This window comes from Mytilus trossulus, chromosome 10 (genome assembly GCF_036588685.1).
Source record: "Mytilus trossulus isolate FHL-02 chromosome 10, PNRI_Mtr1.1.1.hap1, whole genome shotgun sequence".
Classification (NCBI taxonomy): Eukaryota; Metazoa; Mollusca; class Bivalvia; order Mytilida; family Mytilidae; genus Mytilus; species Mytilus trossulus.
Window position 1 is genome coordinate 59,402,727 of NC_086382.1, and position 59,359 is coordinate 59,462,085.

At 30.9% G+C, this 59,359-nt stretch overlaps 5 protein-coding genes across 12 annotated transcripts in view; 1 reads left to right on the plus strand and 4 right to left on the minus strand.

Moving 5' to 3' along the window:
* LOC134688285 (uncharacterized) overlaps window positions 1-239 on the minus strand; it is a 10,084-nt gene extending 9,845 nt beyond the window's left edge. Inside the window, exon 1 of one of the 2 annotated variants that reach the window (XM_063548842.1) lies at window positions 139-239. The gene's annotated coding sequence lies outside the window, so the exon portion shown is untranslated. Of the gene's footprint in view, window positions 68-138 lie in introns of those variants that run through there. The other variant, XM_063548841.1, reaches the window with a different exon arrangement.
* Window positions 240-6,370: 6,131 nt separating this feature from the next.
* On the minus strand, window positions 6,371-11,495 carry LOC134688283 (phytanoyl-CoA hydroxylase-interacting protein-like). 6 transcript variants are annotated; one of them, XM_063548837.1, is made up of 5 exons: window positions 11,197-11,495; window positions 10,293-10,384; window positions 9,409-9,500; window positions 7,810-8,098; window positions 6,371-7,048 (listed from the first exon to the last, which is right to left on the minus strand). In XM_063548837.1, exons 2-5 carry the CDS (start codon window positions 10,348-10,350, stop codon window positions 6,372-6,374), a joined length of 1,116 nt encoding a protein of 371 aa, XP_063404907.1. In that variant the 5' UTR covers window positions 10,351-10,384; window positions 11,197-11,495; the 3' UTR covers window position 6,371. The 6 variants fall into 6 exon arrangements, with proteins under 6 accessions (XP_063404907.1, XP_063404906.1, XP_063404905.1 ...); XM_063548836.1 differs by having other exon boundaries at window positions 10,293-10,632; XM_063548835.1 differs by having other exon boundaries at window positions 10,293-10,719.
* Window positions 11,496-20,765: 9,270 nt separating this feature from the next.
* On the plus strand, window positions 20,766-50,992 carry LOC134688286 (coatomer subunit beta-like). Of its 2 annotated transcripts, none has more exons than XM_063548844.1 (22): window positions 20,766-20,886; window positions 25,087-25,189; window positions 25,852-26,081; window positions 26,472-26,641; window positions 32,398-32,512; window positions 33,118-33,210; window positions 36,864-37,001; window positions 37,602-37,721; window positions 40,513-40,620; window positions 40,966-41,109; window positions 41,570-41,715; window positions 42,012-42,108; window positions 42,691-42,848; window positions 43,075-43,195; window positions 43,557-43,628; window positions 44,058-44,213; window positions 44,669-44,758; window positions 45,191-45,422; window positions 45,657-45,776; window positions 48,160-48,395; window positions 49,085-49,240; window positions 50,623-50,992. In XM_063548844.1, the coding sequence occupies exons 2-22, from the start codon at window positions 25,096-25,098 to the stop codon at window positions 50,698-50,700; spliced, it is 2,874 nt and encodes a 957-aa protein (XP_063404914.1). In that variant the 5' UTR covers window positions 20,766-20,886; window positions 25,087-25,095; the 3' UTR covers window positions 50,701-50,992. The 2 variants fall into 2 exon arrangements, with proteins under 2 accessions (XP_063404914.1, XP_063404913.1); XM_063548843.1 differs by lacking the exon at window positions 20,766-20,886 and adding an exon at window positions 23,977-23,998.
* On the minus strand, window positions 29,147-35,130 carry LOC134688287 (phytanoyl-CoA hydroxylase-interacting protein-like). Its single transcript, XM_063548846.1, has 5 exons — window positions 34,948-35,130; window positions 31,774-32,059; window positions 31,274-31,353; window positions 30,513-30,846; window positions 29,147-29,968 (listed from the first exon to the last, which is right to left on the minus strand). Exons 1-5 carry the CDS (start codon window positions 35,056-35,058, stop codon window positions 29,295-29,297), a joined length of 1,485 nt encoding a protein of 494 aa, XP_063404916.1. The 5' UTR covers window positions 35,059-35,130; the 3' UTR covers window positions 29,147-29,294.
* Window positions 50,993-52,531: 1,539 nt separating the features above from the next.
* Window positions 52,532-53,851, minus strand: LOC134688042 (uncharacterized). The gene is made up of 2 exons (XM_063548510.1): window positions 52,951-53,851; window positions 52,532-52,890 (listed from the first exon to the last, which is right to left on the minus strand). Exons 1-2 carry the CDS (start codon window positions 53,849-53,851, stop codon window positions 52,532-52,534), a joined length of 1,260 nt encoding a protein of 419 aa, XP_063404580.1.
* Between the last annotated feature and the right edge of the window lie 5,508 nt (window positions 53,852-59,359).

Genomic DNA, 59,359 nt, shown 5'->3' on the forward strand with positions numbered 1-59,359 from the left:
GAAAAATCCGAATGAAATACAAAATTTTCTTCCGCATGTATCAATGAACAGGAACAGCAAACTGAAATAGTCATGCGCATAAAAAAATCCTTATATACATATGTATTTGCAAAAAATATTATGTGAGTTACGAATTACATTATTTGACTACAGGATTGAATCAATACTATAATCAATGTTTTGTCTTATCGCTGATTTCTAATGTGGTTTAATGTGTAAACTGACGTGTTCATGTCATATACATTCAGTAAATATAATCAAACTAAGGTTATATTACATAACAAACATGAGATACCACGGAGAAACTCAAGGATAGTAACTTGAGAAGAAACTGACAATTTTATGGCTGAAAAATGTTTGTAAGGTTTACATATGTATCATGAGAAAAAAAATGAAAATCTGAGACTGTTTGCAAATGGTAACAGTATAAAACGAAGTCAATCTATCAGAAAAATACAAAAAAATAAAATTCTTGCTTTAGACATTTTCTCTTAATTGTTAAAAAGAGTCTGCCAAAACTCTTTGATGGTTTGACAGAGTACCCGCGAAAATTAGTTGGTTTACAGTGATTGTTGTGAAACTTTAATCACATGCTGTGTCTGTTTGTTACCTGCAGAACACTAAGTCCACTTGTCAATGAAAAGCAGCAAATTGAAAATAAATTATTTTTTTTAATTTTGCTCTGGATACTATCTTTTTGGTCATAAACAAGCGTATAACCTAATTTCATAAAATTCAATGTAGGTTTGACAAAATAAGTGTTGTCAAACTTTTACCTGAAACTTAATCTGATTGGTAACTGTAAAATGGTTAAGTAGATCTATCAGTAAAAAATAATCGATGTGTCTCGCTTTTGCGAAATGAATAATCAAACTCGACAACAAAAGACAATATTTTTTTCACTATGCTTGTATCTGTAGTATCTGTAGTCGGTTCAATGATTTTAATAAACGTAAAAATTGTTTAACTGGTACAGTATTAAGTAAGGAATTTCACTAACACAAGTTTATCAAAACGTATACTCATTCCTCGATAAAAATAAAGATTTAGTTAAGGAGTATGGCTACACGTCTCACTATAACCAACGGTATATTACTGGGTCTACCAAGTACTTATCGAAACCTTTTTCTAAAGTATTAGCATCAATTTATCAACAATCAAAGCCCGGCCTTAAATGTTTTAGAAACTGGCTGTTATAGAGGTGGCTTGAATCAGATGTGATTATTGAAACATTCCAAAGATCTTTTAGAGTACATACAATCTCAGACTCTTTCATCTTGAAATAGTATTAAAACATTTGATTGTTCTACACTGTACACAAATGTTTACCATTTCAATCTAAAAGACAAATTGAAAGAGTTGGTCCCGCTTTATTTCATCAAAAAGAATGGCCAACGTAGATACAAGTTTTTGTCTTAGGGAGGTACATCTTACTTTGTCAAAAACACAACAGAGTCAAACAAAAGATTCTCTAAAACTGACATTATCTAGATGCTAACTTTCTTGATTGTCAAAATATTCATTACGTTTTGGGGGCGTGTTTTTCAACCAATTATTGGTATTCCCATGGGAACTAATTATGCCCGTCTTCTTGTCGACTTGTTGCTTTATTCTTATAAGGCTGACTCCATACAGGCACTTCTTATGAAGAAGGAAAAGAAGTTAGCAATATCGTTTAACTTTACTTTCCGCTATATAGATGATGTTTTCTCATTAAATGATTCAAAATTTGGTGACTATGTTGAACACATGTTTACCATCGAACTAGAGATAAAGGATACAACAGCTACAAATAAATCCTAGTACCGGTTGAAAAAAAATGTTTACGACAAAAGAGATGATTGCAGGTTCCCAATTGAGAACTTTCCATTTCTATTAGCATAATTCCAGCAGCGCCTGCATACGGAACATATATCTCCCAATTAAAACGATATTCCCGGGCTTGTATTTCCATGATCATTTTCATGATTTCCTTGATTGAGGGTTTTAGTTTAAACATATTTTATTTGTTAAAGTACAAATTGGATAAGACACAAGTCAAACAGATGCTATCGCATATGTTCCTTTGATTGAGGGTTGCTGCTCACAAGGAAACTATTGAACCAAGAGTTCGAAATGGTTGAGTTAAATTCATCCCTTCGTAAATGTTACGGACGACATCACGAGTTGGTTGGCCGTTATGGAATAAACTCATTATTGATACCAGGATAACATTTTGTATTTACGCCAGACAAGCGTTTCGTCTACCAAAGACTCATCAGTGACGCTCGAATCCAAAAAAAGAGCACTGAGTTAGAAAAGCGCTTTTGTGTCATTTTGGTCTTTTGTGGATAGTTGTCTCATTGGCAATCATACCACATCTTCTTTTTTATATTTAGTATTAAAAATTCAAAAGATTTGTTATCAGTTAACTTATAAATAAGACCATATCAATGATAATTTATGTTAGAATATCCGTTTCACAGATGCTATCGCATATGTTCCTTATACCGTAAGTACAATCCCCTCCCTTTAACAAACACGACCCACCGACTAAGACTATTTACCGGGTTTGTTATAATATGAGCAACACAACGGGTGCCACATGTAGAGCAGGACCTGCATACCCTTCCAGAGCACCTGGTGGTATTCATAATGGTCTTTAGTTTTCTATGTTATGTCTTGTGTACTATTATTTGTCTGTTTGTCTTTTTTATTATTCATGCGTTGTCAGGTTTTTTTTTATCTATCTTTCGCCCCTCTTTTTTAATGCAAACTTGTACAAAATCAGGCTGGCTTTTGTTAGTCTTGTATGGTTTTTTTTAAATTTTACTTCATGTGAATGTTTCGGATTTTAGTGTGATTGAACTAGTTTGCATTTGTGTTAAAAGCTCAGGTGAAGTGCGCCTCTAGGTTCATGATTTTCTCGCTGAATTGAAGACCCATTGATGGGCTTAGGCTGTTTTTGCGCTTTGGTCGGATTGTTGTCTCTTTGACACATTTCCCGTTTCACTTGTAATTTTATTATGACTTTTTATTAAGTATACATGTTACTGTATTTCAATTAGACATTAATACGGAACTTATTTATAGAGTGTTTTAGATATTGTTCACATCGGTTAATAGGAGTCATAAAATAATGATGTGAATCTTATATTATATTTATTAGTTTATATGCATATAATAAAGCTAACTTAATTTGAACTGTTGTGCATGAATTATGGTTCAGATAAAACACGTTTATATAAACAGAAATCAAACCAAACAAACTGCAACTATTCTTATACAATTTATTACGTCTGTTTAAGACATTCATAACATATTTTCATCGTGTTATATAATGGGTTGGTCCATTAAAAAAGCACTGTTAATGACATCCCTTTTCTAATGTCCCTGTAATGGAATAATTTCTAGTGGGATGTCACATTCCAACGCAAAGATAATTTTTAAGTTCTTGTTCCTTTAGACAAGGAATTTCAATTATTCAGGTTGAGAATTCCTAATGAAAAAAAATCCAAGAAAACGCTTCGAACGCATGAAATCCTCCGTAAAAAATACATATATCATAAAGGTCAACCTAAATCATTATGGTGTTTGTAAAACTGTCGAATAAACTCATCATGCATACAAAGATTCAAATGTGTGTCTACAAAAGACTCATCGGCAACGTTCAAATAAAAAAAAGATAGGAGGCCAAATTAAATAAGACTTGAAGATCATAGAGGATACAGAATTCGGAAATGTTTTGAAAAAAACCTGATAAGGTAATAAATCTTTATTTTTATTTGCAAAAAATTTCTTACCATGTGTGTGACTTTGTAAGAATTAAGTCCCAGTAATTAAGATATTTCAATCCTATATTAGTGATTTTTCATAGATAAATAAAATCTTATACATAAGAAAGTAATGAATGAGGTTATTAAATTTTATGTTTTCTTTTTTGTGCTTTTTTCTTACATATTTGTTTTTATAGTGATTTAGATTATAACGCACTGTTTGTTTTGCTCATGTATCGTTGTCAATATAATGGAATTTGATTCGACTGTCATACATGTCTGAGGTTTTGTAGACGAAACGCGCGTCTGGCCTATATACAAAATTTAGTCTAGTATCTATGATGAGTTTATTTAGCTAGCTATAAAATCAGGTTCAATCAACCATTTGCTTCAGGAATATGACATTTGTTATCCATTCGTTTGATATGTTTGAGCTTTTGATTTTGCCATTTGCTTAGGGACTTTTCTTTTTGAATCTTCCTCGGCGTTTAGTATTTTTGTGATTTTACTTTTTCAAAGTTAATCTATGATAAGGTTCATATTAATGATAATTCACATCAACATCGAAAGTATTAATTCTTTCATTGATGCATTGGCCTCTTGGTCAACAGTATAATGACATGAACGATACCAGACTTTTAATTTGTACATCTGTATTATTGTTGTCTCCTTTTCGACAAACGCATCAACTCTGTTGTTGTAGTACTTCTTCTTCTCATACCATACAACCGTGTTCAGGTCAACCTTATTTTATATTGAAGCTGGCTCATGATATTTGGGATGAACGTGTTTCTAAAAACCTGTTCATGTCCGGAATATAGTGATTCGGATCCCCATATCTAAACCAAATAGTACATTATATTCTGTCTCAATTTCTGTTACGAAACCTTTTTTTTTTTTAGTTTTTACAGACAAAATCTAGATAAGAATGAATGAGATGTTGTATGAATGCCAATGAGACAACTATCAACTAAAGTTCAAATAAGTGGATGTAAGAAATTAACCAAGAGAAACTTTATAGTCTTAATTGACAAGAACCTTCATAGTACATAAACGATTTTTGTGCTGGGTTCACTCCTTGTCAACTTAATCAAAGCGACAGAAGTTTGCTGATGTTCAACTCTCGTAAATCGATAAGTAAAGAAAAAATCTATGTAACAATTAAAGACTGAGAATTGCACTTGAACCTGTAAAATCACAGATCAGATACCTACATTATACTGATATTAAAATTTAAAGACTACAAAAACAGTCGATAGTGAGTTGAAACACCAGCATGTCATAAAGGTCAATCGATTCGTGAATTTAACAGTAAAACTTATATAGTGTTGACATACGTCGTGTTTTCGAAATAATGTTATTGCTTGGGCCGTTTCTGTGTGTGTTGCGTTTCGGTGTTGTGTCGTTGTTCTCCTCTTATATTTAATGCGTTTCCCTCGGTTTTAGTTTGTCACCCCGATTTTGTTTTTTGTCCAAGGATTTATGAGTTTTGAACAGCGGTATACTACTGTTGCCTTTATTTATTGGAGTTTTTTTAGTGTAAGGAGCACGCCTCTGTTAATGTTAGTCTGTGGACATGCATGAGCGTAACTATAAACTGAGATATAGAAACATATTGCAATGACACAGAACGTATGTTTCTGTTGTAAATGTGTAGTTGGCAGTTAGAAAGTTGCAATCAACATGTTTGTCATAAATTCTTTTTAGAAGTCGTTCATCTGCGTAAATATCGAGTAAATAAACAATATATGACTCAGACCCGCAGTTTGCAAGATGCATTTGTCTTAATTCTGATAATTCTTGAGAAAGTTCTCTTTGAAATATCCTTCGTATCAATACAAAAACATTATCTGCTGATAGATCATCTGTTGAAATATCATTCCACCAAACTCAACAAATATCATTTAAAGCAGTGAACATTTTATCAATGATCTAAGAATCAATGTAAAACTGATTGTAACATCCACTAATTTTTTTCAAAAACTTTAAGAAAATACTGTAGTTAGGTTTTTATCAATAACTCTTTAAGATACTTTTGTCGAAAACGGGAATAATGTGGCAGCTGAATATTACGAATTCCTTTGAGTCGGTGAGTTTATATTAAAAACTAGTTATCTTTAAGATAAAATTATTATAATTTATTACTTATAGGTTATAAAAGAGGGACGAAAGATACCAAAGGGACAGTCAAACTCATAAATCTAAAACAAACTGACAACGCCAAGGCTAAAAATGAAAAAGAAAAACAGAAAAACAATAGTACACACGACACAACATAAAAGAGGGGCGAAAGATACCAGAGGCACGGTAAAACTCATAGATTGAAAATAAACTGACAATGCCATGGCTAAAACAAAAAGACAAACAGACAAATAATAATAAAGAAGACCCAACAAAAAGAAAACTAAAGACTAAGCATCACGAACCCTACAAAAAACTAGGGGTGATCTCAGATGCTCCGGAAGGGTAAGCAATATAAGATACAGTATAAGATTACGTGGGTCCTCGGTGCTTTTCAACTTCATTCTTCAGACGACCTTTTACTTAATTTTTTCGTGTGTCATTGTCGGCGTCAGACGTTTGAAATAACAATTCTGGTATATTTTATGTTTTTTTTTATAAATTGCATATTTTACAAAGACCATTTTTAGGAATTCCAGTGGGTCTACTTTCTCCTCTTCCAATTATTGGTACTCGTTCGAAATGTCCTTGTTGGTTTTCAATTATTCTTGAAATGTTCACTGCTTCTGTATAAAACACTTCAACACGAAGTCCATTGCTTAAATAAACTATAACTTCATAAAAATCTTCTTTTGTTTCACTGAGGTATATGAACGGATTATGTCTTATATCAAGTTTAAGAAGTCGTCTTTCACAAAATTGATCAGTTGGAGACCTTTTGGGAGTTAATACGACGGTCACATAATGAACCCGATAATGACAAAAAAAATCTGCAAAATATAAATTAAAGTTTGGTGTAAATAATGTAATGGCATCAATATGTAATCTTACTGGTCCATATAATGATTCAGGCAAAGGCTTCATAGTTTGAAAATCTACAGCAGTACTAAAAAATAATCCATCTATATGTCCGTTTATAACAGAACACGGATCTCCATTATGGTCCTTTGTATACGGCTTCATTATCCCAGAATGATATTCTCTTACGGATGCAAAGTACATTTCCGATTTATTTCTATACAGATAGTCAATAGTATGGAATTTCCCTGGTAAAGTTTTGATGAAACTTAACGTCCTGTTGTGAAGAGCTTGGTATTCTTGTTTCGTAAAATCTAGAAAGAAAACATTGAATCATGGCAATTTATACATTTTTTTTTTACAAAATATATTCAGGTAGTTATCTAAATACGGGCGGCTAGTTACTAAGAAACACCGAGAAAGCATATATTTATTATCAATCAAGACTATATATACTAATATAAGAAAAAAATAAGTTACTCTTCAACAATTACAATGTTGGTGTCGTCCTTTCTCGTATCTATAGGGTAAAAGTATTACTAGTATTACATTCAATCGGGTTTATGTTGGTCTTTTTTGTACCCAAGGTGAAAGATGTCAATTTTGGAGCGCCATGATTAGATATAAGGGTAGAGTATAATTTGTTTTATGAATCTATGAATACCTACAGTGTGTATATCTACAATGTAAATTTTGAAACTCATTGAAATATGTTCTTGAGAATTATTCGAAAAGACCATAAAATATTCATAAACTTGATGTGAAATGATTGTAGAATGGTTACCATAAGTGAGCTCCGTTCTAAGATTGGCATGATTCTATTTGACTTCAATTTCTCAAACAGAATATACAGTTATAATAACGCACATAGCTTTTTTGTCCAGGTTTTTATTATAAAAATTTAGAAAATGTTAAGGGAGAATCAATAATACCGTTTGTCTTTGATGTAAATGACTTATCACAGCTATTTCTGAAACCAATCCTTTTTATAATTAAACATGGCAAAAATAATATAAAGATTTAAAGGATGTGTGTCATTTATAGTAACTGGTACAACTGAAAAATATAAACTTACACGATTTAAATCTTAACTTTTCACTGTTTACTTCATTCGCAATAATTCGAACCACATCACTTTCATATAAAACAGAGCCAATTATAGCTTTTATTTCACAATTCCTAGCTGCATGGAGTTCGAATGGTAGTCTGAATTTCAGTCGCTTGCCAGTATGTATAAAGAAACATATCTTTTCGCCATGCTGTTTAAAAATCAAAATCCACGTTTTATCTGACTGGTATTTCTGATTACTGTTGAAAGTATACCTAGAATTTGGCTTATGATGTACACTAATTTGGAGATTATCCTACAACAAGAAAAATTCCATGTTTTAGTTTAAGGACTATAATCACTGAAAGAATGAAAGAATGAAAATTGCAAAAATATGAAAAACAAGAAAATGTTTGTTCTTTCAAAAACTAGAACACTTACATATATATGTTTAGCTTATTTCGGCATACCATGATCATATGGTTTTTGTAAACTCAAAGAATTATATTATCAAACCTTTTGGTAAAAAAAAATATTTTCATTTAAAGTGTTTCTGCACTGAAGTTCAAAAAGTTGTCGGAGGAAGATGTTATTTTTTTCTCCTCAAAAAAACATTGCTTACATTTTTGGCAATATAAAACCAAATCGATTGACGAAAAAATTGCATTAATTTTCATATGTTTTTTTCTGTATTATTCTTATAATAAGAATATGATCCTATCAATAGACGCTCGTTGTATAAATGCTGGTAAAACCGATATATCGTATTATAACAAACATATGTTACTTCAAATAATTAAATGTCATATTTAGTTTCAAGAGAATTGCGGCTAGTTAAAAAAAATCGACACTTTTAATGTAGTTAGTCAATACAAAGATTGGAAAACTTAATGTCTTTGATTCGTGCATCATTTATCGCTTTTTATTTATTGTTGGTTTGATCTGAATAGCTTTCCTTTCATTAAACTGCATTTCATTGCAATTGTTAAAAAGATAATAATGTTAGATAGTTTTTACCGTCCAGTGGAAAATAATGCATGCATATTTTAAGGTTAAATAAATATACTAGTATATGAAACCTACTTTGTACTAGAAGGACACGCAGTGCTACATTTTAATGTGGGTTTTTTTCACAAGATAACTGTCCATAAAAATATTTATGTCGTCCTAAATAGACTTATCTCAAACCAAACAGTTTTGGTTCTTCCTCTTCTGTGTATTCTGAATACCTATGAAATAGGCAGAAAATGCTAATTTTTAGACTTGTTTTATCCTGCTCGTGATCGAAAAAAAGGACATGTCGAATTCGATGCCATAATACCACCGAGGAGGTTACTACTTTACTTCTTTCTGCGCTAGATAAATATGTGATATATTCACTATAGAGGCTAATTGAAAAGTAGAAACAAATGTTAAATTTCCTATAACCAAATTTGAAAATCACTTCTAATTAAGGAATGTATCTCCCTAATTCAAAGCTCTAATTTCTAACCTAGCTGTGGCTTTACTTATTGTCTTATACGCTTATCATTTTTTCTATTAGTTTTGGATTTATTAATATTTTGGCCTCGAACATCAGTGAAGATACATTTTTTTGACTAAATGCACATACGTTGATGATGTTACCTTTGAAGCGCAGTCTACTGGAAGTAATACACATTCTTGTGCAGACAACCTCATGTTGAGGTTTAGATTTGATGCTGAGTGACCTTTCATTACTGAAAATAAAGCTGTTATTTAGACAATTGAATTCAAACCGTTTTGATAACTGATATGTTGATAAACTAATGTTTTGTCTACTACCAAATGTTTCAAAACATATTGTATATAGTTATCAAAGGTATCAGGATTATAATTTAATACGCCTGACGCGCATTTCGTCTACACAAGACTCATCAGTGACGCTCAGATCAAAATAGTTATAAGGCCAAACAAGTAACAAGTTGAAAAGCATTAAGGACCAAAAATTCAAAAAAAGTTGTGCAAAATACGGCTAAGGTAATCTATATCTGGGATAAGAAAATCCTTAGGTTTTCGAAAAATTTAAAGTTTTGTCGATAGGAAATTTATGAATACGATATAATTGATACTCATGTCAACACAGAAGTGCTGACTACTACTTATCTACTTCACCTTGAGTAATTGTCATTGAATCAAACTAATGGGCACTTTTAAGATTCTTTTAGTTAAACCGAATAGTTAAAAGTTTGTATGTGGATTATGCAACACTTATCTTGCAGTTGTTGTTTTTTTCCCACTTGTTGAGTGATAGTGTTTGTCGTTGTAAGTTTCTGTGGATTTTTTCTTTTTTATTTGGTCTTTGAGTTTGGTATTGTTGTTATATGTTTTACTCATTATGAGAGTATTGTATTTTTTAATGTGTGGTTTCAACATCATATTCCTTAAAAAGAAGAACCATTTTCTTTTCAAGTTGATGTGATAAAGGCAAAAACAAAACCAACAACATTAAGAATTAAATAAAAATTAAATAATCAATATTGATTTATTACCTTGAAAAACTTTTCTTCCATACGATTGACATTCATAAAACTCTCTATCTGATGCCATCTTTTTTCGCAAACCATAAATTTCTAGACAATAACTGCAACCAGAACCAGACAAAAAGTTCATTGGCAACTCATGTTCCTTTGTTGATATATCAGCAGTTAGTGATATGCCGTAGTGTGGTGCATGTTCATATACAAGGAACAACATTAAGATATCTACATCTTGGTTTGGAATAATAACTTTGAAGCATATTTGTCCGCAAACGCTATCAATCTGTCCACAAAAAAATACTTCCAATGTGGACATCTTAAGCACATGAACCGTGGATTGTCTCTCTGCAACCTAGATATGTCTATTTACGTCAGTCATAGCTGCTTAAATTCGATAACTATACAATTGTCTTCTTTTTTTTTATCGTTAACAACAAAGCTATAATTTAAAGGTAAACATTCACAATTAACTTCCTGGTCAGAAACAAGGACCAACAAAGCTATATATATATTTACTTTTTTTCTTCAACTTTATCCCTACTAAGTTGAAAATAAAGCTATTCGAATTCATATTCCACTTGATGCCCTATCAAAATATAAGTTAAGTCCCAGGTTATTTATGGTGACTAGACGGTTGGCCTTGTAAATTAAGACACTCATTTATAATTTGAAATTTGTCACGTGAATATGATTACACAAAAAATATCCTAATTGACCGCTGATATCACTTTGGCTGGTTATAGAAAAAAATATTAATCAATGGAGGGAAACATCAAAGATATCAAGTAAAAATTATATTAACAGTTTTGATAATAAAAACAAGATAAATTAGTATGCATGTTCATTCATTCTAAAAGTGCAAAACAGAAATCAAAAGACTTTAATTTAAATGAGAGAGAAAAATTGAAATACAAACCAAGCGGCTTCTTGACACTCTGATCAAGTAAACACTATCTCGTGTCCGTCCATTGGTCACACAAAGGTATACATGTTGGTTGTTTAGTAGATCATAGATTTCAGGAAATCTTGTTTACTGATTTAACAAATAAACGACGTAGAAATGTTTAGTCAATCCGGAGTTCATGTTTGATAAATTCTTACTTAGTCTTGATGAGATGTAACACTGTAAATGCAAAGGAAAATTCAGCTGTGCTGAGTGCATATGTACATATATGTACTGTCACATACATTTAAAAACGTACACAACCAAAACGAAGGTATTGTTTTGTTTACATTTAACAGTTACATTAACTGTATGTTTTTAAAGAATCCGTTATTTTGATTGGATAACAACGCTTGAAATAAATGATAAATTCGATTTTTCATGATCATATCGAATGTTTTTCTTAGTTATTTCATGAGGTTGTAAAAGCGTTGATCGTGCGGACATCTTTAAATAAAGCGCTTCTGCATTTCATACAAAATGAACTTCGGTCAACGCTTTTACACCCCAATGAATTTACAATAAGAAGCATCCAATTTTTTAAATTGCAGCCAATTATAATATGTAATATATATGATTTTTTCTATTTTATATAGTTTTTATATAAAAAGTAAAATCACAATAATAATGAACTCAGAGGAGAATCCAATCGGAAAATCCATAATCACATGGCAAAATCTAATGACAAAACACATAAAAAACGAATTGATAAGAACTGTCATATTCCTGACTTGGTACAGGTATTTTCAAATGTAGAAAATGGCGGATTAAACCTGGTTTTAAAGCGCTAAACCTCTCACTTTGATGACAGTCTCATCCAATTCCGTTATATTTACAATGATGCATGAACTTAACAGACACCACATCTTCCTATATCTATAAAATAAATAAAATAGTCAAAATATGGGTACAGCAGTCATCATCGTGTAACAATTTTAAAAGGAACAATTTAACAGAACACAAAAAACATCTTACTACGAACGCATTCATTGATTCGCGTGTCTGGCGTCAGAAAATGTGAAACGTCACATAAATTTGTCGTTCAATGTATATACAATCAATTTACAAATTTCACATGGGCAATGGTAGCATACAGGGTTCAAAAATCAAAAGTATGTAAGAATTAATTTCAGAAATAGACCGAGATTTAAAATAGTCCAAAAGTTAGATAGAATTTATAATCATCCAAAAATAGTTCATTCCACTACGCGATTGAATACTTTTGAAGTTTGTGGTTTAACGTATTTTCTAATTCATAATAAAAATATATCATGACATATAATAGAACTATATCATACTGACAAAGACACGTTATAAGAACCAAAGAAACACAAAAAGTTGCATATACAAAATATACCAGCAAAAAATTGAAGATAATACAAACACATCGAAAGATTGTAGGTCCATGACTGTGTATATGTATATAACATATTTAGTTTGCTTTTAATTTACTGATTACAATATCAAAAGTTATACCAATAAAAATAATATTCAATGATTTTATTACAGTGTTGCATTGGTAATCTTTTAGAAAAAGTTTATTTAAAGGAGCGATAAGTCTACCAGGATCATGTTGTTTTGACTATCATTTTTATTTTGTACGTTTCTCTTTGATGAAAGTACTGGCGTATGTTTGTGTTATATTTCTGTCACGTAGTGTGACGTATGCGGGAGATTTTGCATGTCATTAAACCAGAATCAATCGAACATGTTTTTAATTTTGTTCTTTAATTGTCCAGTACCATGTCAGAGGGGGGGACCGGGGGATACCCTTCTCCCTTCTCCCACCCCTCTTCTCCTTTCTCCTACCCCTCTTCTCCTTTCTCTCACCCCTCTTCTCCTTTTTTTTGAATTTACCGGAAAAAAGAGAGATATTTAATTTTTTCATATTTTATTTTTTCTCCAACTTTTTCTCCTTTATCCCAGACTTCTTCTCCTTTCTCCTATCCCCTTTCTCCCTGTCTCCCTTACCCCTGTCCTCCCCCTCATGTCAGGTATATGGCAGTAGTTCGTTTCTATATGTGTTGGCGTTTGTTTTGTTGCACTTCGGTTTTCCTGTTGTTCCTTTAAATTGTTTTCCTATTATATTTTCCCTCGGTTTTTGTGTGTAGGTTTTTTTTACTTAATTGATATATGTCTTTTGAACACTGTTATGCTACTATTGCCTTTATTATACAAAAAAATCTAATTCACTGAAAAAAAATAGAAAAAAAATTATTGATTTCAAAAAGTAAAATTTGAAACTGATAGATCTTGACAATCTACAATATTCGTAACCATTGAAACTCGAACCTTCAACAATTCTTTGATTACTATTCATAATATAATGATGTATCAATAGGATTGTATGAACGGATTTTTTGTTCTCAAGAGTCAATTGTTATGTTCAATCGACATCATAATTATGTTGAAGTTGTCGTAACCTTTTTATGGATAATTTTAATTGTCTGCTAGGCACAAATTAAAACAAGACATTCCACTAAAGTTAAGATATTTATATGAGACATATTGTAGTAAACATCTAAAGGTGTATTAGGTCTTTGTCCTTTTAAAATATGTCAGATTGCATGAACTGAATTAAAGCACTTAATAAACGTTGACACATTTCACTCAAATATGTAAAAACTGTAATATGACAGACTTATGTCATATTAAACCTCACTCACGCTTTTGAATGATTTGTAAGACTAAGTTTGTTTTAGAATTTTAGGGGCAAAAACGTTTCCTTGTTATAAAATTACTTTTTTTAATATTCATGTAAAAGTGTTGAGTTAGATTTCCAAAATGAATTGTTATTTTCAGTATTTTAAAAACATGACAAAAGCTAAATGAATTCAACGAACAACTGTCGAAAACTCTTGTCACATTAAGCATGTTAAGGGAGGTGAAAAATACCAAATGGACATTAAATCTCAATCAAATAAAAACTAAACTGACCATGATATGACAAAACAAAAAGCGAAACAGATCAAGAGACAAACAACAGTATACAAAACACAACATAGAAAGTCAAAGACTGAGTAAGACGAAACCCAAAAAAAACAGGGAGGATTTCATTTACTTCCGATTGAACAGATCTTCCTGTCTTGCGTGCAAATATGTATGTAAGAATTTATTTCAATAAATTAGATTATGGAAGGAATATATTACTGATATTGTTTACTAAAGATTTTTTTTTTTAATTGAATCTAAGGCATTTCCAGCGCCTTGACATTGAACTTGAAAATCACGAGACGGCAACTTTGAAATAAACGAGTCCATTGTAATACTTAAACTGGATATCAATTAAAACAAACAAATTTTACTCAAAAATTGTTACTTAAAGGATTTTAAGTAATTCTTAAAGCGATGTAATAAAATGTATCCCAAATGGTTTATGTGGATTTGTTGTTAGTCTTTTTTTTTCTCGAATTTAAATCTCTATCTTATCTGGTGAAATCGTGTTTCTGCTTCTGAATAGTTTATCTTGTCATGAAATTATTTTTTTTTGCTTCGTCTTATCAGTTTGACTATCCGCTTCTCCTCTCTCCCATTTTCAACCACGGCTACATGTATGTGTACTGAAAAAAAGTGATATCACAAAAATACCAAACTCCAAAGAAAATTCAAAACGGAAAGTCAACAATCAAATAGCAAATTATCAAAGGTACCAGGATTATAATTTAATAAGTAACCCACAAGTTCAAACGCATCAAACGAATGGATAACAAACTGTCATATTCCTGACTTGAAAGGACAGCTGGATTGTTATTTCAGCGATGAGTCCCTTGTTTGATCTAGGACGTGAAATATCCTCATTCAGTTGTTTCCACTCTACCATCGTTTTTGGATAGCCCTCATGTTAGGTTACTAGTACTTGTCTTGAGGTGGCACAATATAAAGATTTTATAACTTGAACTCTCAATTTTTAAAATGCTGTAACTTTCTAAAAAATGCTTGAACAAAAAGTGGTAGTTGTGGATAGCTAACTTATTATATCAGCTCAGTAGTCAGTATTTCGGTACTGACATGATTTAACAAACTTTACTAAAATTTGTCCGTTTATAAATTTATAAATTACATATATTAAGAAACTAAGGTTTCAACTCCCTCAGGCAAAGTTGGCTTTAGATGAATTTGGCTATTTATTTTAGGTATTTTTGACATACAGCTCTTCAACGGTTTCGGTACTTATACATCTTCGGATTTCAAATGTTTGGCTTTGAGCGTTCCTGATGAAGGTAAATCTAGAAAAGCGCTTCGGACGCAAGAAATTAATAACGTGTTGTTTTCAATATTTTACATCACTGGGTCAATACCTCTGCTGGTGGACTATCAGTCCCCGAGGGTATCATCAGCTCAGTAGTCAGTATTTCGGTACTGACATGATTTAACAAACTTTACTAAATTTTGTCCGTTTATAAATTTATAAATTATTAAGAAACTAAGGTTTCAACTCCCTCAGGCAAAGTTGGCTTTAGATGAATTTGGCTATCTATTTTAGGTATTTTTGACATACAGCTCTTCAACGGTTTCGGTACTTACTAGTATACATCTTCGGATTTCAAATGTTTGGCTTTGAGCGTTCCTGATGAAGGTAAATCCAGAAAAGCGCTTCGGACGCAAGAAATTAATAACGTGTTGTTTTCAATATTTTATTACTCTTTCAAATAAATGCAATGTTAGTATGATGCAACAATTATGTAACCAATTATAATGTTAACTGTGTCTAAAATATTTTTCACCAAATTTCCACTTTCAAATGAAATTAGCTTCTGTATAGGTATTCCTAGAGGATTGGTTTTATTATATGTTGTTCCTATGGCCATTATCTACTAAAGGGTGCCTCAGATTTGAGATAGAATGTATAGAACAAATTTTACACCTAATTAAACATTATTTTCTTTTGGTTATGATGTTCACATTAATTAGAGATTTATGAGAGAATGAAATACCATAGGGACAATTTGAGACACTCTTTTGAAGCCCATGGTGTGTTGATTAAGATTTCGTTAAAAAAAATGTATAGTTAAACAGATGAAAGAGCTAATGTCGTTCAAGTGAACTGACCGAGATTTTGCCATTAATTACATAATAATTGATTACACAATGATTGCATAATAAAAATATTGCATTCATTTAAAAGTTCAATCTTTTATCTATCTATATATACCTCTTTTATTATTTTGATTGCATTCATAAGAAAGTTACAGCATTTTAAAGGTAAGTGATTGGAAGTAAAAAAATCTTTGTATTGTGCTACCTTAACTTGATGTTTGTTTCTTGTGAGTATTAGATAATCTTTCAAGACCATAGATAAGGGTTTGTTTGAACTTGTTTGATTATTTAGTTGATAGAAGTGTTTCGGTTTCTGGTGAACATAAATAAAGCGTTAAATTTTAGACTCCAGTTTTATGTTAACACTTACACCAATTTCAGATCTTTTTTTGGAGAATTTGGCTGTTGTTAGTTGTGTTGAGTTTTCATTGAAATAAGTAGGCATGTGTAATGATTCGAAAATAAAGACTTTCTGTATTTTTCCAAGATTTTCTCTTTTAGGATTAAGCCAACAAATGAGGTTCAATATTGTTTAAAAACGTAATACCAAATGCATTCAAAAATTTCTAAAAAGTACAGTATGTTTCCTATTACTTATCTTTGATGAGTGTTTGCAGAAGTACTTGAACCTTAATCCATGGTTCTATTTTGTCAGTACTTTGAACTTTTGCAGGTTGAATAGGATTACAGAATTCACGGATTAATGAAACGGACCTGTACGTTTCTGCTGTTTTTAATGCTGGAGCCTTATTAGCACTTTATTAGTCTTCTGGTAGTCTTGATACTGCTTACTTTATATGTTTTATGACGATCAGACATTGTTCGAGTGCTTCTGTCCAATTCTTAAGAATGGTATTTGGATTTCCGTCTGGTCCCTTAGATAAGGATAGATGTACACTATTCAGAAACTTGTTTACGCCTTCCAGTGTTATGTTCAGTTTTGTAATGTTTAATGTAGTTTTTTTTTCAATGTAAATCTGGATCTGACTTTGTTAACACAGATTTGAAGTGATGTTTAGAATTTCTGTCGTTTCTTTTGTGTCGTTCGTTAGGCCTCAATTCAATTCCAGAGGTGCTAAATCAATATTGTCTAGATTCTCTGCTTTTATATACTGGTAGGTCCAGACTGCTTGAATGCTATTTTGTCGAATCTTCCATTTATGATAACATTTATGTAATATTGTTCGAAAATTGACGCCAGTTGCCATTCTGTTTAGCTTCTAGTCTGTTTTCGACATGTTTGTGTAATCATATTGCTTTCCATTTGTGCATCCCATGTAGATGTCTGTTTGACCAATAGACTGACCGAATGTTTCGATATCATTTTGAGTGTTTCGATATCATTTTGAACGGTCAATTTAAGTCCATAGCTTTGTGGGTGTACTTCATTCAAGTCAATCCGTTGACGTCTCATTTATCTGCTTGATTGTATAGATATCCTTGTTATTATGTAAAACATATGTTAGTTCGTTACGTGACATCGCTCTTACAAAGATGTATCGAGGTTGTGGGCGTTGCTTACAGAAGTATTGTGTTATCATGTAATCTGTGAAGACGATGTCGTTGTCTGAAATTTCCACTGCATTTTCAGCTGATTTGTAGATGAGGGACTGGTTGTGAATATTAGATCCAATATGTTTCGTTTACTTCACGGCGTGTTTGTCATGAAGTTGGACATGTCAATGATGGCCGTGTTCAATGTTCAGTCCTTTGATTACTCGGCAATATTGACATTTAGTATTGAATGTTAGAAATTTCTCGCTTTCACAAATCTTAGCGTTGTTACAAGTGTCAATAACAATTCTTAAGATTCTTATAACGGCGCACTTCTACACAATAGGCTGGATCGCTATATATTATCAGATTATTACATGGCATTTTTCATATCGCATGTATTATCAGCCCTAGGTTAAATATCAGCCCAAGAGCCGCATGGCATGTTATGATCTTTTTATCATATGCTTCAACAGTGGAGAAAAATAACAGATTCATATTTGGATCCTTTTACGTGGTTCCAAAATAGAAGTTTAAAGAGTGAAAAGTTCACATGCAGACGTCGGACCCCAAATTAAGTACATTCGATATGAAATCTTTCTATATGACTTAACAGAGAAGAAAAATATTTGAATATGGACGAATCGACCCAAAAATTACATAATAAACACTGTTTGGAAATTAACATTTTTGAAGTAACTCCCTAAATATTGTTTGAAACTTTGAAAATGCATTTTTTTTAATAATATCCGTGTTTGTTTTGTATGTTTTGTATGTTTTGTATGTTTTGTTTTGTTTGTTTGTTTGTTTGTTGTTTGTTTGTTGTTTTTTTGTTGTTGTTTTTTTACACAATATACTTTCCAGTATCCAAATAATTGTTTTGTACACTACTAATTGTAATGTTTTTCATTGAAAACGTAGCATTGTGGTGTATTTTCCGGAATTTGCCGAGCATCACCGGAATGCCATGCGATAACGTTACGGAAAGGCATGTGATAACAATCGAAGCATGCGATAAACTTTTTATATCAGCCCGCTAAGCATCAATTCGAAAATTTAATGCTATTATCATACAGTAAAATTCATAAGTTATTTAGTATAAGTATATGATAATTTACATATATTGTTAAGTACGTCTTAGTCAGTGACAACCCTACAACAGATGTATCCATCGGATCGCCATCAATGATGGTGATACATGGCTGTGTACATAATGTATATACAACTCGTCTAAACATCAACCCAACAATGTTAGATCTGTAAATTTGCTTTCGCAAATTTTTGGTTCTTCCCTCGCCGGGATTCGAACCCATGCTACTGTGATATCGTGACACCAAATCGCCTGCACTGCAGCCGTCCCGCTAGACCACACGACCACCTGGCCCAGGAGTTGTATTTACATATATTGTATACACCCGCTCTCACTAAAATGCCATACCCACTAAAACATGCCATTCCTTACTTTATCGTGCATTCACTTTATGTTTAACGGTATTAAAATCTGATAAAACAATATTATATATGTAATGACATCATTCTTTCGTATATAAAAATATTTAGTAAGATAGTGACTCTACCTGTATATTTCGTATTACAAACGGGATGTCATCTTATTTTTGACGTTGGTGTTGTTTTATAAAGACCATAATGTTAACCGACTTATCCTTTGAATAAATGTATTCTGAAAGGTTGTCAATTTAATGCATTAGTACAATATTGAAATATGAGTTTTATCGGTACTAACATTGATTACATTTTTATATGAAAATTTAAGGATGTTTCCTACCCCTGAATGCCTAGATTTCACAATATTCTCTTTTTTCTTCTTTAATATAATAAAAAAAATTTGCAAGAAATTCAGAGGCCTCCTCTGCATGCCGGGCTAAACATTCATGTCACTAGTTTTAATAAAATGAAAATATCTGTATATACATTGCTATTTATTTGTACAGTTATGAGAATGTACGATCCTTCATCCTAAAGATGCTGTTTATTTTAAATCTGGCTTTGTACAATGTCATCATTTACTCAGACTGTTTATGCCGTCTTTACACTAAATCTGTTGGAGTTTACTGATTCGGTACTCTTTTTTTCTGTCTATTGTATTTGTGTGTTTGTGTTACAGTTGTTATCTGTGCCTTGTACTGATATTCTAAGTTGAGAAAATTACCTTTGATTAATTAACATTACCATTCTTTACGGCAGACAAACTAGCTGACCTGAAACGTACATCATCTTCTTGCAGAAGCATGGGTTTGGATATTGCTAAATTTGAAACCGATAATTCGGTTTCTTATCAGTGTTGAAAGCATATAATGGCTTACTACCACATCTATTTCACGATGTTGGATAGTTGTCTCGTAAGCTTTCATAACAGGCACATCTCAGGCCTCATTGTATATAAATCCAAATAAAGTTCCTTGAAGTCACAACATTACTGTGACAACTTCCACCAAACAGAGTTGAGCTCTAAATTCATGACTGATACAATATTGTATTAAACTTAAATACCGTGGCAATGTTGCATCAGTAATGAAATTGAATAACAATGTTGATATAAAAAGCAATTGCTGTATGCATTTATTTTATTGTAAAGAATTAATGTTTGGGCAAACGCTTGAGTGAAATATAATGATCTTTGGAACTTGGGGATCTTAAATTTATTTATTTCTTATATAGCTTGGCACATTTTATTTTAATTGCAATTTTCACCCGTTTCATCCCGCACCAAATTTAAAATTTTGCGAAAATACGCATAATACAGGTTTTTTTTATTCGATCTCACGGCCAGTCCTCTTTTCTTGACAGGTAAAACCTGTCGCACATTTCTCATAACGGTCACAGGAGTCTTAGAACAATAAGACTCCTTGTTGTATGTACGGAATATCTTATAAGCAATTAAGACATATGACATGTATCTCACGGGAATGCTGTATAATAGCTTTAATTACTTTATTTTTATTTTCATTGTTGTATGTTGTTACTCCGAACTGCAAAATGGTCTTTACTTATATTTATAATGGTCCCATAAGTACTCAATCTCTCTAGACCTCGTTTTGCACGTAACTTCCGGCCACGTTAAGCACTTCCTGTCGGCGACCAGAATATTTTCATTTTTTGGAAGACTCAAAGGTTTGTTAAACACCTATTATTAACAAGTATGAAATAATATATTTACGTTGAATTTGTAATTTTGAACTTCCACGTATACGGGACACAAAGGTGAAGGAACATGTTGATCACATTCTCAATATGTTTTTCTTTCTAACATTTGTTTTCTTGATAAGATTAAAAAAAAATCAGCTTTCCTGGTATGTGGTGACTGTTGATGTCAATTAATTGCTGATTAAATCAAACATAAACCTACTATTACAGTTTTGAATTTGGTACACTACCCTTCTTATTATGAGGCAGGCATTACCTGTAAAAGAGGATGAAGTCTGTATTTTTTTTTAATGTTTATTCAAACATGTTGATAAAAGAATATGGAAATATAGTAACATTTCCAATATTCATTCTCTTGTAAGGGATTTAGTTGTGACGTTATTTAAGTTATGAAGTCATTGTAACAAAGAAACGCTGTTATCCAGGTAACGTTTTTTTCATTAATACAGGGCTCAGGCTACCAGGCGACTTTGGCGAAGAAGTCACTTCTCCCTTTAATTCTGAAGTAGTGTGAGCCCTGTATTATCAAACAATTATTAAAAATGATTGGATGTTGAATTCCTTCCTATATTTGTTGATATGTTTATATATATACATTTTATTTAAAGTCTCATGCAACATGACCGGAAACAAAAGAAGATCGGAAGGGGAAGTAGATCTGAAAAAAAAAGTTAACGATTTTGAGTTCATTAGTAGAATAAAAATTCTGGAAATTTTCCCGAAATTTTTTATTTTTTTTTATTGATTTTTCTACTGTCATGACTGTAATATTGGACTTTGTCCCAATATAATTTGTTCGTTATGTCCTTTCAAACAGAAACACTAATAGTAATACATATGTATGAGGCAGACATTACTAGTGAAAATATTTTCAATTTAAAATCTGTTAAAAACAAATGGAAATACTGAAAGTTTAACGATGTTGGTTCTCTTGTTCGGGATTTAAAAAGTTGTGACATCATTTTCATTGAAAACAAAGAAATGCTATCCTGATGATGTTATGATTTTTCTTATCTAAGACAAAGAATCATCAAAAACAACAATTTTTCAGACAGTCTCATGACATATGAGACCAGAAGAAAGAAAGAGATGTCTGTGCAAATGCAGGAAAATAAATAAGTCTGTAAAATAAAAAGTGAATGATTGTGAGATCATTACTTAGCTAACATGGTAATTGATGGTAGAACACAAACCTTAGACTAATTTTTCTCTTTAACCCTTTCCTCCATCAGTGATTTAGCTAGCGCTCGTCACTTTCGTATTTTACGAAAAGGTTTTAGAAATGACGAAAATATTTCATATCAATTTCGTCACTTAAATTTGGAAAGTGTAAAAATATTTACACATCAAATTACTTGAATTCTACCTGTCTTTATGTTTCTGACAAGTTTATGACCCTCAGGTAATTAACGTTTACCAAAGGTGTTAAAAGTTGTGATGACAAGTAATCCGCCTATCGCCAATCAGATGGGTCACTAATCCCTTAATTATCATTATAAAACCTCATAAATGATCATTATAATAATCTATTTAAGTTAAATCAGTCAGTCAGCTTTTCATTTTAATCTTTTTTCACAGTTCAGTTGTATTTTCGTCATTTGAACAAAATTGATAAACTTCCCGGACATTTCAACTTTATTTTATTTTCAATATTTCCCTTACGATCATAATTTGCAGTTTGCTTGTCGTAGTTTCGTCAGTTCAACGTATTTTCGTCATACTTTATATAAATATTCATTAAAAACTTTCGACAACTTCGATTAAAAAGAATGAACTTTATTAAAAACGTAAATATTTTCACTTGCAAACAGGTGCTTCCTGTTCTATGCATTGCGCATGCGTTAAAGTTCGAAAATGAATCCGTTTTTGTTCTGAAATTATTATTCAATTGTCACTTCCCGTTTTCATTTCATTTTGTTTAAAAATCGAAAGTAAACGTGATCTACAGTTTACAGTCATAAGAATCGTCACATTAAGTATAGATGCAGATTCTTCTATCCAATATTAAAGAAATTGATTCCAAATAGATATTAAAACGTATTTTCAAGGATATAAATGATTGTGAAGTGAAAAAGTCGTTACAAGTTCATTTGTACAGTGGTTAAAAAATAGAGGCACCCAACTTTTGTTGATAATTAATGGGTGTTCCCTGAAAATAACTGAAGTGAAGTTTTGATCTTATTACCAGATCCCTATTCTTATCTTCATATCTTAGCATCACATCAGTCAATTCATTCAATATTGCCAATAACTGCCTACATAAGCAATCCTAAAGTCTTCAAAGATCCTAGACTAGTCCTTAAAGGACTTGGACATATATGTATAGCTAGTTTGATAAACATCCTAGATCCCTTGCTTTATAAAAAAAAATAAGGCTGATTTTTATCGCGCAAAAGTGACTAAAGCCCTCAAAATCCTAGCTAAAACCCTGCCTCCATTGAAATTGTTTTTTTACATACATGATTTGCATAGGATTTTTCAATCAAATGCTGTAAATATGCTTTAAAGTGTTAATGCATCAATGCCAAAAACAAATATTTCATCAAATAAATTTAAGTTGGATATTCCTATGATATTTCTTTTCATATTGGATACAAATTTTATTAAGTCTACTGCAGACACTTTTAAGTCCAAGTGTTTCAACTGAGGTACTACACAGGCGTCAAAAGTCGTCATTATGTATTAAAAGGGGTGGCGTCAAAAAGCGTCATTATGGAGGAAAGGGTTAATTGATTTTTCTACCGTAATAGTGTAAGACAAGTCAATTCATTTAACAACTAATCAATAAAATAATCTGGCCATGTATTGAATTAAAGATACTTATTTCAATTGACAATTATGCTGCTACAATTAACCAGTTGAAATTTTGTTATGGGGCAGAAGAAAAACCATATAGAACATCAAGTTGCATTTATAAATGTGTTACACTCTTAGTATTACACATTGTAACTATGAGATTGTGTCAAAGTACTCATGAGTCATGTTGAATGGATACATGTATTAATCACTTTATATTGCATTTTACACAATTTAATATTTGAAATAACTTGTTATAAGATACAAACATATCAGGATGACGGTAAGAAACAAGTTTTTGTGTTTGTTTTGCATGAACAGTTTGTCACGTCTCAATATCAAATAGAAACAACATCTTATCATAATGTTAAAGTTTAAGAAGTGTAAATGTATTTTGAAGAAGTGTAAAGTTTTACAAATGTGGATAGTACATGCCATCTGTTCATGCAAAATTATACCTAACACACAAGGTGATTCATTGAACACTCCTTGCTCATTTTTTTTTATTTTGGAAAACATTACTTGTAAATTTGATGATTTATAATTATTTTTTGTCCTGATTTATTAATGATCTATCTTTACAATGACTTCAGTTCATTAAAACAGAAGTGTTGCTCGAAATCATATTTCACCAAATACTGACTAAGTCACTATATATACATGATATATACCCGAGAAAGTCACAATAATAATTGAATCACCATGTGTGTCAACAGGTACTTTAATGGTTGTAGGAAATTAGATTTTTCAGTTATAAAACATAAACATATAATAATACATATAATATATATATATATATATATTGGCCTAGGGTACCAGGTAAATTATGCCTCTTTAAGTTAGTGTGCGATGTAGATATTTTTAAACTTTATACTGCTATTGTTTATTTTTTTGTACAAGTAGTTATGGAGAAATTTTAGCCAGTTATATTTTGTAAAAGTACATAAGCATTCAGTCATTTTTCCTAAAATAGTTTTTCTAGTTCATTGGTTACAGTACTTGTTTAGTATTTTTTGTTGAACCTTCAAGCTTTGTGATGTGGTGACTGCTTACACGCAAATAACTGCACTCAAACCATTTCAAAATGTCAACAAAAACAAAAAAAACAACATATTAAATACTAATGATATTGCTAATTTATAGCAATATTTTTCAATTATTAAATAAAACATTTGGTCTCCTGTCTTCATCTTTACTGGTTCCAATACATTAAAAAATCCTGAGATTTTTGTTAAAACACTGATATTATACACACATAAAAATGTGGTAAAAAATCTCTTGTATATACTTATTCTAGAGCTGTTATCTAAAAAGATAAAGTGTTATAAATACACCTACAAATGTGAAATGCCCATTTGACTTTATTTTCAGAATAAAAAGATGTCTACCTTGGCTGAGCAGCCATGTTATACTCTGATAAATATACCGTCAGATGCAGAGCCTCCAACCGAGATGGGACTCAAATCAGATCTAGGTATGGCATTACACATTGATTTAAAACAGCAGTGAAATACATTGGCATGTTTTACCTGTTCTCAAAAGGTGTGGATAAACTGCACTTTAAATTCAATGTAGAATTTCAATTTTTGTTATGTAATGTTTTTTGCAACGAAATATACAAGCATGAAACTTTTTTTTGAATATACACCATTGTTAATTCTATGTCCATGTTACATATGTACATGCATACAAACAATATAAACAACAAGAAATGGTTTGCCAGCATTGTTAATTAAGGCTGAATACATGTACATGTATCTAGCAGTCTATTATAAACAACATACATCAAACTAAATGACATTAAAAATAAAAGATGTACATGTATTGGAGTGATTCACATTCAGCAAACTTTTAATATCTTTCTTAAATTCCATTTTGATGGCTATATGTAGCTTATCATTTGCCTGGGCTATAATATGGTCTCCTGAAATTGAGGTTTTGAAAAAAGATTAATCATTCATGTTTTAGTTTTTCTTTATTGATCACAGTATAAAAGTTTGTATATAGTTGCATTTAAAGGCATGAGAAGAAACTGATTAAAATTAAATTGTAAAATTTCAATTTTCAAAAGTGGTAGTACATTGTACAATAATAATATTAAACATGTTAAATGATATTTCTGTTTTTTTTTATTAGAAAAGGGAGATACCAAAACAAAGATTGAAGCTCTGAAGAAGACGATACAGATGATATTGAATGGAGAGAAGATGCCATCATTATTGATGACTATTATTAGATTTGTCATGCCTGTGAGAGACCATACCATCAAGAAAATGCTGTTAATTTTCTGGGAAATTGTCCCAAAATATAACCCTGATGGCAAAATGTTACACGAGTTCATACTTGTTTGTGATGCATACAGAAAGGTATGTTTTTTTCTAGGTCTTTAACTTAAAGTGTTCTTCCTAATATAGTGTCATGGTACCAAGGAGCAATAAAGCCTTGGAGAGATCATTTGCATCTGCATTGATAAGAAATGTAAAATTGAAAATAAATTAGATATTTAGCAACAGCACTATTTCTTTTTATAAAGATACAAGTAAGGTCTACATGTAAAATTATAAATCACTGTACATATATTATTGTTTGTATCTTATTGAGAATTTCACTGAATAATGTATCTATTTTTCTGAGTAAGCACTGTACAATTAAACATGCATGTTTTAGGGAATGTGTCATCCTTCTAAAAAATAAATTGGTTTATACCTATATATGTAACGATATATCAAATAAAATTCCAAATGCTTCTTTTTTAGGATCTTCAACATCCAAATGAATTTATAAGAGGATCAACATTGAGATTTTTATGTAAACTGAAGGAAGCTGAATTATTGGAACCATTGATGCCAGCTATCAGACAGTGTTTAGAACACAGACACTCTTATGTTAGAAGAAATGCTGTATTAGCTATTTATACTATCTATAGGTTTGTACATTCAAAATTAAAAGTGTTGAAAGTTGTGTGGAAAGCTAATTAAAATAGCTCTGGTCAGACTGATTATAATTCCAATTACAAGTTAAAAGGGAATTTTGAAGTTAAATGGTTTTGTCTTATAATTACCAACAGATAATTATGCCCCCTCCGCTATTGGCAATCAGTTTTACCCTTGTCTGTCTGTATGTCCATCTGTCTGTTATCCAAAGTTTGTTTCCTTTAACTTTGGTTTGCCTCAAACAATTGTTATAAAACTTATACACAATGCTTACTACCACAAAACAGAGATCATGTTTGAAGTTTGGTGGTGTCACTTTAACTGTTCTAGAGTTATTCCCCTTTCCAAATGAACAAAAATGAATTATTTGTTTCTGTTATCTAACTTCAGTTTTCCACAACCAAATTTTATGAAACTTATACACAATACTTATTACCACAAAACTCAGGTCATCATCAAGTACACATTTGGGTAGTGTCACTTTTTCTGTCTTTAGTTATGTCCCTTTATAACTTTTATCATGTGGTTGTATGATATACAAGTGGGGGCATCATCTGTCCCATGGACAAATTCCCCATTTATTATCTATTTGATAAAATATAGACATGGTATTTTTGGTATAGTTGCATTTTCTATTAATGTATTCATTTGCACTTACTATGAATTTCTCTAAGCAAGTCTTTCAGATAGGTCATTTTATTTTCAGTGTTGTCTTCACTTTGATCGTGTTCATGAGAAATACATGTATAGAAAACCATCTATCAATTTTTTTGTTTGTGTGTCTTAATTATATAATCGAAGCAGATAGAAATCACTATCTTTTGTGGTCCACATCATACTCTTTAGTCTTACATGTATCTGCTACACATTTTATACTTTTCATCAGAAACTAATTAAATGTCAACAGAAAGTTCAGAAGGATTTGTTTTATTGATATATTTTATTTCATTTGTTTATTCTCAGTAGCTGGATGGTCATCCCTCTCCTGATAATACTAAGGTTGTGAGTTCAAATGTAGTGCTTTGGGCTCGAATCTTGACAACTAGGATTGCCCGTTTTTGTTACAAGGATCAGTGGTTCTTTTCACATACTTTGGCTTCGTCCTAAAAAAAAAGGACCACTTCATCCAAGTCATAATTTGTAAAAGTAAATCATTATAGGTCAAAGAACAATCTTCAACACCATTGAACAGTAAGCTATAAAGGGCCCCAAATTATGACTAGTGTTAAACCAATCAAACAGGAAAAACAACAGTCTAATCTATATAAAAACGAGAAACACTTATGAACCATATCAACAAACGACAACCACTATTAATTCACCAGAATATAAGTGTAGTAGATAGTATCAGTTATTTGTATTTACCATGGTTCATAGTGACATTATAGTTGAGGACATTTCCTTGGTGCATGAGAGCTATTGACATGATTTACAACATAACTTACTTGTATACTCTCCAAATTTAGAAATTATTAGAATACTGTGTTCCCACTCCCTCAGGCAAAGATGGAATAAGCTTTTCTTATAAGTTTGTTTGGGTCACATATCACTCGCATTCAAATATATTTATTAAAATTAAAAGTGAAATATGCAAGTATGATCTCTAATTCTCTTATTCTGTTTAAACCTCTTTAAGTCACACGAAGGTTTACCTTTGTAATTAACAGCTGCACTACACATACTTAATACTGTAAAAACTAAAGCCTCAATTTTTTGTTACATTTATTAAGAACTATGCTACTGACATACATGATACTTAAGTAATAAAACATAAAGACTAGCACTACAAAGACTGATATAATTTATATTGTATTCCATCCAGACATTTTATATAAAAAAAAGAAACCATGTAAGATGAAAATCATAAATAAAAAAAAGCATAAAAGTAAAAAATATACTTTTAAAAAGTTACTGTTCAACAGTTGTTCTAAATAGAATCATAAAATAAAACTATTGCACTTACCAGTCATGTTGATTTAAAAATAGGTTTAAGTTCATTATGATTGATCATCTATTATTGATAAAATATACAAAAAATTAAGTTGTAAAAATCATATTGTTTATTTCACATTCATTTTATTATGGGGAGAGACCCATATTATTCAATTAAAGCACATTGCAAAATATCAAATACAAATGTACTTGTAAAAGTTTGACATTGGTTAAGTAATATATATATATATAATCTGTTATGCTATTTAACACATAGAATTTCCTAAAAAGAATGGATAAAAAAAGCACCAAAATTGTTTCTAATAACTATCATGACTATACAAATTAAAACTAGTTCCTTGTTAAAAATATTTATAAAATCAAATAATAACATAAAAACCTAAAACATGAAATAAACCAACTGTATTAAAGATTTAGTCTAAATCTTTAATACAGTTGGTTTATTTCATGTTTTAGGTTTTTATGTTATTATTTGATTTTATAAATATTTTTATCAAAATTGTTTGATTTTATAAATATTTTTATCAAAATTGTTGATCTAAATTTTTAGATCAACAATTTTGATATAAGAACTCTCATTTATTGTCATTATAAAACAGTTTTTGCATCAAAATAAATAATCTAAAACAAAGTAAGCACTAAACTGGAAAGGTAGCACAGTGACTACATGTAATGTTTTGAATAAAAAACACATCATGCCTCCAAATTACATATTTTACATCCTGCTTTCTTAGCTATGCCCTCAGGACAACTGGTACCCTTACCCCTGACTGGTACATCTTCAAACAAGAACCCTCCTTGCTGGTACTTGATAGCATTAAGATCTATATTTTCAGTATAAAACAGTTCAACGTGAACATTTGTTGTGACAAACACACTCCACTCGCCATGCTCCAGTACAAGCTTGATGAATGGGTTGTCATATTGATTCACCATAAGTAGTCTTCCCCTACAGTATTTATCAGCACTTGAGTTAGCTTCTGTGATAACAAGGGTGACGTAATGAATGTAAAAGTTACAGTAGAAATCAGCAAAGTAGACATTAGATCGAAGATTTAGCATCTTTGGAGCAAAAACAAACATTCTCCGTGTGCCAAATATTGACGTGGGAGGTGGTTTCAAGGTTTTGGATTCTAAGAGTGCGCTGAAGAACAATCCTTCCAAGTTTTTGTTGATGACAGAATACCTGTCCCCATTATTGTCCTTCATATATTTCCTCATGATGCCATTACTTTTCCAGAATATATCCTCAAAGTATTCTCTTGGTTTGTTTCTGTAGAAAAATCTTATTGGAGCCATTATGTTGTTTCTCCCGACAAATTTTCTTCCCATATTGTACAGCTTTTGCAGTTCTGTTTTTGTCATGTCTGAAATTAAAGGTAAAATGGAGGATCTAGTAAAATTGTCATCAAGATGAGCCATAATGTTAAATTGAGTTGTTATCTTTTTTAAAACAAGAATAAACATGATGAACAAGAATAGTTAGTGTAATTGTCAAGAAATATGAAAACATAAATTGTTTTGAAAAGGTTAACCTTATTAAAGATTTCGTGTTTGTTATGCTTAAAAAGTAGAACATCAAGATGAATACACATCTTGCCTGCTCATAGCAAAACTAAAAACCTAAGTTTCATAGATCACATTTTAACATAACATGTGTTTGATGGTCATGTGAATGTTACAAAGAAATAAATTCTATGGATTCAGGAAACTTATGATAATGGATTTTAAATTTCATGTTTTTGTCGTAGTCTGCATACAACCCTATAGAACATATGATATTCATTGGTCATTTAATTGTGTGGTCCAACTCAAAATCAAGTGTACCCACAAAATTCACGAAAGTTGGTATCCAACAAGTAATAATGAATCTACAGTACATATCTTAAGTGTATAAAATCATATGCTTACATGCAGTAAAAGTGTGTATCTTTGATGTCCTGAACAGCTGGTAATTCTTTGTAAATGCCACTCCAGACAGTGATTTACATCTAAAACTAAGTACATGATCCTGAGAGCTGGATGTACATCCATAGTAGGTCATGCATCTGTACTGAGAACAGGGCTTTAGTAGAAATGGGATACTTTTAAACCTCCAGATATTTTCTGTAAAGAAGAAATAAACTTCTTCTGATTCCTTGTCCTGCAGGATGATGAATTTAGAAGTTTGTTTCCTACTTGATGGTTCTGTCTTTATCCAGTATTTAGAACCTAATTTATGTTTAACAGCTATCTCTGCTCCTTTCTAAATATATAAATAGAAATAAATAAACATAAGAACTGACTAGAATTGTAAGCAGGAATGAAAATCCCATGCATCGGCCATTTTTCTTCTTCATTGAAATCACCTTTATAAAAAATAAAATTGAGAATGGAAATGGGGAATGTGTCATAGATTTTCTTGAGATATACCATGAAAAGTTTGGAAAGTCGGATATTACTTTGATAAGAATTTTCTTTTTAAAAGATATATACATATTTTGCATTTTTTTGTTTTGTTTAACATTGTCTAGACATAATTATTCCAAAACTTTAGTATATTCCTACTAAGCAGACAAATAAACATCAATATTAGGGGAGTACTTATTAGTGAATAAAATTATGAAAATAGAACTTTACTATTTGATATTTTATAATATAATTATGATGTAAATAAAGTCATATATACTTACATTATCTGCCAAGTCAAACAACTTAGAACCACAAAGGGATCCTTTACTCTCTGTGAGATTTAGTTCCATGCTTGACATTTCTGAAAAAAAACCTAAGTTTATGAAAAAGAATAAAAAAAGATTTACGGATTGAAAGGGTTGCATTAATTTTAAAATTTCAAGTCTTATTAAATTGTTTCTGATGAATATGTCTTGCATTATTCAAAATGTAGACAGTAGAACACATTAAATCTCCTCCACAACTCCATTGCACTTTAACCCTTTCATTCCTATACAAAAAGTCAGATATGAAGACTATGTAAATCAGTATGATTATCAGAAAAATAAATCAGGAGTTTCTGATTCTTAACATTGTTGGGGGCACTAGATATATGTGTGCATGGACTCGAAATGTGTGGAAATGTGATAATTAGATAAATAATATTGACGTGGGTAGCTTACTATTGCTGAAGAAGAACATAATCAGAAAGAATAAACAATTCTTTAAACAAAGTAAATACCTTCTTTTATCTCTGTATATCCCTCAGTTCTAACTACATAGTACTTCTGACTTCCCTTGGTAACAGTCTGTAGACCAATCAGCATCAAGGTCAAAGGTAACGTGTCTTGGTCAGTGTTAAGGTCTAGGTATAGGTTTTTGTTGTTTGGATCAAGGTCAAGGACTTTAATGCAGGTATTGTCTTTAGAGGTCACCATGATAAATAAAGAATCAACATTTTCTGGACATTGCAGTTCCCATTTAGAGAAATCTGTGTTTTCACATGCTTCAAGTTCTTCTACTTGGTCCTGTAAAATATATGTTCAAAGCAAAAATTAAATAAACTTGGAACAAGAATTATCTGCCTATGACCACCGTTTCTGTGTATCAGATTCATGTGGTTAAACATGTTAAGCAGAAGTTAACTTTAATTGGAGGCATCTTTCAACTTAGTGTAAGACTAGCAGTTATTCATTTAGTAATGGTGGTCAAGCTGGTCTGTAGATGGAACCATCTCATTAAAAGAGGGAATATGGTTTAATTTGCAGTCATTGGAAAAAAGTTGATATATATGTGAAAAAGAATCCCTAAAATTCATTGATTTTAAGATTTTTGTTTACTAATTGGTTATTTTAATTACTTGCAGGAATTTTGATTTCTTGATTCCTGATGCACCAGAATTAATTGCTAAGTTTTTAGAAGGAGAACAAGACATGTCCTGTAAGAGGAATGCATTTATGATGTTAATTCATGCTGACCAGGTAAGATTATCATTTCAATATATATAATATGGGATTTCTTTTTCTGATATCTGATCAGTCAAATGTATTATATACACTCAAAATTCAAATTTATATGATAACCTTATTGCATTTAATTTGTCTGAGAGGAGATATTGGTCAGATATCTATCCAGAGAAAATGTTGATAAAAAGGTTGATAATGGTTTTTTTGCAAGGGGTAGCAAGCTGCTCTTTCATCCTTGCAGCTACATTTGTATATAAATGATATATTTAATATTTGATTAGTTATACTGAATGTTCTTTTGTAAATATCTTTTCCATTGTTATTGATTTCAAATTTAATAAAATCATAAAACTGTTGGTAGAGCTACGTGTTAGAGTAAAATACATTAATTAACCAATCAAAAACTGGCATATAGAAAAATAGTATTACCTTCTAACCTTGCAAAATGTATGCTGTGTAAGACTTGATTCCTATTTTATTATGTATGTAGTTTCATACTGATGATTCACATATTTAAAAGTTAACATTTATTTGTGTTTTAAAAATAAAAAACCCTTCAATATTAAATGAAGACTTCATGGTTAACTTGTGCTAAAACAAAAACAAAAATATTATTTTAGGACCGAGCTTTGAACTACCTGAGTAGCTGTATTGACCAAGTGAACTCTTTTGGAGACATTCTACAGTTAGTTATAGTTGAACTGATTTACAAGGTAGGTGTGACAAATCATACAGATTTTATATATGAAAGAGATAAACGATCGGTGTAGGATCATGTTGATAGCTTACAATTCCCATAGAGTTGTCATCCACTAACTTTTAAAACGTCTGAATGGGTAATTTTTTCAGGACACAAAATGTAAAGTGTTTTCTTAAATTTTAGTAAAGTTGTCTCATTTAAGGTGGCTCAGGCCTATTCGAAGTTTCTATCAGAAGTGCCGTATTTTTGGTAATTTTATTCTATAAAGAAAATGAATCAAATTGGTCGAGAGAAAAAATAGGGGGTCACAGACCATTTAAGCTCAAAATTTTACTTATAAACAGGTATGTAAAAGGGACCATTTTTTCAATGAAATGACAGGGAAAATAGAGGTGTTGACATATTTTTATCGGAATATAAAAAAACGTTCTATGACAATTGGTCCAAAACTGTAATATAGCTTCAAAGAATGAGCCAATGAAAAACATAGGTCACCGATAAGGAAAAAAAATGGTTTGTCTTAAAGCCCAAATTTTGGAGGGAAATGGTGAAAATGGGTGAAATGTCATTTTGACTCTTTAACAAATATGGATAATAACGAAAAATATTCTATTAGTCACATAACTACAATGATTAAACAATTCTAATCAATCAAAATATTTAAAAAATTATATGGAATTTACGACAAATACTTTTGTATTTCATGTGTGAAATTATGCACAGTCGAATAGTCCCGAGCTACCTAAAGTAGTACATTTAAAATTTGTACCAGATTTCTCTTAAGAGACAATTGACAAATAAAATTTAGGGAAATTAATTAGACAAGGAAATACTTCTAATGTAATAGTTCATAAAAAAGCCAAATGGTGTTTACTTTTTTCTTAGTTTGTCTGATTCTGAGCTCTATTTCTACATATACAAAGCTAATAAGGCATATAGGAATCAGCCTGTATCTTTCTATCTCTAAACTATCTGACTGTTTAAACTAACTTTAGTAAATTTGAAGAACAAAATATTGTTTTTCTTTCTTTTTAGTTTTTGTTGAATTATTCCCCCTTAACATTAAAATTTGCATACTGTTCGGTCTGTGTTTTCTTTAGTGACTGATGTTACATTCTTTTTCAGATGTTCATGAAATTTTGTACATTGTAAGATAGCATACAGGTACAATTCAAATCCCAGAGTTGTGCCCCTTTGAACCATTTTTTATTTGCTAATCAGAATTGATAGATAGATTAAAATAAAATCAGCATTCATATACCTATCACAAAGGTGAAATTATATTTAGTAGTGATATGTTTTGATCTTACAAAAAGTTGAACCTAAAGGTATTTGTGCTGCTCTGAAGACAGTTCTTTTATTTCTGGCAGTCAGTTTGTTTATAATATATGAATGAACTCATTTCCATGTTTTATTTACAGATTTTTCACCAAGATTTATGAAGGTTTTGATTTGATTTGAAAACATTTTACAACTTTGTTAAATTGATGATCATTAATTGGCATAAGATGGTCAAAAATGATATATGCACATCATCATATTATGCAAAATTTTTATTGAGAATTTAATTTATTTTAACCCTCTTTTAAGGGGTATTCTTCATTTTGGGGGTTATTTCCCAGCTGTTTATAACTCCGATTGAAAGTTTGACTGCTAACTTATTCAATACAGTTTATGTAAAGTAAGAAGTTTATGCCAGTGATCTGAAATTATACTTGCATTGAATTGTGCCATGAAATAATTAACTTACCCTAGAATTCTGTATTGTAACTTCCAAGTCACTAAATTGTTTAAGATCACAAATCCTTTGGAAATCAAAATGTTTTGGAACAGTCAGATTTAAATGTTTAAAAAGAGCCATGGTTTGTGCTCTGTGTTAAAATCATAAATGACAACTCTTGATTGTGGATTTTACAATACTCACTGAAATCTACTCACGATGGCTCACAAGGTCTTGTTATGGTTCAATGATTTATATAGGTAAATTAAAGTTTGACTTTGTTTTGTAAACATTAAAGGCCAAAGACTTAAGAAATTACAGAAATAGAAAACAGTGAAAAATCTTAAGGAATAAATATGAGTTTTATTTATTTTTAGAAACTTGTATTTTGTTTGAATAATTTTCATTACGTCCATACTTTATTTTCACGTGTTGTCATGGCTAAGTTTTTTTTATCTGTTATGTAAAAATTCAATAGGAAGGGCTAATTATTGGGTTAGCAGTATAATTCAAAATCATACTATTGATTTTACGTTTTTATGCCCTTTGCTGCGAGGCAAAAGGGTCATAAAGTTATTTCAACCAAACACAGATCAAGATAGAATGTGGGTGCCGTCACTTTCTCTATTCCGAGAGTTATGTTCTTTTGCAAATGGCAACATTGTTGAATATGCTGTTTCCATTGCTATGACTTTACTTAACCTCAAACAAATGTTATAAAAACTTATAAATAAAACTTAAAACATGGGAACACAGATCGAGTTGGCACTCTCACTGTTCTTAGAGTTATGCCCCTTTACAAATGAAAAAATAGGTGCATTTGCTGTGTCCTCTCTTTAAATTAACTTGTGACTCAACCAAATTTTTTTAAACATTCATGATTTCTATATTGTTTATTATAGCTATCTTAAGATAAGAACTTCAATGGTCAAAGAATGCAATAATTTCTACAGACAGATCATAAATCGCATGAAAACTTGAGCCTTACAATTAAATTATGCTTAATATACCAAATGTTTACATTTTGTCATTGGTCATCACATGTATAAACAATAGAAAAAAATAATATAATAGAATATAAAAAAGTTAAAATTTCAGAACAAATATATCATGTATATATGAAAAAGTTGTTACCTTATTCATTATTGATATCAGTTGTAAGACCATCACATGCACAGATCAGATGTGTTGTAAAAAAGTCAGTACTGATGATAAATGTAAATTTCCAATGATAAAAATACATTGATTTGATCTTGCAAGATAATATTATACAAATGAACATATAGATAAAAGTAAATTTTTTAAATGTACTTTCGTTTTTAAATTTGACTTTTTGTTCAGGATGAATGTATTTTGCATTTTTTTTTTTAATCACAGTTAAACTGTTGACTCATATAAACATTCAATAGTTTTAGATGACTTATGTTTATAGTTTTACATATATACAATGGCTTTTCAGTTTCTTTTAAGTTTCTTTTTATATGATATTGTGTTTTCCTGATTGCTTATTTTTATGCCCCATGGCCACCTAGGGACATTATGTTGTCCGGTATGTGCGTCTGTTATCTGTCCACCTGTACCGCTTCAGGTAACAGGTTTTAGTCAAGTTATTTTTTGATAAAGATTGAAGTCTTATCAACTTGAAACTTAGTTCACATGTTCCAATTGATATGATCTTTCTAATTTTAATGCCAAATTAGAGTTTTTACCGCAATTTGGCGACCCTTAGTGTGAGTTGGGAATCCTATTACTATAACACATTCTTGTTATTATAAATGAAAAAAAAATTTTGCTTTTTTTAGTATATGATAATGTGTTCTCTTGATTGTTTATTTTTGGTATATGCCTTTGGCTGTTTTTTTCTCTTTGGTATATGTATCGGATCACTATCATTTCATTGTTTGCATTTGAGTAAAACATAAATTTTGATATCTTTTTACTTTCAGGTTTGCCATGCCAATCCATCAGAGAGAGCTAGATTTATTAGATGTATTTATAACCTTCTTAACTCTTCAAGTCCTGCTGTCAAATATGAAGCTGCTGGTACCCTGGTTACACTATCCAGTGCTCCTACTGCTGTTAAAGTAAGTTGTTATTTCCCTTACAAGATGATCTTAGAAATATTTACAGAAATAATTTTCATTTTTCCCCATTAAATTCTTTTCTGAAATATATAATTTTACACTAAATTGAAATAATATGTTAAATTAAAGCAAGTTTTTGAAGAATATGAATCTGTCAATATGTTTGATTTTACCAAAAAACGAAGATGCCACTACTATGTAATGTGTAATTCTAATACTATTGTTTGTATTTTTGCAGTAATTTTAATTCCAAAATGTACCAGAAACTTTTTTAAATTATTATTATGATAAATTTTGAAGCCTAAGGTTTGAAATAAAACTGATATCTATAGAAATAAAGATTCTTGGTTTTGATTAATTTTGGAATGGAATATTGTAATAATATTGCCTGCATTTATTATTGCTATTGGACTAAAATGCAATTTTAATTTTTGTGATATTGAGAAAAAAAATCCTGTTTAATTTGTACAAAAAATTTCAAAATCGAGTTAAAATTATAGTGATTATAACCCTGTCACATTTTCCCTATAATAAAAACATAGCAATAACTTTGAATTTACAGTACTTGTACAATATAAATGTCTTATTTCTATATTTTAGGCTGCCGCCAGTTGTTATATTGAATTGATCGTAAAAGAAAGTGACAATAATGTCAAACTGATTGTTCTGGACAGACTGATAGCACTCAGAGAGGTGCCAGCACATGAGAAAGTTTTACAGGTACATGTATTGTCTTTGTTATATCTATGTAAATTGGATGATATCTGTTTAGAATTTTTGATTTAAATTTTGGTAACACACAAGAATTTATGTAATGCTGTGACAGTTCAGGCATCTAAATGTTATAATGAGCATTTTTTTCAAGACAAAAAAAATTATGGGTTTCATGGAAATAAGGAATTTCATCCATAAGAATAATAAATTTATTAGAAAAAAAAATATATTCAATAAAGGAAAGTTATCAGAAAGTTTTGTGTGATGATGATTATAAAACAAATTGATTATTCTTCATTTGTATAAGGGTAAGATTTCTGACTCATTAATCATTCAAGCTCATGTTGTAAACGTAAAATTCCGAGCGTTCATAATTTATAAGTAAACACCATATTTGTAGAAAATATCAGTCCTGATGATTTATTCACATTACATGTATGACATGTACTATACAGACGTTACATAAAATACAAAATACACGGCATACACTCCGATAGTACAAACATTCAGCCATGTTGTCCATCCGGCAACACATCTCTCCCTCTCTCACGTCACTATCACACCGTCAAAAATACGGGAAACAACGTTAACACTGTTTGCGACATTACCGACATGAAGACAAAGTCACATTCACAACACTACTCCTTCTTTTCAAGAATATTTCGTCCTCGAAATAAAAGATAATCAAGACAAATTGCGTTTTCGTGTTTTCCAGTTCATCTCAGGTAACATTGACGATTCACAGGAGCAAACATCACGTGTATAACTGTTTTCATAGATGTTACTATCTCTGAATTGGGTGAACCCATTTCTACGTACAAGTTCTTTATATGTGAAGTCCTTTCCGTATACTGGTCTCGATAAACCAGTATATATTGAAACTCTGGGTTTGTCATAATTTTTTTCATCATCATTTTTAGAAATATCAAACTGTACGTCACTTTGCTCAATGGGTGCCAATTTTCGGACGCTAACTACCTCTACCTTACCAGAGGGTATCTTCTGTTGTTCAACGTTTGGACTTCCAAAATTAGTTGTCATTAGCTTAGAAACGTTTGCAACTGCAACCTCAGTTGCCTCAACAATTTCATTAAGTTCCTCATATTTCATCTCAGCCTTTCTAACAATAACATTCTCTGTTCCACCAGTAACTACTGCTTGCTTTTTAACGTGCGGAAGTTTCAAGATAGCTATCTCTTTGTCCAAAACTTTCGCAACTTCAAATTCAGTTGCCTCAATAACGTCACAAAATTCCTCATGTTTCAATTCATATGTTCCGCAATGTAATAAACCGACTGTTCATTCGGATAAACGAAATTATTACGAACATTTAATTTACCAACATTATAATTCTCTTTTCCCAATTTCTGGTTACTACTATATAGACTAATGTCGTTTTGCATATCAACGACTGTATTTTCAGAAACTTTATTCCTCCGAATATCATGCTCTTTGAAATTCATATTACGCTTATTGCCTATTTCAAAATGTTTCTCAAAGTTACTGTCTTCAGTGCAACACGATTTTTCTACGGACTTTAAATATTGTCTACAATGTTCCTGCCACAATATTTCTTTGATAAGTTCACTAACTGTTGACGGTTCTTTAGTCAGAACTCTATATCCAATGTTACCATCAGGATATCCATATATAGCATACTCAGTAATCAGCTTCACTAATAAATCTTCGTTCACACCAGGGAATGATTTCCGAACATTTATCTCAGTTCTACATACGTACTCTTGAACGCTTTCACTTGTAAGCATAGTTATATTTCTCAATTTCATTCTACAAATCTGAGCAGTCTCAATATCACCAAATCGACTTTTCAATGCAGAATACAAAACAGTTACATTATAAAGATCTCTGTGTGGTAAATACGACACATATTCTAAAGCTTTACCTCTCAGTGAAGTAACCAAATAAAAAGCCATATCACTAGATGACAAATTAAAACGTTCAGCAAAGATAGAAAATTTCATCCAGAAACCTTCAAAAAGTTCGATACCGTCAAACTCTGGTAAGTCACACCAGCTCATGGTTAATATATATCAAAATGCTGACGAATATAAGTTACAGACATACATAAAACAACAAATATTTATAGATAAACGTAACAATGTTGATTTCTTTCAAATTTGCACCTTAGATTATCATTTTATCCTTAATGCTAACACTGAACAAAAAGGTTTAATTCATTTCCCTCCACTTTTGATGATTAAATACTTCTCTGTGCATTATGTGGTCGAATCTCTTTTTATTCCAATATCAATTTTGAAATGGTGAAATTTCATAGTCCATGGCAGTGCCGTATCTTCCTTCTGTTGTAATGTACATTTGGTCACAATCGTATTGTAGAATAAACGGTACCTTCATTGTTTAATTTCATATTTCCTCCCCTCTTTAAATGCATTCCGTCTGTATAAAAATATAAATCATCTGTTTGCGTAGATCCGTTTCTGTTCGCTGCCACCAATGTTGTAAACGTAAAATTCCGAGCGTTCATAATTTATAAGTAAACACCATATTTGTAGAAAATATCAGTCCTGATGATTTTTTCACATTACATGTATGACATGTACTATACAGACGTTACATAAAATACAAAATACACGGCATACACTCCGATAGTACAAACATTCAGCTATCTTGTCCATCCGGCAACACATCTCTCCCTCTCTCACGTCACTATCACACAACGTCAAAAATACGGGAAACAACGTTAACACTGTTTGCGACATTACCGACATGAAGACAAAGTCACATTCACAACACTCATATAAATTGTTTCTTTCAGGAATTAGTAATGGATATACTGAGAGTATTGAGTGCACCAGATTTGGAAGTCAGGAAGAAAACATTGGGCTTGGCATTGGATCTGGTAACCTCCAGAAATATCGAAGAGGTAGGTCAAGGGAGATAATCAATAATAAATACAAAGTTAGAAGTATCTTCATTGATAAGATAATTCTGTGGATTCATTATAATTTGTGGGATACTTAATTATCTGGATTTCGTAGGTGCAAGTGAACAAGGAATTTTGTATGTTAAAAGAAAATAAAAAAAATTTGCTCAATCGATGAAAATTGGTATTGTCGAAGTTATTTATGACTTATTTCTGTAATTGCTTTATTGATATAATTCAATATCGCAGGAAAATTGCTGAGGAAATTCATGTAAAAGGAATGAAAAAGAACTTTATCATTGCAGATAAAATTAAATGAATCATTAACAACTTTCAATATTGTAGATGGTCTTGGTTTTGAAAAAAGAAGTTGTGAAAACCAACAATGTAGAACATGAAGATACAGGGAAATATCGTCAAATCCTGGTCAGAACACTTCATCAATGTAGCATCAAGTTCCCAGATATAGCTATCACTATTATACCTGTGGTAAGTCAAATATAAAAGTATGAAATATTGAATCATTGATGTGTTTATCCAAAATTATTATTAAAATATGTGTTAAAGTAGAAAAGACTATATATTTTAGATTCCATTTAACAATATTTAAATGCAATATGTGGTAAAGTTGAAAATATAATTGAGAATGGAAATGGGGAATATGTCAAATATACAACATGCTGACTAAAGAGCAGATAACGGGAACGCCACCAATGGGTCTTGAATACATCAAGATAATCCTGCAACAGGAGGTGGGCCTTGTCTGGTTCAAAGACTATCTATTCCTATATACCATTTGGGGAAAAAAATCTTTTTTAAATACAAAATCAACTTTTAAAAGAAAACATATATTCTTTCTAATTCTATATTGAAAAGAACTTACATGGGATGATATTATCATTAATTGAATGGCCATGAGTTTAACATAACACCTTAAATGTACTTTCAGTTGATTGAATTTCTGTGTGATCAAAATGAGTTAGCTGCCCTTGATGTACTTGTATTTGTAAGAGAAGCCATTCAGAGATTTGAATCTCTTAGACCAGTCATCAACAGTAAACTCCTAGAGGTTTTCCCATCTGTCAAAGCATTGAAGTAAGATTTTGTTATTCTCCTCATACCTATAGGTTGTTAAAACTTGTGATATATAAAATCTTTAAGGACAATAAAGGTATTAAAATCACATAAACAAATAAGAAAAAGTTATTTTCACTATTAACTGATGGAATTCTGTTGTTGATAAGTAAAGTTCAAGTGTGATTAATACATTATTTTATTTGATAAAAAAAGTAATTTCAAATTGACTAATGATTTTTTTTAAACATCACATTTAATATTCTAAATCTATAACATTTATTATACTAAATGTCTAATGACCATATTTTCAATAGAATACACAGAGCAGCTTTATGGATCCTTGGAGAGTACTGCACCAACTCTGAAGATATACAAAGTGTGATGACCTTGATAAGACAGTCTCTTGGTGAGGTAGGTCAGCTTGGAAATATATGTGTACACAAAAAACCTTATGCCATAAGACGCCCACAGATATGCAACCATTACAGTCTTTATGATCAATAGCGCTCAAATTCTCCTCCTAAGAATTCATAAAAGTTAACTCTACTCAACTATGCATGATCTCAAAAAGACCATGTTTTTTCTTAGGTTATTGAGTGTATTAAATGGAAAGTTGAGATACAACTTGTCAGTATTAGTAAAATATGCTACTTGTTTCAGATTTTTGGAAGTTATATGCGAATGAGGGGCAACAAAATTTAAATAAAAATATTCAAGACAAATATAGAAAATTAAGGAGTGAATTTTATCGGCCTCTGGATATTTTTAAATTGACTACATGTTCTGTAGATTCATTAATTATCCTTGGCATCAATTTTCATGCATAGAATGATCAGTGGTTTTGGCAAAATCTGCATTGAATCCTACAGAAAATGTTTACCTCATTGAACAATTAATTTAATGGTTAACTTAAACCTAAGAGATCCATGAAATTCGGCATCCAACAAATAATGAATCTACAGTATTCTTTCACATAACATTGACATGTTTTAGATACCTATTGTTGATGATGAGATTAAGAAAGCTGCTGGCGAGGTAGATGAAGATGAGATGCAGTCCACTGGTTCTGTTCAGAAGTTAGTAACAGCAGACGGCACTTACGCTACTCAGAGTGCATTCAGTTCTACTACTGTTTCTAAGAAGGAAGAAAGGTAGGCTTGATTTATTTTTATATAATGATTATACAATTTTTAAACACATAAAATGGTTTAATAATTTTCCTTTCTATGCTTTATATTTATTTGTACAATGACTAAATTATTTAATTTGGTTTTTTATATAGTTGAAATCTGGGCTATTTAGAACATGACATTTGGTATGGATACTGTTCGTGTTTTCGTGTAATTTCATAATGTTATACCTGACATCTCTTTACAGACCACCAATGAGGCAATATCTGATGGACGGAGAATTCTTTGCAGGAGCAGCTCTAGCCACTACCCTTACCAAACTTGCTCTTAGATTTATAGAGTGTACTGAAAATGTCAAGAGACAAAATGTAAGTAATTTAATGGATTAATATGAATTGCAAGAGGAGGCACTTCAAAATTTCATTATTGTTTACTGTCTAGTTTTAGGGGGTGTTGTTTGTTTTGTTTTGTTTCGTTAATTTTGTTTTACACTACTTTTAAGTGGGATAATGCAGTATTCCAGTATATATTTTTATTGTTTCTTGATAGTCTTTTAACACAGTTTAATATGACATTAGTTATTGAATTCAATACATCTTAATGAAGGAAATAAACAGTTAACACAAATCACACAAAAGATTTATTGCTAAATAATAAATAATGAATATTAAAAGTCTATAGTAAATACTTTCCTAGTTATAACCTGATTTATAACATAATCTTTTGCAGTCATTTGTAGCAGAGGCTATGTTGATAATGGCATCCATCATACATTTTGGCAAATCTGGACTACCAACAAAGGTACAGTATAGAATATTTTAGGGATTAATCCTATGCAAGGAATAGAGATTTGAAAATTTTGTGCCAATATATCTGTCCTGACTGTTATTATTATATCACTTTTTCAGATATTATTTAACTGGTAAACAAATTTGTCTCCCATTAAAAAAATCACACAGGTTCCCTTAAACTATGGCATCACAATTCACAATAAAAAAGTGATTGTTGCTTGACGTCTAAAGGTTATTCAGGGCAGATTTAAGGTCATTTTGAGACAAAATTCAGCCAAATACCTATAGTGTAAATATGTTTCTTGTCTTTTGTCTTAAATTTAATTCACCAAGGATTACTGATAAGATATTTTAATTATGGAAAGTTTTTCTTTAAACAACTGAAATCAATGGCATGTTATTGACTGGTTGATATAGATGATATATCTCCTTGTTTCAGCCAATGACAGATGACGATGTAGATCGTATTGCTACCTGTTTAAGAGTACTAGCAGAGAGGAGTTCTCTAATGAAAGAGATATTTAATGACGGCTGTAGAGAGTCACTATCTTTGATGTTGGCCTCTAAAGTTGAGGAGGAGAAAGAATTACAAAAAGTAAGATTCATAAATTTGTTGATAATTTTATGGATAAAAAACTTTTAATTGTGACAAGTAACAAGCATTTTTAAATTTAAACGTTATAATGATTGACATAATTTATAAGCTAACTTAGATTAATTGAAGAAGAAATGCCACCTTTATATATTTATATGCTCAACTAGTTTGATGTTTTAGTGTAACTTTGTACCCTTGGATTTAAAGTTAAATCCTTCACAAAGTTTTTTTTATTAAACCGTGAAAGAAAATATTAGTTGAAACTGGATTGTTTTCAAACCACAACAGTTATCCACATACTTAATAATTATAATCTCTGCAACTGCATGCAAGTCATTATAAATTTCAGCTAACCTCTATATGAGATAAATTTTTAAAAAGTTCTTTTGATCTCATATACTAAATTGAAAGAAACTAACTGTATTTATTGTAAAAACTATGCATTGTATTTTCAGGCCTCTGAAAGGAAAGCTGTTAAAGTACAAGCTGATGATCCTATTGCCTTTAATCAGTTGATCAACAAGAGTGAACTGGGAGCTACAGAGGTGTGTACAGTTTGTTTTGACATTTATAATTAGAAAAGTCACTTGAATTTAATAGTGACCTCATTGTAGAGGGAAAAAGGTATTCTGATTTATGTCTTTTCAGTCTCATGAAATTTTCATTGCAATTTTCTCAGGCATTACAAATCAGAGCTACCTAAAATTTCATATCAAAAAACCTCATTTGAGCATGTTATATGTTTTCACATCCATTTCTCATCATGTTTATTGAATTCATGTATATTTCTACAAGAAATGACCATCCATGTCAACTCTCAGAAGTTAGAATCAGAGTTTCACATGAGCATGCGTTTCAGGTGATTCCTTTTCTACATCCAAGGTTAATCAACTTCCAGTTTATTGAATACTTGTTACTGAAATATCATTACTGAGAGTTTTGAAAAATATAAATGAATAAAACCTTTGACATTGTAGAACATGTTTGAGCTAACCCTCTCCCAAGCCTTAGGAATGAGCAGTAAGAAGGATGCAGATCCTATAGGAGCCTCTAAACTAAACAAAGTCACCCAGCTGACTGGTTTCTCTGACCCTGTCTATGCTGAAGCCTATGTGAATGTGAACCAGTTTGATATTGTTCTGGATGTCCTGATTGTTAACCAGACATCTGATACATTACAGAACCTTACCCTTGAACTAGCTACACTTGGTAAGTTCATAAGAAAAACAGAAAAGAATTCCATAATATAAAGAAAAATACTTGAAATATTCCAATAAAAATCATTAGTTTTACTAAAAAGTAGGATTTCGCCAAAAAATAAATTGTTGCTTTCAAACTTTTTTTTTCCATATTATTTTTTTAAGATTTTGTTTAATAAGAGCACTCTTATGATTTATCGTTTGCGTTTCTTATTATTTATTTATAATTTATTTCTGTTAACAGGTGACCTGAAGTTGGTAGAGAAGCCATCACCTTTGATGTTAGCTCCACATGACTTCTGTAATATCAAGGCTAATGTTAAAGTAGCTTCTACAGAGAATGGTATCATATTTGGAAATATAGGTAAGAATTATAGAATAGTATGTCTAGGTCATTTAAAGGATTTTATTGAATAATTCTTTAATGAGTATTCATCAATTAAAACAATATATATAGAGTATAAAGTATAAATATGTTGTATGCTTGCCAATGAGACAACTATTCACTATAGACCAAAGGATTTATACAACTGCAGGTTGGTTTTGCGCATTTTAAATTGCTTGGATCGCCAAACATTTTTTATACGACCGCAAATTTTGAAAAAAATTTCGTCGTATATTGCTATCACGTTGGCGTCGTCGTCGTCCGAATACTTTTAGTTTTCACACTCTAACTTTAGTAAAAGTGAATAGAAATCTATGAAATTTTAACACAAGGTATATGACCATAAAAGGAAGGTTGGTATTGATTTTGGGAGTTTTGGTCCCAACATTTTAGGAAATAGGGGCCAAAAAGGGCCCAAATAAGCATTTTCTTGGTTTTCGCACTATAACTTTAGTTTAAGTCAATAGAAATCTATGAAATTTTGACACAAGGTTTATGACCACAAAAGAAAGGTTGGGATTGATTTTGGGAGTTTTGGTTTCAACAGTTTAGGAATAAGGGGCCAAAAAAGGGCCGAAATAAGCATTATTCTTGGTTTTCTCACAATAACTTTAGTTTAAGTAAATAGAAATCAATGAAATTTAAACACAATGTTTATGACCACAAAAGGAAGATTGGTATTGATTTTGGGAGTTTAGGTCCCAACAGTTTAGGAATTAGGGGCCAAAAAGGGACCCAAATAAGCATTTTTCTTGGTTTTCGCAACATAACATTAATAGAAATCTTTGAAATTTAAACACAAGGTTTATGACCATAAAAGGAAGGTTGGTATTGATTTTGGCAGTTTTGGTCCCAACAGTTTAGGAAAAAGGGGTCCAAAGGGTCCAAAATTAAACTTTGTTTGATTTCATCAAAATTTAATAATTGGGGTTCTTTGATATGCCGAATCTAACTGTGTATGTAGATTCTTAACTTTTGGTCATGTTTTCAAATTGGTCTACATTAAGGTCCAAAGGGTCCAAAATTAAACTTAGTTTGATTTTGACAAAAAATGAATCGGTTGGGTTCTTTGATATGTTGAATCTAAAAATGTACATTGATTCTTGATTATTGGCCCAGTTTTCAAGTTGGTCCAAATCTGGGTCCAAAATTAAACTTTATTTGATTACATCAAAAATTGAATAAATGGGGTTCTTAGATATGCCAAATCTAACTGTGTATGTAGATTCTTCATTTTTGGTCCCGTTTTCAAATTGGCCTACATTAAGGTCTAAAGGGTCCATAATTAAACTAAGTTTGATTTTAACAAAAATTAAATTCTTGGGCCTCTTTGATATGCTGAATCTAAACATGTACTTAGATTTTTGATTATGGGCCCAGTTTTCAAGTTGGTCCAAATCAGGATCTAAAATTATTATATTAAGTATTGTGCAATAGCAAATCTTTTCAATTGCACAGTATTGTACAATGGCAAGAAATATCTAATTTCACAATATTGTGAAATAGCAAATTTTTTTTTTAATTAGAGTTATCTTTCTTTGTCCAGAATAGTAAGCAAGAAATATCTTATTGCAAGAATTTTTTTTAATGGGAGTTATCTTTCTTTGTCCAGAATCAACTTAAATCTTTGTTATATACAATATACAATGTATATTCACTTTTTACTACCAACTGATAAATTTAAATAATCTTTACCATTCAGTGATAACAAGCAGTTTTTTTACATCTTAATATTTTATGATGTATTTAAATGAGTAGTTATTGTTGCAAACTCCATTAGAAAAATTTAATTGAGATTAGTTTTGGAATAAGGGAAAGGGGGATGTGATTAAAAAATTGGGTTCAATTTTTCTCATTTGAAATTTCATAAATAAAAAGAAAATGTCTTCAAACATTTTTTTGAGAGGATTAATATTCAACAGCATAGTGAATTGCTCTAAGAGAAAACAAAAATTTTAAGTTCATTAGAACACATTCATTCTGTGTCAGAAACCTATGCTGTGTCAACTATTTAATCACAATCCAAATTTAGAGCTGAATCCAGCTTGAATGTTGTGTCCATACTTGCCCCAACTGTTCAGGGTTCAACCTCTGCGGTCGTATAAAGCTACCCCCTGCGGAGCATCTGGTTTTTAATGCCAACGCCGTATTGGAGGGGGCAATAAGTTTTACACTTGTCCGTGTAAGTCCAAAATTGATTTCCGTCCTCTTAACTTAAGTTTGCCTCAATCAAATGTTATAAGATTTATATACAATGCTGATTACCACAAATCACAGATTAAGTTTGAATTTGGACAGCGTCACTTTTACCATTCTAGTTTCTTGCATCGTTCATCATATTTCTTTATCTTTTATCCTACAGTGTATGATGTTAGTGGAGCTGCCAGTGACCGTAACTGTGTTGTCCTGAATGATATCCATATTGACATCATGGACTACATTGTCCCTGCCTCATGTAATGATGGAGAGTTCAGACAGATGTGGGCAGAGTTTGAATGGGAAAACAAAGTGGCTGTCAACACCAATATATCTGATTTACAAATTTTCCTTCAACATGTCATAAAGTGTACTAACATGAAATGTTTAACACCAGATAAGGTGAGTGCTATGTTATATTTGATTTTCACTTTGATCATGTTAAAAATAATTATAGGTTAAAGCTCTTTCATTTATTTTCATTTTCTTATCTGCATGATATTGCCTGCTGAAAGTAAACAATCACATAAATTTTTTCTCTCAAATATACAACAAATATTAATATAACAACTGCTATCGAAAAGTATAAAAGTGTAAATAGCTGGTAGCATTTGAAACACTGTACAAATTGTGAATACAAATAAGCATTTAAAGCACTGAACAAATCTTATGAACAAATAAGTAAAGAAAATTTCAAGTAGAACCAAATGTAACTGCTTTGCATTTCAATTTTTATAACATATTTTTTATACTGTCTTATATCAACACAATCAAATTTTAAAGTTTACTAGTATTGGATTTAATAATGCATTATTTTACATTTCTTTTTTAGTTTGAATTTAAATGTTTTAAAAGTTTTTATTATTTAATTAAATTGCCAAAAGGGCATACCTGGTATTTGAATTTAAGTTGAAAAAAAAAAAAATTTCATTTTGATTTACAAACAAATTTCTATTTCTATTTCTCAAAAGCTGTGAAGATTCAGGAGATAATATTGGAAAAGGGTATGCGGTACTGCTAATGTTATCACCAATAATTTCTATATTTTTTCCCTCAAACTGGATTTTAAACTATTGTATTTCCCATTTCAGGCTTTATCAGGAGAATGTGGCTTCATGGCAGCCAACTTGTATGCCAAGTCTATTTTTGGTGAAGATGTCCTTGCTAATTTGAGTATTGAGAAACCAGTCCATCTACCACCAACTGCACCTGTCCAGGGACATATCAGGATCAGAGCTAAAAGCCAGGTAGGTACTAGTGTAGATTTACAAGTTGCTCCGACAGAAATATATAGTGTACTGGAAACCTTTATAAGAACTAGATTTCACTATCAGGCTCTTTTACCATCGCCAAACAGTTTACATTGCATTTATACAGGTTAGAGGTCAAATTTAACCAAGTCATATCAATAGATATAAAAATGTAGTATGGGTGCCAATGAGACAACTTCCATCCAAGTCACTATTTATAAAAATAAACCATTATAGGTCAAAGTACAGTCTTCAACACAGAGCCTTTGTTCACATCACACCAAACAGCAAGGTCATAAATTATTTTTTTGTACTGGGAATTTAACCTTATAGTGTCATTGCAGACTGGCCAATTTTTGCTAGTTGTTTATGTAACTTCAACCCAAATTTGTTCATAATTCTCTGAAAAGACTCTGATATCGTTTGGGTTTACCTATAACAATTGTTATTATAAGCTTTAAACAATTCTCTAGCAAAAACTACATACATCTGTATAGGTATAATATCAATAGTAGCAGATAGATTATTTGTATAATGTATTGTGTTAATGAGTGTGAAATGGAATAAACAAAGATTTTAGTGTTTTATCATGTGTATTAATTAAGAAATAATTCATGGGGGCTTGAATATATTGTGAATTTACCACAGGTTGGCCCTTTATGACCAATATTTTACCCTGAGCAACAGCGAGGGGTACAGTAACTTCTTAAAGGGACAACCTGTGGTAAAATCTAGATATATTCAAGCCCCCATGAATTATTTCGATTCTAATAGGACAAATACATCAATTCTTTTGGATCGAAGCGCTCTAGATAGGAGGCAAATATTTGCTGTTTCCATAAATAAACACACTTTTGAAATGGCGTAAAAGAACGGAGCAAACAAATTAGTGACATGCTTAAACTATTTACAAAAGCGTATTTAGAAAATTTTGGATGAATTTAAATGATAATTCACTAATATGTTTTATTTGTATAAAAAAATGGCTTATACAACAATTTAGCATCGATTGTTTACGTTTCAATGTTGTGATGATTTTCGGTTTCACAAGCGTGTATTTTCCTGTAAAATGCTTATATTCTGACGTCATCGTATTATGACGTCAGGTATCTCATTCATAAACAAACTTATTACGTGGGAGTGCGATCGGAACAGCCTTATCAATATATTCATATTTTACTAAAAGTGTTTGAAGGACGTCATGTTAGAATAATTTATAAACTCTAATGAACTAATAGAAATATAAGTGCAACATATTTCATTAATTTTGTTATATTCACTAGTTTACATGACAGTTGGTATAGCATTAATTAAGGATTAAGATAATAAAAAAAAGTTTGCAATCTAAATATTCTGAATTGTTTGCCTTTCTATTTCAGGGTATGGCATTAAGCATGGGTGATAAGATCAACCTGTCACAGAAATCTGGAGCCAAAATGACTGCAGTAGCAAAATAAACTGAAATCTAGAACTTATTGAACAGACAAAATAATATATTATATGACTTTAAAAATAAACTGTGTTTGTGTGTATTCAATGAAAAAAATAATTTATATTTGTCAAATTATTTAAAACATATTTAAGAGAATTATGGTAAAAAAGATGTTTATTTAATTTCAAAATCTTTGCTGAAGTCAGTAGACCTTATTTGGAGTTTTATATATTCTTCTATATTGTAAAGCTTATGTGTTGATGTTATCAATCTTGAAAACTTTTGTCACTTCATTCAAATAAATTCTAACCACGTTATCATTTCCTTTGTGTTACACTTCATAGATGATAATTTGACTGCTTATGATGTTGTTGACAACTGATCAATTTTGGTAAACCATGGTCTGCATTCCATTCACAATTTGCATGCAATCTACCCCAAAAAAACATATTTTGTAAATGCAAAAATAAAGAAAGATGTGAACTAACAATCTACCTCATTTAACAAAAAAAACTTGTTAACTGAATTGTTCATGACTAGTCCTTTCCAAAGTGTTCTGTTCTTCCCTTCCTAAATTCTGACTGACCAGGCCAAAAATGAGATTACAGTTGATGTCAACAGACCTTAAAATTTTCCTTCATGTGACTTTTCCAGAAATATGTCTTTTTATACCTCGCTATAAAAAAGTGGTGCTATTCTGTTTACCTCTGTCTGTCAGTCTGTCAATCCATCCGTTAGTCTGTCCATCCATCTATCAGTCTGTCTGTCCCATAAATATTTCTCGTTGCATCTTTCTCAGGAACTACATCATAAGGATTTTTGAAATTTGGTTTGAAGGTTTATATAAGTCAGCAATACTGTGTGATGCATGTGAAAATGTATCACTCAACTACTTCCTGTTAATGGAACACTTGTATCATTTTACAAATGTTAGTCAAGTTGAAAATTTTCATCACATTTTTCTCAGGAGCTACAATGCAAGGATTTCTGAAATTTGGTTTTCGAGTTTATATAATTCAGCTGTACCTTGTGATGTGTTTTCAGAGTCATCACTCAACAACTTTTGTTTACCAAACACTTGCATAATATTTTACGTATGATGAGGTGAAAATTTTCATCAATTTTTTATCAGGTGGTACAATAAAAGGATTTCTAAAATTTGGCTGGATGATACGAGTCAGCTGTAATGTGTTTTCGGATTCATCATGCAGCAACTTCTTGGTTTAATAGCTTCCTTATAAGCAGCAACCTTCTATCAAGGACTTCTTGTTAGGACATACAAGCCCTGGAAAGTCGTATCAACAGGGATATGTTTACTCTGTATATAGGTACAGCTGGAATTTCGCTGCATAGTAATGGAAAAATTGTTTGATTGTTAGTTGAAAAACGTCATAAAAACGTCTCTCATACACCAATAATTTTATAGCTAACTTCTTACACACCAATGTCTCATATAACCTTTAACCATTACTGCTGATTGTTTGGTTCACAAATGTATGCTCTCTTTTCCCTACAAACTATATAAGCTAGAAACAACAATAGATGAAATAAATCTACGTGCTAGCTCTCACAAATTTGATTGTAATAAAAAAAAAATTTCATGAAGACAAATTAAAAAAATCCTTGAAAAACTCAAAACAAACTAATACACTACAAAAAATAAACAAATTCATGAATTATTTTCTAACTTTTTATCCTTTTTTGCACACTGATAGACTAGTATTTTTGATTGTTTTTCTGTTACCAAAGCTCCAAGAACAGCCACCTTGGACATTAGCTCAACTTATTTTCGAACTTAATACAAAACTGGAGTTGATTTCAAGAATGATTAACAAGTAGACACAGACACGTTTAGTTTACTTCAAATTGTAAGTCACTATTAATCGTCCGTCATTGTTCACAACCATAATAGACTTTGTAGAATAACAGGAACAGATCGAGCGAGGGAGATTTATTCCATCGTCTTTGTTCAATACAACAGAACAGTGTTCTCCGTCATTGTCAATTCTGTGTAACGTATTTGACAGGAAACCTGTAATATAAATGTCCCCTTCATTGGAAACAGAGATTCCATTGAGATATTCTAAGTCAGGGGGTGAAATTTCAAACAGTTTTACTCCGTTTATGTCTATGCAATAAATAGTGTTACAGTGCATTGTTCCTCCTACAACTGTGTCGTCTGATCTTCCACAGAGTATATGTTTTCCAGTTATGTCTGGAATCAAATTTTCAACTTCAAAATCAGAATTTAAAACAAATAAACCTTTGATTTTACCATTTAGAACCAGACGATGTCCTGTTTGTGCGATCCCATGACATTCATCCTCTAGCTTAATTTGTCTATGAACCTTTCGGGTTTTTAAATCTAGAATTACTACTTTTCTTTCATTGGCCAATGTCATGGCAACCAAATCATCTGGCATAGTAGCAAGACATAAAGGATTATGGGAAAGTTCCATTTCTACTTTTTCTAAACCGTTTTGATCGTAAACTACTAATTTACGATTGTTTAAATTAGTTACAACGATATCTCCATTATGCAAAAGTTTTATGTCTGAGGAGGACTGAAAATCTGTATCGTTAGAAATTCTAAATTCGCCAACCTTTTGAAGACTTTGGTCTTTCTGCTGGACTTGGTTCGTCTTGTCTTTTTTGGGGAACGCGGTACTTGGTTCTGGATTCTGTGCAGTAGCTGTACGTTTCACTTGAGTGTATGCAAGTTTTAGTCCTTTCAAAAAGTCTTGCAAATCGTTGGATATTGTGAATGTCAAAGTTACATTTTCAAACTTTCTTTCTATCTTAGAAGCATGTTTTTCAATAACTGAGAAGGAATTATTAATCTTAGACATGTAAACGTATGACTGTAAACTTAATTCTTTTCTGGCCATTTCCTCGACATTTTTCACCCATTCATGCAAACTATTCTTTTTACTCGTTACACCAACTTCTCTTTGTTTCAGTATCTCTGTTTCTTGATTGTACAGGTCATTGAAATTCTCTCTAATTTTATTTTCAGCTTCGTCAATGTATGCATCTATTTGTTTTCTAAACTGCTGTAAATCAATTTCAAATTTGTCCTTTTGCATTAACAGATGTTTCCTACTTTTGTAGAATTCTTTGTACAATTCATCTAATAGAGTGTTAGTTTTATTCATACGTTTGAGGATATCGGCCATTTTTATACCGATATCTTTTTCGTTTGTGTACGGATCCATCACTTCCATGTTACATGTAGGCTTGTGTGAAACCCTCTTGCACTCAGAACAACAAGGAACATCATGATCAGTACAGTAAAATAAATAAACCTGTTCACGATGTATACGGCAACTGAAGTCCATGCTGGGTGCTGAAATAGGAAATTTTAATATAAAGGAAAAAATGACTTTCAGGACATAGTACATGTACACATATTTCACTAAATTTTAGAATTCCATATACAAGCATGTGTCAATTAGTAAACAACAAAAAAACGGTTGTCGTAATATTGTCGTAATATTGCATCTATTAGCATTATAAGGTTCTTTGAATAGTAAATAGACTCACACTTTTTAATCTTCAGATTACGTTTCTTGCCCTATTGAGTCGTTTAAATTTTCGTCATGCTGATCACCTTAAAATATGGCACATACTTGCTCATTTTGACAATGATTAACGCAAGAAAACATGCAATCAATTGGTTTTCTTATATCATTCCAGAAAATATAAATTTGTATCGTAGTATTACTCACCTCAGAATTTCCGACAACTAAATTGAATTGAGGTATAAATGGGAATAAAACATTGACTGAATACACAAAATCACCGCATAAACTGTAAATTTATGTTTGGTTTTTGAAAAAAAAGTAATTAGATATAATTGTTTTTTACAAAAGAAATAGGTGCATATGTTATGTTCGTTAGATCATGCGAAAATAATGCCTATTGTGAAAAAGATCATGTTGAATGAAAGTTAGACATACACAATTTAAATGTACATTGATTAGATATTCATGGTAAATGTTTTATTTATGACATAGATATATGATATTTTGTATTTGAACTTTATTCAAAGCGTGTCGTTTTGCCGGTTAGGAATTTGACCAAATTCGAATTAATTTTCAAAATCTGCAAGGGTGTACATAGATCGATGAGGATAGTCATCGTTGAGATTTGATCATGGTACTTTAGGACTCTCATATTAGATTTTACACGGTGTGATGGATGTTTATCCCTTCATCCCCACCTTTTAGCAGAACTTACAGGTAGTTTTGTTAATTAGATTGGAAGGCTAAATCACATGCGTATCTAGTTTGGTGTTTACAAACCTTGGATCATTTGTTCAACGTTTGATTTGAATGTCTTTCTCATTGCGATCTATGTTAAATTGTGGATGACAGCCATTTTTTTTATTTCAGATATGTACATAAAACTATGAAGAATAAAGAGCGAAAGATACACAATTCTTCAATTTGGGAACAAAGTGTTAACAATTTGATTAAAAGGGGAAGATGATTGGATACAAAAATGTTATAGAAACAGATTAAATCTCTTATGCTTAAGAATATCGAGTCTGCGTAAGTTGCTATAAAAAAAATAATTCTGTAATCTGGTTACTGTATACAGGACGGAGTGACCTTTTTGACCTATTCATCTATTATTGCAGATGTAAATAAATCAGTTTACTTTCACTGAGTGGTACTCATAGATAACATTAATCAAAATGAACGTACTGTTTGATTAGAAAAATGTCCAAATATGATAAAATATTATATAAAACTAATATTTACTAGATTATCTATGGATCCGGCCTTTTTGTGGAAAAGAATTGGTTCCAGAGTTCTTAAACTTTTAAACTCAGGGATAATTTGTTTTACTTATTTTACGCAATAGTCCGAATAGAAAAAGGAAAGAAACTACTGGACCAACATTCCATGCCATAAAGTTATGAAAATAAATCGACAAGCTACTATTTTGTTACGCATCATTGTAAAACATATCAAAATTTAAAAAAAAAATAGGTTCTATATAATGGTATATGTTGACATTGAATTTTGAGGATATAAATTTCATGTATATTTAGTCTGGTTCAATATAATGGTGAAATGAAGCAGTTCTATTTTACATGGTTTTCGAGAGGTTCAGTTTATTATCTTCTTTTATTTCCCTTTCGTTTTGTGATTTTACTAAATTGTGCGACAAATTCTTTATTATGTTATCTTGTTTTTAATATTCTACCATATGTACTGATAAACGATACAAATCAAAGTTATATATACATATATATTTAGTATTAGGTCAAAATACTTTTTAGAAATAGAAATGTGATTACATAAAATACTTTTTTTTTTTTCATCAACATTGTTGATTTTGTTTAAAACCGCACGAAGAAAAATAACTAAAATACCGAACTCTAAGGGAAATTCAAAATGGAAAGTCCGTAATCAAATGGCAAAAATGCAAAGATTTGTAACGAATTTTTATATTTTTGTGCTTTGGATGGATACTTTAGATTTGAAAAAAAATCATTTAATTTCATTTTTAAGCCGTTATTGTATGCACGATGTAGACGACACGCGCGTCTGGCGTATTAAATTATAATTCTGGTATCTTTGGTAACTTTTGATAATTATTTTAAAACACTTTTAGTACACCCATGCTACTTGGATTTTCAGTTCAGTTTGTAAGACGATTGCTTGATAATAATTATAAATCTGTTCAGATCAAATTTGCCTCTGTATACCTTTTTTTAATTGCAAGCACCAATATCGTATGATTTGGAGAAATAATTTGCAAACATTATAACTTTTAGATATAATATTAGTGTAATAATCAGTCACCAGTCTGAAACCTCACTTTCCACATCTTCAATAGAGTTTAAAGAAATAACGTCTTTTTGTAGGTTATTCATTTCGTTTAAAATAGATTGTGATATTTTTTTAAAAATCTGTTTCTTCAAATATTAGTAAAATTTTAACCCTAGAGAAGGAAGTGTAAGTACTTTTAATCTTCCTTAACATACGTAACATAATTCATATGGTATCCTAACATAAATTCCTGAGATATGATATCTTAAACAGATACACCTATATTTCCTGTATAACTTGGATTTTTTGGATGCAGTTTGCGATTTTTGTGCATGTAATTTTATCAATTATATTTTTTTGAGGATTCACGAAAATTCTAGTCGTTTACGGAAAATCATTATAAACAAAAATGAAACATCTATTCATAACAAAACATGACATTTGAACTCAATTGATAAAGCTTTATAAAAGATAAACTTTCAGTTTATCCCATTGTTAACATTGAGGCGTTGGTGATTGCACTGGTAAATACTGAAACTGTAAGTTTGTGTGTTGCAAGCATTCTCTATGTTAAGATTTAATTTGTATTTACCTCTCGGGAAGTCACTTTAATCTCGTTGTGGTAGGGATGAGCAGCTAAGATGTTCAATCAGTACACCCACCCTTTTCATAAATATTTGATGTTCAATTATACAAAGACATCACGTCGTTTTTCTAAAAAAAAAAATCATCGAAAGGAGCAAATACCTTGTTGATTAATATTCCATGTCAACTTCAAAAATGATACACAATGGCCTTCTGGATACTTACATTGTATATCTTCCTAATTTTAGTGTTTTAGTATTCTTTTACTGGTATTTGTTAGTATGAATATTATTTTTACTGTTTATTCTGTTATTTGGTTATATTCATTTGAAGTGGCACAATATTTTTGCATCCCGTCATTGTGTTATTTTGCTTTGGTAATCGTTTTTTTATTTTTTTCTATTATTTTTGCTAATGTGCTTTGTGTTTCTTTCTTAAACATGACGTGGCTCCGTACCTTTACATCCCGTCATTTTGTTATTGTGCTATGGTTGATTTTTTGTATTCTTGCTTTTCATTTTTGCATTGTCTTTACGCCTTTTTGCGTTTCTTTGTTACACATGACGTGGTTCTGTACTTATAAACCCCGTCATTGTGTTAGTGTGGTATGATACCTCTTTCTTTTAACTTATTTGTTTTGTCTATATATATATGCGTTTTTTATGATTATTTGTTACACATTTATTTGTTTTTAAATGGATTAAGATTATAACACAATGTTGACTGCTATGCCCAAAGGTTTGACATTTAACCTATAATTTCTGTTTGTCTTGTTCATTCATGGTTGTTAATATAATGTGACTATCCTACGGGTGAGAGGTTAGCTATAAAATCAGGTTTAATCCATAATTTTAGTACATAGGAAAATGCTTGTACCAAGTTTGGAATATGACAGTTATTTTCCATTCGTGTGATGTGCTTGCGCGTTGGATATTGCCATTTTGTTTACGAATATTCCGTTATAAATTTTCCTCGGAGTTCGGTAGTTTTGTTATCTAACCTTTTTTCTTCAGTGTTTGAACAAACAATAGACCTATTTGAGTTCCGCTATACCATGAAGAGTTAAACTAGATTTGATAAATATCCAAAGTATTAATGGCAAATTTTACTCGGAGTATTTTTTATTATTTTACTTTTCATATTTACAAGTTCATCTAATATGAAAGCCACACTGAACTCCAGAACATAAAAATGAATCACAATTTTAAAAACACATTAGACTTAAAAGACATTATATACCTGTATGGAGTTATTTTCTTTCAGAACGACAGGTCATTCTTTTTCAGAATCACCCCGGACGATACCATGTTTCAATGATATATGCTCCAAGGCATAAAATAATGACCTGTGTGAGGTCATTATTTTCCTTGATAAACAATCTATAACCTACTTCAAAACTCTATTCGTCTAATAGTTTTTTGTTGCCGATTTGGAAATTTATTTTCTAAAGTTCAATCGATGATAGGTGTAAAAGAAACCGTCATTGTAGTCCCACATTTTAATTTTAGAAACAAATAACGTGAAGCTTTGTTAATTTATCGTTACAATAAAGAAACATTATCATACATTTGTCAGATGAATTTTAATGTAGACTTTCATAAAATAAATCCAGATTTGATATATTCCTGTGTAAGATTTTGAAAATCTTATTGATTCAAACTGAAAAGGTTGACTGATTTTTGGTTGCTTGCTTAACGTCCAGTGGCAAATATTTCATGCATGTTCTGAACGATACACACTGAATTGGAAATCATACCGTGACCTACATGTATTTATATTCGTCTTCGTGTCAGTTCTTAACTTTTTTAAATTTATGTATACCTTTTACTTTAACAAATGATCAACTAATAAGAGAATATTATATTCTATTAAATAACATTAATGTAACTAAAAAAGGGTCGGGTGCGGAGGGTATATAATCATATCCTGATTATCTTTTAATAAATGTATTGCTATTCAAATGACAATCTTTCTAAATTTTTCATTCGATTCAAGTGAAATTGTTAAAAAAAAATAACCACTTTTCCGCGATAGAAATAACATAGCAAATAGGAAAAAAACATATATTGTTGTGTTGGTTATGTTAGTATAAACCCCGTTATAAGTCTAATTCAAAAGGTTACATTCGTGAAAAGTTAAGATCATTAACTTGAAGATTAAATTTATGTTATCATTTTTAATTGCAAGATATTATCTCGTTCTTCAGGTCCTCTCCTGCTAAAACAAATGTGTTATGTGTATGATTCACGGGATCAATTGACTTATTCAGTCATATTAATTTTTTTTGTAGACTTTATAGTTTTTAGTGATTTTTAC

Excerpts from the sequence above, each read along its gene's own strand:
- LOC134688286 (XM_063548843.1), top strand. Across the intron at positions 33,211-36,863 it reads TAGTTGAACTGATTTACAAG|GTTTGCCATGCCAATCCATC; the intron begins GTAGGTGTGACA and ends TTTTACTTTCAG. Across the intron at positions 48,396-49,084 it reads AATGTTTAACACCAGATAAG|GCTTTATCAGGAGAATGTGG; the intron begins GTGAGTGCTATG and ends TTCCCATTTCAG.
- LOC134688283 (XM_063548836.1), bottom strand. The coding sequence starts at position 10,596 with ATGTCCACATTGGAAGTATTTTTTTGTGGACAGATTGATAGCGTTTGC. Across the intron at positions 8,099-9,408 it reads CAGTAGACTGCGCTTCAAAG|GATAATCTCCAAATTAGTGT; the intron begins GTAACATCATCA and ends TTCTTGTTGTAG. Across the intron at positions 7,049-7,809 it reads AAAGTTAAGATTTAAATCGT|ATTTTACGAAACAAGAATAC; the intron begins GTAAGTTTATAT and ends TTTTCTTTCTAG.
- LOC134688042 (XM_063548510.1), bottom strand. The coding sequence starts at position 53,851 with ATGGCCGATATCCTCAAACGTATGAATAAAACTAACACTCTATTAGAT. Across the intron at positions 52,891-52,950 it reads ACATCGTCTGGTTCTAAATG|ACATAACTGGAAAACATATA; the intron begins GTAAAATCAAAG and ends ATTTGATTCCAG.
- LOC134688287 (XM_063548846.1), bottom strand. The coding sequence starts at position 35,058 with ATGGCTCTTTTTAAACATTTAAATCTGACTGTTCCAAAACATTTTGAT. Across the intron at positions 30,847-31,273 it reads TGTTTGACTTGGCAGATAAT|AAAGGAGCAGAGATAGCTGT; the intron begins GTAAGTATATAT and ends TTATATATTTAG. Across the intron at positions 29,969-30,512 it reads GATACACACTTTTACTGCAT|ACATGACAAAAACAGAACTG; the intron begins GTAAGCATATGA and ends CTTTAATTTCAG.